The sequence below is a fragment of the Eriocheir sinensis genome, chromosome 44 (assembly GCF_024679095.1).
Source record: "Eriocheir sinensis breed Jianghai 21 chromosome 44, ASM2467909v1, whole genome shotgun sequence".
Lineage (NCBI taxonomy): Eukaryota > Metazoa > Arthropoda > Malacostraca > Decapoda > Varunidae > Eriocheir > Eriocheir sinensis.
In genome coordinates, this window is record NC_066552.1 from 14,755,886 (window position 1) to 14,827,974 (window position 72,089).

At 39.5% G+C, this 72,089-nt stretch overlaps 5 long non-coding RNA genes across 5 annotated transcripts; 3 read left to right on the plus strand and 2 right to left on the minus strand.

Moving 5' to 3' along the window:
- Positions 1–25,559: 25,559 nt before the first annotated feature.
- Positions 25,560–30,510, minus strand: LOC126980654 (uncharacterized). The gene is made up of 3 exons (XR_007733444.1): positions 29,984–30,510; positions 28,839–28,900; positions 25,560–25,954 (listed from the first exon to the last, which is right to left on the minus strand). It is a non-coding gene; the product is annotated as an uncharacterized LOC126980654 (long non-coding RNA).
- Positions 30,511–32,181: 1,671 nt separating this feature from the next.
- LOC126980614 (uncharacterized) lies at positions 32,182–37,533 on the plus strand. The gene is made up of 3 exons (XR_007733426.1): positions 32,182–34,192; positions 35,088–36,474; positions 36,576–37,533. It is a non-coding gene; the product is annotated as an uncharacterized LOC126980614 (long non-coding RNA).
- A 12,565-nt stretch (positions 37,534–50,098) lies between these two features.
- On the plus strand, positions 50,099–51,730 carry LOC126980655 (uncharacterized). The gene is made up of 3 exons (XR_007733445.1): positions 50,099–50,240; positions 50,461–51,068; positions 51,661–51,730. It is a non-coding gene; the product is annotated as an uncharacterized LOC126980655 (long non-coding RNA).
- Positions 51,731–53,461: 1,731 nt separating this feature from the next.
- Positions 53,462–56,314, minus strand: LOC126980656 (uncharacterized). The gene is made up of 3 exons (XR_007733446.1): positions 56,202–56,314; positions 55,377–55,501; positions 53,462–54,935 (listed from the first exon to the last, which is right to left on the minus strand). It is a non-coding gene; the product is annotated as an uncharacterized LOC126980656 (long non-coding RNA).
- Positions 56,315–69,791: 13,477 nt separating this feature from the next.
- Positions 69,792–70,242, plus strand: LOC126980659 (uncharacterized). Its single transcript, XR_007733448.1, has 2 exons — positions 69,792–69,885; positions 70,159–70,242. It is a non-coding gene; the product is annotated as an uncharacterized LOC126980659 (long non-coding RNA).
- The last annotated feature ends 1,847 nt before the right edge of the window (positions 70,243–72,089 follow it).

The following is a 72,089-nucleotide window of genomic DNA, read 5'->3' on the forward strand; positions in this document are numbered from 1 at the left end:
ATATGATCCTGTTTTTCACTAACATCACTTTTTTTTGTCTCCTTCCTTTTTTTCTTTCTCATTCCTACTTTCACTTCTCGTTTCGCTTTCCTCAACTTCCTAGTCTCCCTTTCTCAGTTCCTCTCTCTTCTTGCTCTTCCCCATTACCTCTCTAATTAAGCAATGACATGTCACTATCACGAGTAAGCCATTCCAGCCATTCCAGTACCCTCATCGTATCCTAAACTTCCTATCGCGCTGAAAATTAAGCAGTGATGGGAGTACAAATTTCAGGCTGGATTTCTATTTAATACCCGACAATTACTGGAGTGATAATCAATGCACCGCGCGGGGAGGGAGGGAGGAAGCAATACCCGGCGAGGCTCAGTCAGGACGAGGCAACAACAGCAGCGAGCAGGGAGGGGCAGGAATCGGCGTCAGAGTGGTATAGGGAGTGTTGTGTAGCTAATATGTACGCAGTGTGCCGGTCAGTACGCACATAAAAATAAAAATATACTGTATACTTGGTAGAGGTGTAAAGAGTTTGAAATATTAGTAAATTAGAGGAAGAAAACATTATTCGAACGATATTTCAAGTTTTCAGTGTTGTTGTTGTTGTTGTTGTTGTTGATGTTGATGGTTTACGAGTATCAGCGGTATTGTTGTTCTTATTTTTATGTTTGTTTTCGGACGAGTATAAACTGTGGTGGGGGGTTGTTTTGCTTTCTTTTCAAATACAAACTGTGGTGGTAGTGTTCTTTTTATTTATTTCGTAGGAGTATAAACTGTGGGAATGTTTTTTTTTTTTTTTCGTAAGAGTATAAATTGTGGCGGTAGTGTTTTTTTATTTTATTTCGTAAGAGTATAAACTGATTTTTTTTTCGTAAAAGTATAAACTGTGGTGTTTTTTTTCCTAACGAGCACAAATTGAAAAGGAGCAGAAATATTGGCGAGAATACAAATAAAAACAACTTTATGCCCAGAGAATCGAAGAGACGAAGGAGTGGAACGCAAGATCTCAAACACATAACAAAAACAACAAAAAAAAGAAACAAATATACATACCCTCCATCATCACTCTTACCATAGCTTTCCTCTCCCTCCTATTCCTTCCTTTCCTACATCCTCATTCTCTTATTCTATTTTTCACTATCATTTTTTTCTCCCTTTTTTCTTTCCTATTCCTAATTTTCACTTCTCGTTTCGCTTTCCTCAACTTCCTATTCTCCCTTTCTCAGTTCCTCTCTCTCTTCTTACTCCTTCCTCTCCTTCCTGTTCCTTCCTTCCCTACTTCTTCATTCTCTTATTCAGTTTTTCCCTATCATCTTTTCTGTCTCCCTTTTTTCTTTCCCATTCCTAATTTTCACTTCTCATTTCGCTTTCCTCAACTTCTCCCTTTCTCAGTTCCTCTCTCTCTTCTTGCTCCTTTCTCTCCTCCTATTCCTTCCTTTCCTGCTTCTTCATTCTCTTATTCTATTTTTCCCTATCATCTTTTTTGTCTCCCTTTTTTTCCCATTCCAACTTTTCACTTCTCGTTTCGCTTTCCTCATCTTCTTATTCTTCCTTTCTAAGTTCCTCTCTTTCTTCTTACTCTGCCCCGTCATCTCTCTTCCGTCTCTCATTCCTTTTCTTTGTCTTCTTCCACTTTTCTTTCCCATACCTTCTTTTCAATTTTTGTTTCGCTTTCCTCAACTTCCTATTCTCCCTTTCTCAGTTCATCTCTCTCCTCTTACTTTTCAACAGCATCTCTTCCTGGTCTCCTTCCTTTTCTCTAACTCTCCTTCATTCCTCTTTAAAGTATGTCCATGACCGTAAGCGTGGGGATGAATACTTATAACTGCTTTCCTCCCCTTCAGTACGATCTATACATACACTTAGATCTTGTCCTTCACTAACAGACGGAGAGCACACACTGACATCTTTCCTCTCCTTCACTCGTCACCAGCGCAATGATCCATCGCTTCCTGGGTCTGTGTTGCATCCCATTGGCGGTGAATCACTCCCTTCCCGCAGGACTGGCAGCACACACTTCTGGATCTGGTCCTTTCGAGGCCATAAAGCAGAGTCGTCAGAAATGTGTTAGGGTGGGGTAGAGAAGGGAGAGAGAGAGAGAGAGAGAGAGAGAGAGAGAGAGAGAGAGAGAGAGAGAGAGAGAGAGAGAGAGAGAGAGAGAGAGAGAGAGAGAGAGAGAGAGAGAGAGAGAGAGAGAGAGAGAGAGAGAGAGAGAGGGGGGACATAGATAAAGGTAAAGAGACTGAAAGACATAGATAAATAAGCAAAAACACACACACACACACACACACACACACACACACACACACACACACACACACACACACGTCACACAGAGCCACCCGCACACACCCTCCCACCCCACCACACACAAAAAATAACTCATACGATATATAGTACACCATTTCTGTCACGTGCACCAGAATACCATATCAAGGCCAAGAAAGTCGATCTAAATAACATGAAAGCGTAAAAGAGAAAAATGAGATGTGAGAGGGACCGAGGCCATAGCTAACGATCCAGGGTCCACGCGAGATACCAGACGGAGAGAGACGGACCTACGCTCACCTACAGACCCTTCAGAGTTCATCACGAGTCGAAGAAGGAGTAGCCAGAAATGCCCCGTCTCCCCACCCCGGCCCCTGCGTAGCATTCTTGTTTTATGAGCTGCTGAATATTTAGTGGCGCAGGGAGTGTATACGTATGATATTCAGTGTGTGTGTGTGTGTGTGTGTGTGTGTGTGTGTGTGTGTGTGTGTGTGTGTCAGGAATTACCGAAGTAGCGCCATCGCCGAATTCTCTTCCTTAATAACCGCTGTCCTGTGCGTGTCTGAGGGAAACACACACACACACACACACACACACACACACACACACACACACACACACACACGCATGCACACACTAGCGGTATCTCTCTCTCTCTCTCTCTTCTTCTTCTTCAGTAAGGCCTTCAGCCTTAACAACCGCTTACAGACTCTTTATAGAGAGCTTGACATGGAGTTCTTCAACGCCTGGGACAATTTCTACGGACAAAGTGAGCTCTTCCACAGGGACGGAATACACCTGTCCCCCATCGGGGCAGCCAGATTCGGAAGGCTCCAAAACGACGCAGTACGTGTACCCGATCAAAAAAACGACTCTCAGCCACGCCCCTCCACCCCGCCCGTGTAAATAGACGCCATGCATCGCAACAAACCCGTAACCGTGATCCCGCAAGTACCACCACCACCTCTATTACCAAGCCTCTAGATAACTTAAAAATCCTATGTTTCAATGCGCGTAGCCTAAGAAACAAATTTGATGAACTGAGATGTCTTGCTCTAACAGAAAATTTTGACATAATTGCTATAACCGAAACATTTATCGACACCACAAATACTGATTTAAGTTCCGAATACAACATAGATGCCTACAGACTCTTCAACAAAGATTGTGTAAACCGTAGAGGCGGTGGCGTTGCCCTTTTTGTCAAAAACTATTTGGAACCCACTGACAAAACACCAAGAGACAGTAACGTTGAACATTTGTGCGTGCGAGTAAACATTTCAAAAGTCAACTTAAATATATCTGTCACCAACAGCCCTCCCGGGCAATCACTCGATGACGATCTTGGAATGTACGGCGTCTTAAGGCAGTCACTTAATAACAACGACTCACTGATATTAGGAGACTTTAACCTCCCCCATATCGACTGGGCGACACTGTCAGGTACAGAAGGCGAGTCACATAGAATGATCGAATTTTTAGAAGAAAATTATCTAAGCCAAATGGTTTCTGAACCAACTCGACAAAATAACATACTCAACCTTGTTATAACTACCCAAGATAACCTAGTCAGTAATGTCACGATAGGAGAACACCTCGGTTCTTGCGATCAAAAATTAGTGCGCGTCGACATTAGAGCTCAAACATCAGTGACTTAAAATAAAGTAAAGGTGCCCATTATCAAAAGAGCTAACTTCGTAGAAATCCTACGAAAACTAACAGAAATAAAATTATCAGATGACGGCAATGTAGAGGAAGCCTGGCTAAGCTTTGAAAATAATTTATTCACTCAGCAGAACACATTCGTCCCCTTGTGCGAGAAGCGAAGTAACACTAATAAAAGCCCACCTTGGTTTAATAGCGAAATTAAACACTCAGTCAAGGAAAGAAAATTGTTGTACAGGCTAAAGAAAGAACAAAGCACACCCGAAAGCATTAGACTTTATCATGATGCCAGGCGACGAGTAAAAAGATTAGTGCGTCAGGCAAAGCGTAGATATGAAGAAAATATTGCAGCCAATTGTAAAAATAATCCGAAATCCTTTTTCAGTTACAAAAACAACAGAAAGGCGATCAGAAGTGGAACTCGACATTTAACAAACAGCGACGGTGCCCTAGTGACTGACAGCCAACACATTGCAAACCTCTTAAACAATTACTTTTCCTCGGTGTTTAATACTAACAGTCCTCCTCCCACTACCACCAACACCAGTACTAATGTAAATCTCGAGCATGCATTGCCTAATTTTGAAATAACAACCGATAAAGTCCTTAAAGCTCTCCATTCACTTAAAACAAATAAAAGTCCCGGACCCGATAAAGTATATCCTATACTGCTTAAAGAAACAAAGAGCGAAATATTCTCCTCCCTCACTACCGTATTCAATATGTCCTTGCGACAAGGCATCGTCCTTCGGATTGGAAAAAGGCTAACGTGACACTGATTTTAAGAAAGGACACAAAAAAATACCAGGTAATTACAGACCCGTTAGTCTAACTTCAATTGTAGGTAAGCTACTTGAGAGCATAATTAGAGACAAATTGTGAGTTACCTCGAAAGCCACTCATTAATTGGGGATTCACAACATGGCTTCCGTAACAAAAGATCCTGCCTATCAAACCTATTGACCTTTTATAACGACCTATTCTCAGTTTATAACGTAACCAAATCATTGGACGTAGTCTATCTTGATTTACAGAAAGCGTTTGATAAAGTCCCACATCATAAATTACTGTATAAATTAAAGCAAATAGGTATTGACGGTCAAGTAAACCAATGGATCGCGAATTGGTTGCGCAACAGACAGCAAAGAGTGGTGATTGACGGATTTAACTCAGAGTGGGCGCCGGTCACTAGTGGCGTCCCTCAGGGCTCGGTTCTTGGCCCAGTGCTCTTCATTATTTACATCAATGATGTAGATGCTGGACTCAGTAATCGCATTAGCAAATTTGCAGACGACACAAAGATTGGTAACTCGGTTCTCACTGACGAAGACAGGCAAAGCCTCCAAGAGGATTTACACAAAATTTCAACTTGGTCGGATAGATGGGAGATGCCCTTTAACGTAGACAAATGCCAGGTCCTTCAAGTTGGAACAAAAAATAAGAAGTTCGATTACGAAATGGGCGGCGTTAAACTCACAAGCGTTCAATGCGTTAAAGACCTGGGGGTCAAGATCGCGTCAAACCTCAAATTCTCACATCAATGCATCGATGCAGCAAATAAAGCGAACAGAATGTTGGGCTTCATTAAAAGAAACTTTTTATTCAAGAATAAAAATGTAATACTCCCGCTCTACAATAGTTTAGTCAGACCCCACTTGGAATATGCGGTACAGTTTTGGTCTCCCCACTATGCAAAGGACATTGCTAAATTAAAAGGTGTTCAGCGTCGGGCAACAAAAATGATCCCTTCCTTGCGCAACAAATCCTACGAAGAAAGGCTTTCCACCCTTAACATGTTCTCTCTTGAGAAACGTCGCCTCCGAGGAAAACTGATCGAATGTTTTAAAATACTGAATGGTTTCACGAATGTAGACAGAACAAAATTGTTTATGATCGATGACACTTTGCGAACAAGGAACAATGGCATAAAACTCAAATGTAGACAAGTAAATTCAGATTGCATCAAATTTTTCTTCACCAACATTGTAGTGCGAGAATGGAATAAGCTCCCACATTCAGTGGTCCAGTGTGACACAATTGACTCCTTTAAAAACAAGCTCGATCGTCACTTCCACGAACTTAATATTAACTAAAGTAGAAATGCAACGTTTTGGAGCCATCTGATTAATGTAGTCACTTAGGTTTAAGGACAGACCACCTAGTCTGGACCATGGAGTCTGTGTGGTCTGATTTTCTATGTAAATCTATGTAAATCTCCAATATCTAACACACTTCCGATTCCCACGAAAATTCACACCGTTCTTTTCCTTCCCTTCCCTTCCTCTTGTCTTCTCTTCTCTTCCCTTCCCTTCCCTTCCCTTTTCTTCTTTTCTCTTCTCTTCTCTTCTCATTTCTTCCCTTCCCTTCCTTTCCCTTCCCTTTCTCTTCTCTTCTCTTCTCTTCTCTTCTCTTCTCTTCCCTTCCCTTCCCTTCTCTTCCTTTCCCCTCCCTTTCCTTTCCTTCCCATTCATTTCCTTCCCATCCCTTCCCTTCCCTTCCTCTCCTTTTCTCTCCCCTCCCTTCCCTTCCGTGTGTGTGTGTGTGTGTGTGTGTGTGTTAATGTAGTGTTTTTCTAAGCCTGTTTCCTTTTCTTTAGACTTCATTTCCTTCTCATTTAGACTCGCCGTGTTGCGTTCTTGTGAGATTCTTTTGGTGCGACTTTTTTTCCTTCGTTTGCGTCGTTTTGGAGCCTTCCGAATCTGGCTGCCCCGATGGGGGACAGGTGTATTCCGTCCCTGTGGAAGAGCTCACTTTGTCCGTAGAAATTGTCCCAGGCGTTGAAGAACTCCATGTCAAGCTCTCTATAAAGAGTCTGTAAGCGGTTGTTAAGGCTGAAGGCCTTACTGAAGAAGAAGAAGAGAGAGAGAGAGAGAGAGAGAGAGAGAGAGAGAGAGAGAGAGAGAGAGAGAGAGAGAGAGAGAGAGAGAGAGAGAGAGAGAGAGAGAGAGAGAGAGAGAGAGAGAGAGAGAGAGAGAGAGATACCGCTAGTGTGTGCATGTGTGTGTGTGTGTGTGTGTGTGTGTGTGTTTCCCTCAGACACGCACAGGACAGCGGTTATTAAGGAAGAGAATTCGGCGATGGCGCGACGTCGGTAATTCCTGACACCCACACACACACACACACACACACACACACACACACACTTCATATAATACGTATCCACTCCCTGCGCCACTAAATATTCCAGCAGCTCGCAAAACAAGAATGCTACGCCGCAGGGGCCGTGGTGGGAAGACGGGGCATTTCTGGCTACTCCTTCTTCGACTCGTGATGAACTCTGAAGGGTCTGTAGGTGAGCGTAGGTCCGTCTCTCTCCGTCCGGTATCTCGCGTGGACCCTGGATCGTTAGCTATGGCCTCGGTCCCTCTCACATCTCATTTTTCTTTTACGCTTTCATGTTATTTAGATCGACTTTCTGGCCTTGATATGGTATTCTGGTGCACGTGACAGAAATGGTGTACTATATAATATTATCGTATGAGTTATTTTGTGTGTGGTGGGGTGGAGGGTGTGGTGGGTGGCTGTGTGTGTGTGTGGGGGGAAGTGAGTGTGTGTGTGTGTGTGTGTGTGTGTGTGTGTGTGTGTGTGTTTGTTTTGCTTATTTATCTATGTCTTTCAGTCTCTTACTTTATCTATGTCCCTCTCTCTCTCTCTCTCTCTCTCTCTCTCTCTCTCTCTCTCTCTCTCTCTCTCTCTCTCTCTCCTCCCACTCTCCCTTCTCTACCCCACCCTAACACATTTCTGACGACTCTGCTTTATGGCCTCGAAAGGACCAGATCCAGAAGTGTGTGCTGCCAGTCCTGCGGGAAGGGAGTGATTCACCGCCAATGGGATGCAACACAGACCCAGGAAGCGATGGATCATTGCGCTGGTGACGAGTGAAGGAGAGGACAGATGTCAGTGTGCTCTCCGTCTGTTAGTGAAGGACAAGATCTAAGTGTATGTATAGATCGTACTGAAGGGAGGAAAGCAGTTATAAGTATTCATCCCCACGCTTACGGTCATGGACATACTTTAAAGAGGAATGAATGAGAGTTAGAGAAAAGGAAGGAGACCAGGAAGAGATGCTGTTGAAAAGTAAGAGGAGAGAGATGAACTGAGAAAGGGAGAATAGGAAGTTGAGGAAAGCGAAACAAAAATTGAAAAGAAGGTATGGAAAGAAAAGTGAAGGAGACAAAGAAAAGGACTGAGAGACGGAAGAGAGATGCCGGGGCAGAGTAAGAAGAAAGAGAGGAACTTAGAAAGGAAGAATAAGAAGATGAGGAAAGCGAAACGAGAAGTGAAAAGTTGGAATGGGAAAAAAAGGGAGTCAAAAAAGATGATAGGGAAAAATAGAATAAGAGAATGAAGAAGCAGGAAAGGAAGGAATAGGAGGAGAGAAAGGAGCAAGAAGAGAGAGAGGAACTGAGAAAGGGAGAAGTTGAGGAAAGCGAAACGGGAAGTGAAAAGTAGGAATGAGAAAGAAAAAAGGGAGACAAAAAAGATGATAGGGAAAAATAGAATAAGAGAATGAAGAAGTAGGAAAGGAAGGAATAGGAAGGAGAGGAAGGAGTAAGAAGAGAGAGAGGAACTGAGAAAGGGAGAATAGGAAGTTGAGGAAAGCGAAACGAGAAGTGAAAATTAGGATTGGGAAAGAAAAAAGGAAGGAGACTAAAAAGAGATGATAGGAAAAAATAGAATAAGAAAATGAGAAAGTAGGAGAAGAAGGAATAGGAAGGAGAGGAAAGCTATGGTAAGAGTGATGATGGAGGGTATGTATATTTGTTTTTTTTTGTTTCGTTTTTGTTATGTATTTGAGATCTTGCGTTCCACTCCTTCGTCTCCTCGATTCTCTGGGTATAAAGTTGAGTTTATTTGTACTCTCGCCAGTAATTCTGCTCATTTTCAGTTTGTGTTCGTTAGGAAAAAAAAACACCACAGTTTATACTCTTAGGAAAAAAAAATCCACAGTTTTTACTCTTACGAAATAGAAAAAAAGAACACTACCACCACAATTTATACTCTTACGAAAAAAAAAAAAAAAACCATTCCCACAGTTTATACTCCTACGAAATAAATAAAAAGAACACTACCACCACAGTTTGTATTTGAAAAGAAAGCAAAACAACCCCCCACCACAGTTTATACATACTCGTCCGAAAACAAACATAAAAATAAAAACAACAATACCGCTGATACTCGTAAACCATCAACATCAACAACAACAACAACAACAACAACACTGAAAACTTGAAATATCGTTCGAATAATGTTTTCTTCCTATAATTTACTAATATTTCAAACTCTTTACACCTCTACCAAGTATACAGTATATTTTTATTCTTATGTGCGTACTGACCGGCACACTGCGTACATATTAGCTACACAACACTCCCTATACCACTCTGACGCCGATTCCTGCCCCTCCCTGCTCGCTGCTGTTGTTGCCTCGTCCTGACTGAGCCTCCGGTATTGCTTCCTCCCTCCCTCCCGCGCGGTGCATTGATTATCACCCAGTAATTGTCGGGTATTAAATAGAAATCCAGCCTGAAATTTGTACTCCCATCACTGCTTAATTTTCAGCGCGATAGGAAGTTTAGGATACGATGAGGGTACTGGAATGGCTGGAATGGCTTACTCGTGATAGTGACATGTCATTGCTTAATTAGAGAGGTAATGGGGAAGAGCAAGAAGAGAGAGGAACTGAGAAAGGGAGACTAGGAAGTTGAGGAAAGCGAAACGAGAAGTGAAAGTAGGAATGAGAAAGAAAAAGGAAGGAGACAAAAAGTGATGTTAGTGAAAAACAGGATCATATTAGGTTATAACGTGTGTTGGTTTCTAGGATGGCTGATACAAGAGAATTAATAATACGTGCATCAAAACACACTCAGGGCCGTGATGTAACAGAGAGAATATTGTATTTTTCTTTTACAGCAAAGGAAATAGCTCAGGGGCAAAAAAAAGAGAGAAAAAAAGAAGAGAAACAATAATGAAAAAGCCCGTAAATCACTGTTCTATAAAAGAGAATTAAGAGGAGTGGCCGAAAGAGAGGTCACCCATCCAAACACTGACCACACCCCTTCTAGTATAGTTAATGGCAGTGGATATTGGGACTCGTTCAAGGTGCTGGTTCATCAGAGGAAGGTTGGCTGATTGATCTTAACGCCGACAAAGCACTTACTTAAGGCAAGAGGATTTAGACCTTGAAGTTGGCCCAGCCAGCCTCTGATGAACCAGTATAGGATAAATTTAATCCAGATCTTTATATTGCCTTGGGTGGATGTTTTGTCGGACTACCACCAGGTTTCTAAACCACCCCTGGAAATGCCCACAACTCTAATACGAAGGCCTTGTCAATTGTGTGTGCTTGGACGCCGAAATGCTGAGGGATATGGGGTTCACAGTCTAAGATCGAAGAGCGTCATCAAAGATTTTCTTTAATGCAGTTCCACAGTTTGGCATCACGAGTTTCTGAGCTCCAAATACCAAAGACTTAAATCATTTCTCGTATAGGATTTGTCACTTTTTTATTAGTATCGTTGTTGAAGGGAGCAATGTCGAGAAGTGTTCCGTGTTCCGTTTGTTCCTCGTTTCTCTGCAGCCTGTTTCGGTGTGTGTTTGGCAGTGAGGTAGACGTGTAGTGTCCGTGGTCTGGATCCTGTAAGTTGTTTGAAGCGAGGAGAACAGAACTAGGTATCCAGGTTGACAGAGGGGCATCGCTGGACGGGATTATTTTTAAGGGATAAATGAGAAAAGTTAATGAGAACCCTTTGTGTATGTGTATAAAGCACATTGTACTGACATTTCTGAAACATTTAATGACCATTTTTTGAAGGCTGGGGGGCTAGATCATGATATAGTAGGGGATGAATATATGACATATTTACACAACTCACCTAATTACTCGGTATACTTATCACCAGCTACACAGATATAAATTGAAAACTTTCTTAAGACATTAAAAGGTACATCATCTGGTTTTGATGAAATTTCTCCCTTGGTCGTAAGACAAACTGCCAGCATAATTTCCTTGCCATTAACACACATAGTTAACCTCACATTAAAGAAAGGAGTTTTTCCGGACGAACTTAAGAAAGCTAAAATTATTCCATTATTTAAGTCAGATAATAGAGATGATGTCAATAACTACAGACCTATATCAGTTCTTCCTGTGTTCAGTAAAGTCTTTGAATAAGTGATATGCACTCGTCTTGTAAATTTCATTGAGAAAAATAATTTATTTTCGAATTGTCAGCATGGTTTTAGAACAGGGCGCTCTACTGAGTCGGCCATATTTCAGTTTACCAATAATGTGTATAAATATCTGGAAAAGAAACATTATTTAGTTGGAATTTTTTTAGATCTTTCTAAGGCTTTTGATTCGCTATGTCATAAAATTCTTTTAAGTAAACTTAGTAATTTTGGGATTCGGGAGTCTTTAGAATTATTCAAAAATTATTTAACAAATCGATTTCAAGCTGTTTACTGTAATTCTAAATATTCTTCTTTCAAGCCTATCAGCAAGGGTGTACCGCAAGGATCTATCCTAGGACCTATACTTTTTCTCATCTATATTAATGATATTGTCAATGCTAGTAATAAATTTAAGTATACCATTTATGCTGACGACACTAATTTACTATTAGATGATAAAATATAAATAGTTTGCATATAAACATTAATAATGAGCTCAATTCAATTAATATGTGGCTTAAACATAATAAGTTAAGGTTAAATATCACTAAAACAAAATACATTATCTTTCAAACCGATCAGTCACTACTAACATGCCACCTATAACACTTGAAGGAAAAGTACTTGAACGAGTTTCTTATACTAAGTTTTTGGGCGTTTTCATAGATCAAAATATCAATTGGAAATACCAAATTAATTATGTTGCAAATAAACTATCTAGGATATGTGGCATACTGTATCGAATAAGAAATAGCCTTACACAAGAAGCACTAATCAGTATTTATTACATTACATTTTGTTACCTGCATCTCATTTATTGTGTATCTGTGTGGGTGTACGTGGTCTTCCTTTCTTAAAAATCTTCAGGTTTCTCAAAATAAGATATTTAGGTGTATGTTTTATATGAACAAGTTTGATTCCACACATAACGTATTTTCCACACATAGATTTCTTAATTTTAAAAACATTCATTGTTATTTTCTACTATTATTTATTTATAAAACCTCGCACTGATGCATGGAACTCATCCTTTTCAAGTTATTAATACATTGCATAATACGCAGGAACAATATAAACCTTATCTCCTCAGTTCAGGACAGTTCTTTTCAGAAATAGTATTTTATGCTCAGGACCTCAAGTTTGGAATTCTTTGCCAGTAGAAATAAAAATCTCCTTAATAGTAATAATTTCTCTATTTAAAAGTCAGTAAAACACACCTATTTGCAATCCAAAACAATCACGGTTAAAATTATAATTTATTCCTGAAACATGAACACAAATTTACATTATTAAATCTAATCAGTGAATTGCATAGTACTATTGTCCATATTATTTTTATTATTGTTATTATTATTATTATTATTATTATTATTATTGTTATTATTATTATTATTATTATTATTGCTATTATTATTATTATTGTTGATGCTGTTGTAGTTGTTATTATAGTTAACATTTTAGATATAACTATTATAACTTCATCTGGTTTTATAGTTAATGTTGTTATTTATTGTATATTTGTATTTAGCTTTATGGTTGGGAGCTATCTGCAACCTTTATAAAAATATTAATAGTGCAATGAAATAAATATACAGTCTGTCGGGAAGCTTCGGCTTGACAGGCTAGATTCGTTGCCAGAATTATAATTATATTTATATGTATATATCAATGTGTGTATATTATGGCAATAAACATTACTTACTTACTTACTTACTTACACACACACACACACACACACACACACACACACACACACACGCAAGGAGGATTAATGAAAGAAAAAAAAGAAAAAGAAAGACTAAAATAAAAAAGCAGACATCACGAAAGACAAAAGGAGAGAGAGAGAGAGAGAGAGAGAGAGAGAGAGAGAGAGAGAGAGAGAGAGAGAGAGAGAGAGAGAGAGAGAGAGAGAGAGAGAGAGAGAGAGATACGTAGACACAAAATAAAGCTAAATCATAGGGAATAGTTGACGTGAGTGAGCACGGAAGCGTCTGAGACTAGCGCCCTACGTAAGTCCATCGCTGTGACCTCTGAGCCTCGGGGGGATCAGCGCGCCTTAAACGCCCCGGGAAGGAGGGCGGCAAGGGACGTCCGGATTAGCTCGGCTCTCCTCGCCCTTGGTGCCTCTGTGAATGGTTCTCTTCATCAGGCCACACGCAGGGGAGGCGGAGCAGCTGCGTGAGTGCCTGTCTGCAGCGGCTATCTGGGATAGGCTAGGCCATGTTACGAAAGGTTAAGACAGGTTAGGTAAGGCTAGATTAGATCACGGCAAGATTAGGTTAGGTAATGTTAGGATAGATTAGGTCAGGTAATGTTAGGATAGATTAGGTCAGGTAAGGTTAGGATAGATTAGGTCAGGTAATGTTAGGATAGATTAGGTCAGGTAATGTTAGGATAGATTAGGTTAGGTAATGTTAGGATAGATTAGGTTAGGTAATGTTAGGATAGATTAGGTCAGGTAGTGTTAGGATAGATTAGGTCAGGTAATGTTAGGATAGATGAGTTCAGGTAATGTTAGGCTAGATTAGGTCAGGTAATGTTAGGATAGATTAGGTCAGGTAATGTTAGGATAGATTAGGTTAGGTAATGTTATGATAGATTAGGTCAGTGTTAGGATAGTTTAGGTTAGGTACTGTTAGGATAGATTAGGTCAGGTAATGTTAGGATAGATTAGGTCAGGTAATGTTAGGATAGATTAGGTCAGGTAATGTTAGGATAGATTAGGTCAGGTAATGTTAGGATAGATTAGGTCAGGTAATGATAGGATAGATTAGGTCAGTAATGTTAGGATAGATTAGGTCAGGTAGTGTTAGGACAGATTAGGTCAGGTAATGTTAGGATAGATTAGGTCTGTAATGTTAGGATAGATTAGGTCAGGAAAAGTTAGGATAGATTGTCAGGTAATGCTAGGATAGATTAGGTTAGGTAATGTTAGGACAGATTAGGTCAGGTAATGTTAGGATAGATTAGGTCAGGTAAGGTTAGGATAGATTAAGTCAGGTAAAGTTAGGATAGATTAGGTTAGGTAATGTTAGGATATATTAGGTCAGGTAATGTTAGGATAGATTAGGTCAGGTAAGGTTAGGATAGATTAGGTTAGGTACGGTTAGAATAGATTAGGTCAGGTAATGTTAGGATAGATTAGGTCAGGTAAGGGTAGATTAGGTTAGGAAATCTTAGGGTAGGTTAGTTAGGATGGGTTAGGGTTACGATGGGTTAGGTAAGGTTAAGTAAGGTAGATTATTTTAGGTTAGATTAGGTTAGGAAAGATGGCGCCACTATAAACACTGCCTGCGCCAGAACGGGCTGGGCTGACCATCAGGCCCCACCTGGAAGAAGCCTGGGTCGACCATCAGGCCCCACCAGGAAGATGCCTACAGGCGCAACAGGCAGTAAAAAAAAAAAAAAAAAGACGAGGTTAGGATGGGTTAGGTCATATCAGTTTAGGTAATGGAAGGTAAAGTAAGGTTGGTTTAGTTTAGATAAGGTTAGATAAAGGTTAGGTACGGTTAGGTTATGCTGTGTAAGGTAAAGTAAGGTAAGGTAAGGTAAGGTAAAGTAAGGCAAGATTGGGTAACATTACATAAGATTAGATTAGCTTAGGTTAGGTAGGGATAAGATTAGGTTAGATTAGGTTAGGATAGGTCAGGTAAGGTTGGGTTACATTAGGTTAGGATAGGATACTAGGTTAAAAATAACTTCGGTAAGATTAGGTTTGGCTACGTCTGCCCCCGAGAGGACTCCAACCCTGGCCCGCACAAAGCCGTAGGTGAACGTAATGGCCGTGGGTGGAGGATGGAAAGAGCGAGCGGACAGTAACTAGATCCGCTGGGAGAACGTGTCTGGCGTGGCGGCGGGGATGGCGGAACACATTTATTTTTTTCTTCTTTTTTTCCTCTTGGCAATTATTGAAACACATCTTAGCGAATTTATCGAGAAAGAACTATCAGACACGTCCTTTGTTTCTTCCCCTGGTCTCTACTTTTGCTATACGGTAAAAGAGACGCCGTAAGATCCGAAACAGAGCAGAAAGACAAGTAAAAAAGGCCCCTCAATGACGCCACCTCTGATACAAAAGGGACGGAGCCACGGAGGCCAAAAAAGGAGATGATCAGCCTCATAAAATTAAGTGTCCTTCTCCTTCCTTCCTACTAGAATATATATGCATACACTTTCCCAAATGCAAATGTGATATAAAGAAAGGAGCGATTAGTCTGGTTTGTAGTCCCTTCCCCTTCAGCCCTTCTACTGAAATATATCTGCATACATGTTCCCGATAGTAAAATTGAGTAAGATGTAACGCACGGAACAATTAGTGTGGTATGCAGCCCTCTCCCTTCTCCCTCCTCCCTCCCTACCGATACATATCTGCACACATTCCCATAAAAAAAATGTGTTTAAGACAGAACGTAAGGAACAATTAGGGTGGTAATTTTTTTTTGTCCCTCCCCTTCCCCTTCTGTTTCTTCCCTTCCTCGCCCTTCCTACTCTTTTTTACAACAAAGGAAGCAGCTCAAGGGCAAAAAACAAATGACAACAAAAAAGCTTTCTAATCAGAGCTCCTAAAGAGCTACAGTGGCCAAAAGAGACATAGATAGAGCTCTTAAACAGATAGATACATTGATAGATAGACAGGTATATATAGATAATTCAATACTTTTACCAGCATGACAACGTGCCGCCTCTCAGCACAGCCTCGCCTCGCCTCCCTCACTACCTACACATCCACACACCTTGCCGATAACACCACAAGAAGCCTTCCTCAGCACAGCCTGCCTGCCTCTCTCACTACCCACACATCCACACACCTTCCCAATAACACAACAAGCCGTCCTTCCTCAGCACAGCCTCGCCTCTCCCCTCACCACTACACATCCACACACCTTCCCACACACAATAAGCCGCCCTTCCTCAGCACAGCCTCGCCTCGCCTCCCTCACTACCTACACATCCACACACCTTCCCAATAACACCACAAGCTGCCCTTCCTTAGCACAGCCTCGCCTCCCTCACTACCTACACATCCACACACCTTCCCAATAACACCACAAGCCGCCCTTCCCAGCACAGCCTCGCCTCGCCTCCTCACTACCTACACTTCCACACACCTTCCCAATAACACCACAAGCCGCCCTTCCTCAGCACAGCCTCGCCCTGCCTCCCTCCCACCTACACATCCACACACCTTCCCAATAAGACAACGAGACGCCCTTCCTCAGACCTGTCCCATTAAGTCCTGCTGGCCGTGTGTCTTCCCGTCAGCCGCCTGCCCGCCGCCGCCTCCCTTGCATGCTAGGACCTCACCCAGACACCTGACGAGCCAGCCGTCCACAACAACGTTTAAAGACGCTTCCCTTCACTCCTCGCCCACTCCACCTGCACCCCACTCAGCTATACCACCTGTCCCTCTCTTAGCCAAGCACAACTCATTCCCTTACATTTCCCGATTAAATATGAAATGAGGAGCACCAATATTTAAAGCAGGTATTCACTCCACTCCTAGACTACTCCATGTCCGTCTTCTGTCTGACCACCCATATCCACCCCAACAACTACTCCACCAGACTATATCGCCCCCTTCCCCTACAAGCACCCAAACTCATTCACACGACATTCATTACAGTCCCGACTAAATAGGGAAATGACGAACTTAACTTCAGCCATTCCCCTGACAACTCCACATCCGCCATACCACTCCATCACACTATAACACCTGATACCTATTAGTCAAGCACTACAACTAATTCCCGCCGCATTCATTACATTACCTGACTATATCATTAAATAAGGAACACCAACAATCAACGTCTCCTGCCTCTCTACCATCCACCACTGAAAATATCCTTAACCCATCCTTTCCATAACCTCTGGAACCGAGGTGACGGAGATGAACACCGCCGCCACGCGCAGCTATAGCATATACCTCCCCAACTTTACCTTTTCCAATCCCTCCTATTCACTGTCCATCCATGGGGTCCCTTTCTCCCACTACCATCACTACCACCACTACTACTACTACTACTACTACTACTACTACTACTACTACTACCACTACCACTGTCACTACTATACATGACCACACCAAACCTTCAAGTTATTGTCCCCCAAATTCTGTTTATGGGTCCTTACTTCTCCCACCACCACCACCACCTCCAGCAACTATGAATATTGACGACAGTGTTCCTCTTGGGGTTCCTGGTGGCGTGGGAGGAGCTCAGCCCTGCTCGCCCTGTCCTGCCATGCGGATAACTGACGGCTGTGAGGAGGACGAGAGGAAGAGAGAGAGGGAGAGGAGGAAGAGGACGGAAAAGAATGGATGAGGAGGGGAGGATGAGAGAGAGAGAGAGAGAGAGAGAGAGAGAGAGAGAGAGAGAGAGAGAGAGAGAGAGAGAGAGAGAGAGAGAGAGAGAGAGAGAGAGAGAGAGAGAGAGAGAGACACACACACACACACACACACAGACACACACAAACACAGTACCTCCCACAACCACCACCACTGAAGTCAAACAAAGGGAAGAATGAAAACAGGAAATACTGAACACCTAAGCGCCTCAAACCACGACGGAGGTAGAAATGAGAGACTGGTGAAGAGGAACGGTGATCATGAAGAGGAGAGAAGAGAGAAGAGGAGGAGAAGAGGAAAAGGAACGGGATTTGACGAAGAGGAGGAGGAGGAGGAGGAAGAGGTAAAAAGGAGACGAAGAGGAAGTGGCAAAGAAAAGGAGATGGGGAAGAGGAGGGAAGGAAGAAGAGGTGGCGAAGAGGAGGAGGCGAGGAAGAGAGGAGGAGGCGAGGAAGAAGAGGGCGAAGAGGAGGAGGCGAGGAAGAAGGGAGGCGGAAGAGGAGGAGGCGAGGAAGAAGAGGAGGCGAAGAGGAGGAGGAGGAGGAAGAGGAGGAGGAAGAAGAGGTGGCGAGGAAGAGGAGGAGGCGAGGAAGGAGGAAGAAGAGGAGGAAGAGGAGGAGGCGAGGAAGAGGAGGCGAGGAGGAAGAGGTGAGGAAGAAGAGGTGAGGGAAGAGGAAGAGGTGAGGAAGAAGAGGGAGGAAGAAGAGGGAAGAGGAGGGAGGAAGAAGAGGGGACGAAGAGAAGGAGGCAAGGAAGAAGAGGTGACGAAGAGGAGGCGAGGAAGAAGAGGTGAAGAGGAGGAGGAAGAAGAGGTGGCGAAGAGGAGGAGGCGAGGAAGAAGAGGTGACGAAGAGGAAGAGGCGAGGAAGAAGAGGTGAAGAGGAGAAGGTGAGGAAGAAGAGGAGGCGAAGAGGAGAGGAAGGAGGAAGAGGGGTGGAGGAGGAGGAGGAGGCGGAGGAAGAAGAGGTATGGAGGAGGAGGCGATAAAGAAGAGGAGGCAGAGGAGAAGAGGCGAGGAGGCAAGGAAGAAGAGGTGGCGAAGAAGGAGGTGAGGAAGAAGAAGAAGAGGTGGCAGAGGAGGAGGCGAGGAAGAAGAAGTGGCAAGAGGAGGAGAAGAGGAAGAAGAGGTGGCGAAAAGGAGGAGGTGAGGAAGAAGAGGTGACGAAGAGAGGAGGAGGAGGGCAGAATGTCTTGTCTTATCTTTGCTCATTTGCTGACTAAGAACAAGTTAGATTTTTACGATCATCTCATCTTCAAGCGTAACTATATTGATTTTCAGCGTCGTTTATATGCATTAACGAAAAGTAAAATTTATGGTTATGTGACTGTGAGCAGTTAACGAAGATATGATGTATGACACAGGTAATAGAAGAAACCGTTGCAAGAAACGTAGCAGAAAGGTAATGGTATGCTTAGTAGGAAGAATGTGGCAATATTCACGCTAAAGGTAACAGTAACGTAGCAAAAACACACACACAAAAAAAAACGCAATGATCTACTTGACCTACTCCTTTGTGATTGTATTTCTTCCTTTACGAGATAAAAAAGCAAGTTTTTTTTTACACTTCATTGTCTTCGCATGCTCAAGGATATGAGTGTGGGAAGGTTTAATCCCAGCAAAATTTTTCCACTCCGCCCGGGAATCGAACCCGGTCTCTCTCTCGGTTATGAGCCGAGTGTGCTAACCGCTGCACCACGAAGCCCCCCCCCCCCCCGATTATCAGAAAGGTTGTGGGAATATGCACATTAAAGGTACCAATACATAGCATTGGCGTAATGGGATGTAGTAAAAGGGTTCTTAAAAGGTGATGGGGACGTGGTAACTAGGTAGTAGAAACGTACATATGATCCACAGAACGTTGCAATTTTATTATTATTATTATTATTATTATTATTATTATTATCATGTATGCCATGTGTGTGTACTATAACTTGTTTGAATTATCCCGCTCATCCAGAATTAAGATGCATTTTAACAATGTTATTATTATATATTATTATTATTATTATTATTATTATTATTATTATTATTATTATTATTATTATCATGTATGCCATATGTGTGTACTATAACTTGTCTGAATCCCTCTCATCCAGAATTAAGATGCATTTTAACAGTGTTATTATTATTATTATTATTATTATTATTATTATTATTATTATTATTATTATTATTATTATTATTATCATGTATGCCATATGTGTGTACTATAACTTGTCTGAATCCCTCTCATCCAGAATTAAGATGTATTTTTAGAGTGTTATTATTATTATTATTATTATTATTATTATTATTATTATTATTATTATTATTATTATTATTATTATTATCATGTATGCCATATGTGTGTACTATAACTTGTCTGAATCCCTCTCATCCAGAAATAAAGATGTATTTTTAGAGTGTTATTATTATTATTATTATTATTATTATTATTATTATTATTATTATTATTATTATTATTATCATGTATGCCATATGTGTGTACTATAACTTGTCTGAATCCCTCTCATCCAGAATTAAGATGTATTTTTAGAGTGTAATTCAAAATTTATTGTGTTCATGTAATGGTTTAACTATTCAGACTGGATTAAGTTTGGATTTAACACAAACGAAAAATAATCGTCCTGCATTAAGCTAATATAAGATTTTGGCATGTTAGTTTCTCACTAGATATCAATAAAAATCATAAAATCCCACTAATTTTAACTATTCCTTATATAAAGACTATCGCGGTGGTAGTTTAATTCTCTATCTTGACGCTCGGAAAAACGCGGGAAAGGGGGGAGGGGATGCAGATGTATCTCGCCGAATACCGTTCCACAGCTTTCACAGAGTTTTTCTGCATTGTTAACTCGTGGTGAAGAACACTCATGGACGGAAGGAGAGATGTGAAACGTCTCCCACAATGTTTAAACAAAGAGTCATCTCCACGGCGGTCACTGTCGACGCACGACCGACACGATCCACTAAACGACTTTCGTCTCCCACACTGTTTACACAAAGCATTGCTTCTCATTCTCACGAGAAATGTACCATCATCCCGCAACAGAGACGAGTCAACACCGTGACGTTAAGCCATTCCCCACCAGGATTCAGCTTTGTTCACCTAACGCGGGAGAGTGGGAGATACCTAACACATCTGCTAGAGGAGGGTGGGGGTGGGGTGGGGGGGGGGGGTGAAGGGCGGAAGCAGGTGTGTAGCGAATTTTACGTAACGACTTTCCCATCATCGCCATCTTCCATAGTATATTTTCAACTGTGACTCCCCGTCATTCATATAATTTCTCTTTCTTCCTTTCTCTTTGTCCTTTTTCATCTTCGTCTCTCTCTCTCTCTCTCTCTCTCTCTCTCTCTCTCTCTCTCTCTCTCTCTCTCTCTCTCTCTCTCTCTCTCTCTCTCTCTCTCTCTCTCTCTCTCTCTTTCTCTCTCTCTCTCTCTCTCTCTCTCTCTCTCTCTCTCTCTCTCTCTCTCTCTCTCTCTCTCTCTCTCTCTCTCTCTCTCTCTCTTTCTCTCTCTCTCTCTCTCTCTCTCTCTTTCTCCTCTTTTCTCTCTCTTTTCTTAACATAACTTAGTGTTTTTTGTGTACTTAACGTATATGCTTAACCTCAAACTATGTTTAACATGTGTGCGGTTACTTATACATCATCTTCCCCAAAATAAAAAGATACAGGTACTATACTTTCTTTCTCAAAGACAGAGTTTTAATGTATACAACATAACTTTGTGTACTTGATTAATCTCAAACTCTTATTTACCGTGTGTGTGTGTGTGTGTGTGTGTGTGTGTGTGTGTATGCAAAGCAAACAGGTAACAAAGGCGTAACTGTTAAGTATAGCATCTCAGCATGGCGTCACTACTTCACCCTACACGCTCCCTCTTAGACAGAACGAGGCATGGCGCAGCCCATGTCTCGCCGCTCCCGGACTCGTCACCTCCCACCAACCGCACCATAGCACATCCCTCGCTCCCTCCCCATAGCATGTCACTGCTGATCCTCTCTGTCCCGCCCCACCCTTGCCCCGCCAAAACAAGCCGCTATGACATAGGATACTACGGAAGTCTTTCCGCCTCCGCCCCACGCCCTTGCCCCGCCAAAACAAGCAGCTATGACAGCCGCCACTACGGCTGTTTTCCGCCCGCGCCCCACGCCCCATTGCCCTGCCAAAACAAGCCGCTATGGCGCAGGATACTACGGATGTCCTTCCGCCCCCACCCCCGTGTTTTTCCGCCCCGCCCCACGCTCCCTTGCCCCGCCAAAACAAGCCGGTATGGCGCAGGATACTACGGATGTCCTTCCGCCCCCCGCCCCACGTGTTTTTTCCGCCCCGCCCCACGCTCCATTGCCCCGGAAAAACAAGCCGGTATGGCGCAGGATACTCCCGATGTCCTTCCGCCCCCCCCCCCACGTGTTTTCCGCCCCGCCCCACGCTCCCTTGCCCCGCCAAAACAAGCCGATATAATAGCCTGCCACTACGGCTGATTATTCCGCCCCGCCCCACGCGCCATTGCCCCGGAAAAACAAGCCAGTATGGCAATATTATAACTACTAAGGTACTTCTCCATTCACAGAGGCCACTTTTCTCAACTATCTTTGACAGGTCTCCCATTCACATTGTTTCACTCTGCTCCAGTGTCATCATATGCTTTTCCTCTCTGTATATTTCCTTTTTCCAAAGAGGATTGTCTTGAATTTCCAGTGTTATATTAATTTGGCCCACCGGTGTTCACTCATTTCCTCTCTTTGAAACTAGGCTTCCCCTTTGTTAACCTTTCTCAGAAGCTCCACCCCATTTCCCCTGAGCACGTGAACACTATCATGCCAACTGGTCTTGAATGACTTCTAATCTCCCGACATCTTCAGTGTTAGTCCTGCTGACCCATACAAGATAGCTGTGGGGTTACTACTTTCCCCGTCCAAAGGCAACTTCCATATTCATACTGGCTAATTTCCCTTCTCTACCACTGATGTTAACACCCGTCATTTTCCTTACCTTGGCTTCATTCAGTTTTCTTTGTGCTTTCTCCTATGGCCTCCTTGCTTATCTCAAATGCTAAATAACCATGTGTTTCTATTACCTCTAAGATATTGTTTCCCAGCACCTGCTGTCCTACTGCTGGTGTGAATTTCCATTATTATGTTTAAAGATAAGTTTCCATTCCATACCAAAGTCATTTAGGATCAGGCAAAATCCTTCCACTAATACTACATCATCTGCATAACCCAGGCAAAGCAATACAACTTCTGATGTGTGGGGCTTTATTACTTTTGCCTATATCCACATATACACTTGGAGGAGGGGGAATGATTATGAGCAGAAAGGATTGATTGATTATGTGGCAGTAGATGGAAGACTGAGAAAGGATATCTGTGACGCGAAGGTAGTAAGCGGGATGTTCGATGGCTCTGACCATCTTGCAAAAGTGGGTGTTTGAAAAGAAAGGTGAAGTAAAAAAGGAAATACTGAAGATAGAAAAGTTACAGGAAAAAAGAAATAAAAGATGAGTATGAAATGGCAGAGGCCTTAAGTGAAAAATGGGAAAGTGTGAAAGATAGTACAGATACTGAAAAAGTTTTTGGAACATTTAAAGAAGTAGTGTTAACTACAACAAAAAAGTGTTAGGGATGAAAGTGGTGAGAGATGGAAAATGAAAAGGAAATTCATGGTGAACAGAAGAGATAAGGAGGATAGTAAAAGAGAAAAGGGAACTTTTTAAAGAAAACTTAAGAAAGAAATGTGGCTGAACAAGTAAAAAGGGAAAGGAAAAAGAAATATAGAGAATGCCAAATGAAATTAAAACTAGCAATAAAAGAAAGTAAGAAGAGAGTTGATGAAGACTTTGGAAAAAGACTAAGTGAAAAATATAAAGGGAACAGGAAATCATATTGGAAAGAAGTAAAAAACGAAAGAAAAGCATCACCCCAATAATATCTCCCCAAGGAAAATTAATGAAGTTATGGGTGAGAATGGAAAGATGTTCAAAGACGGGGAAGCTGTGAAAGAGACATGGAGAGAATATTTCAAAAACTTAATGAATTTTGATGATGGACGTCCAGCAGCTGTAACAGCAACAGTTTTGAGCGGAGGTAGAGGAGGAGTATATAAAGAAAGAAGTATAACATATGAAGAAGTAAATCAGGCATTAAAAAGATTAAAAAATGGAAAAGCAGCAGGAACTGATGGAATCAATCAGATATTTTCCTTCAGGATGGTAGTAGAAAAAATAATAGCAAAAGGAAAGAAACTATACGCTGCCTTCATGAACTTTGAAAAAGCTTATGACAGATTCGATTGGATTGCATTGTGGGATGTTTTAAAGATTTATGGTGTAGGAGGAAAACTGCTTAGTGCAATAAAGTCTTTCTATGAGGATGCATCTGCATGTGTCAAAATTGGTGGAGAAACAAGTGAACATTTTGAGATAAAGGTGGGATTAAGGCAGGGGCGTGTCATGTCACCATGGTTGTTCAATATTTATATGGATGGTGTCATGAGAGAAATAAAGGGCAAAGTTGGAGTAAAAATGTACGCTGAGGGAAGGCAGTGGGTGCTGAATTCAATCCTGTTTACTGATGACACGGTGCTCATTGGAGAAAATGAAAGTGGCTTACAAAATTTGGTCAGTGATTTTCATAGCGTCTGTAAAAGGAGAAAGCTGAAAGTAAATGTCAACAAAAGTAAAGTGATGGTTTGTGAGGGGAGTAGAAGTGAGGTTGTAGATTTTGTATGCCCATATAGGGTGGGAACTGAATGTGAAAAAGAATGCAAAATAATTCTGAATGGTGAAGAAATGGAGGAGGTCAATGAGTTTAAGTACCCTGGATCAGTTATCAGTTGAAAATACAATAATAGTACCAACCCTCACATATGCAAGTGAAACATGGGCCTTGAATGAAATCAGAGGTCTAGAGTGCAGGCAGTGGAAATGAGTTATTTGAGGAGTGCATGTGGTGTGAGTAGAATGGATGGAATAAGTAATGAAAGTGTGTAGGAGCGTTTTGGAATGTGTCACGGGGGTGAAGGGAATAAGTGACTTTAAAGTGGTTTGGCCACATGGAGCGAATGGAGGAGAGTAAGATGACCAGAAGGGTGTATGTGAGATTGAGGGAGGGAATGTTAGAGGACGACCTCCAGTGAAATGGAGAGATAGGGTGCAAGAGTACGTTAGGGAGAAGGATGAGAGATCCTTGAGAAACTTTGAGCAGGCAAGGAGGGAGTGTCCGGATAGAGAAAGATGGAAACTTCTGCCGTGGCCATCCCCTGGTGGGAGCTCCTAGGAGCAGGCGTCGATGAGATGATGATGATGAATGAATTGAGAGGAACCACAGCAGAAATGTTGAAGTGTGGAGATGAAGTTACTATATGAATGGTCAAGATATGTGAAGTGGCCTGGGAAGGGGGGGGGAGGTCCCAGCAGACTTGATAAAAGCCATCATGGTCCCAGTTTACAAGGGGAAGGGCAGGAGAGGGGAGGTGGGAGTTGTAGGGGTATAAGTCTGCTGAGTGTAGGCTACCTGGAAAGGTATATGGAAAAGTCCTACTTGAGACTGCGCAAAGACTTACAGAAGAGAAAATCAGTGAAGAACAAGGAGACTTCAGGAAGGGAAGAGGATGTGTGGATCAGATATTTTCCTTCAGGATGGTGTTTTATTAGAAAAAATATTAGCAAAAGGAAAAAATACTATGCTGCCTTCATGGATCTAGTTATTCTAAAGAAAGTTCATGACAGAGTCGATTGGCTGGCATTGTGGGACATCTTAAAGATATATGGTGTGGGAGGAAAACTGCTTTATGCAATAAAGTCTTTCTATGAGGATGCATCTGCATGTGTCAAAATTACTGGAGAAACAAGTGAACATTTTGAGATGAAAGTGGGCTAAGGCAGGGGTGTGTCATGTCATCGTGGTTGTTCAATATTTATATGGATGGTGTTATGAGAAATGAAGGGCAAAGTTGGGGAAATTGAAGTAAAAATGTATGCTGAGGGAGGGAAGGAAGTGGGTGATGAATTCAATCTTCTTTGCTGATGACACGGTGCTCATTGCAGAAAATGAAAGTGACCTACAAAATTTGGTCAGTGTTTTTGATAGTGTCTGTAACAGGAGAAAGCTGAAAGTAAATGTCAACAAAAGTAAAGTGATGGTTTGTGAGCGGAGTAGAAGGGAGGTTGTAGAGTTTGTATGCCCATATAGAGTGGGCATTGAATGTGAAAAAGAATGCCAAATAATTTTGAATGGTGAAGAAATGGAGGAGGTTAACGAGTTTAAGTACCTTGGATCAGTTATGTGTAAGCATGGTGGTACAGAAGGAGAGAAAAGAGAAAGGGCATTGCAAGGATTGATTGATTGGAGGAGAAGCTGCGGATCCATCTCTGGCATTCCATCTCCTTGTTGGGGGCTGAATTTCTCCATGGCATGGACTGGACCTCTGCCGGACAGCTGGAGAAAGCTGCCATGGCACAAACCCGACTGATGGAGACAACTGATTTCTTCTTCCACATCATGTTTGGCCCTGAAATATGAGTACAAGTTCAAATAAACAACATATATATATATATATATATATATATATATATATATATATATATATATATATATATATATATATATATATATATATATATATATATATATATATATATATATATATATATATATATATATATATATATATATATATATATTAATTGGGATGTTTTTCTTGATTAGTGTACTATACTAAAAGAGGTTAACCTGGTAAACTAATGCTAATTATGAACTTTACATTTCTGCCCGAAATCGTGCCAAATCTATTCTCCGACTAACCAAAAATTCTTTCATTAATAGAAAATGTCAAAACCTTGCTTTCTCTAACTCTTCCCGTGACTTCTGGCATCTAGCCAAAAACATCTCCTCCAACTTCACTTCTTCATCTTTCACTCCACTCCTCAGTCCTGACGGCAACACTGCCGTCTCATCTATCTCTAAGGCTGAACTCTTCTCTCAAACTTTTTCTAAAAACTCCACTCTGGACGATTCTGGGCATATTCCTCCTACTCATCCCCCCTCTGACTCCTTTATGCCTGTTATAAAGATTCTTCAAAATGATGTTTTCTATGCCCTCTCTGGCCTCAATCCTCAGAAGGCTTATGGACCTGATGGAGTGCCTCCTATTGTCCTTAAAAACTGTGCCTCCGTGCTGTCACCCTGCCTGGTCAAACTCTTTCGCCTCTGCCTGTCAACATCTACCTTTCCTTCTTGCTGGAAGTATGCCTTCACACAGCCTGTACCTAAGAAGGGTGACCGCTCCAATACCTCAAACTACCTGACTATTTAGTTACTTTCTTGTCTCTCTAAAGCTTGTGAATACATCCTTAACCGTAAGATTCAAAAGCACCTTTCCACTTCTGACCGTCTATCTGATCGCCAGTATGGGTTCCGCAAGGGCGTTCTACTGGTGATCTCCTAGCCTTCTTACCTGACTCTTGGTCATCCTCTCTTAGCCGTTTCGGTGAAACTTTTGCTATTGCGCTGGACATATCAAAGCTTTTGACAGAGTTTGGCACAAATTTTTGCTCTCTAAACTAACCTTCCTACGGTTTCTATTCCTCTCTCTGTACTTTTACCTCCAGTTTTTATGACCGATCTATCTCTGCTGTGGTAGACGGTCACTGTTCTTCTTTAAACAACAGTGGTGTTCCGCAAGGATCGTTCATAGCTCCCACTCTTTGTTGTTCATTGATGATCTTTACAAAACAAACTCTCCTATCCATTCCTACGCCGATGATTCCACTCTGCATTATTCAACTTCTTTTAATAGAAGACCCACCCTTCAGGAACTTAACGACTCAAGGCTGGAGGCTGCAGAACGCTTAGCCTCAGACCTTACTATTATTTCCGATTGGGGCAAGAAGAACCTGGTGTCCTTCAACGCCTCAAAACACAGTTTCTCCACCTATCCACTCGACACAATCTTCCAAACAACTATCCCCTATTCTTTGACAACACCCAGCTATCACCTTCCTCAACACTAAACATCCTCGGTCTATCCTTAACTCAAAATCTCAACTGAAACTTCATATCTCATCTCTTACTAAATCAGCTTCCTCGAGGCTGGGCGTTCTGTACCGTCTCCGCCAGTTCTTCTCCCTGCACAGTTGCTGTCCATATACAGGGGCCTTGTCCGTCCTCGTATGAAGTATCCATCTCATGTGGGGGGCTCCCTCACACAGCTCTTCTGGACAGAGTGGAGGCAAAGGCTCTTCGTCTCATCAGCTCTCCTCCTCATACTGATAGTCTTCACCTCTTAAATTCCGCAATGTTGCCTCTCTTTCTATCTTCTATCGATATTTCCACGCTGACTGCTCTTCTGAACTTGCTAACTGCATGCCTCCCCCCCTCCCGCGGCCCCGCTGCACTCGACTTTCTACTCATGCTCATCCCTATACTGTCCAAACCCCTTATGCAAGAGTTAACCAGCATCTTCACTCTTTCATCCCTCACGCTGGTAAACTCTGGAACAATCTTCCTTCATCTGTATTTCCTCCTGCCTACGACTTGAACTCTTTCAAGAGGAGGGTATCAGGACACCTCTCCTCCCGAAACTGACTTATCTTTCGGCCACCTCTTTGGATTCTTTTTAGGAGCAGCGAGTAGCGGGCTTTTTTTTTATTAATGTTTACTTTTTTGTGCCCTTGAGCTGTCTCCTTTGCTGTTAAAAAAAAAAAAAAAAAAAAAAAAAAAAAAAGCTGCAGGGATCATGTTTCTTAAAGGCCCCTCCGAGTGAGAAAAATGAGAAAAAATCATCACTCACGCAAACCATTTCATAATATATATCAACACATTTGTGATCAGTTTATGCATCATCTATTTTTGGGGGTTTATATCATGGCAAAAATGTGGCCCATCGCTGGTACACGGTAGAGCCACAAATTTGGCCTGTTGCTGCTACCAGGTTAAGTTGGACTATGAATGGACAGATGTTGTTTTAAGAGCATCTGAAATAAACTTATGGGACTGATATATGATAATTAAATCTGTGATATTTATTAAGATGTGTCCAGTGATTTAATTGGCAAAGAATTGCAAAACACAAGGTAAGAAAATAAAAGTACTGAACTGATTGACGTATCGACACGGGAAATGGCCGTCGGAGAAATAAGAATGGATTAGTAATTAATATACCCTTAGCAAGAACTAAAAGACATTCCATCGACATAAGTATGTGATAGAATAACAGGCATTATCTACATGAGTTATTTACTGCACAGTGCACACTATATGGGCTGGCAACATTGTCTTATTTTCTAGCAAGTGAAGTTTCTTATATTGTGCATTATATTCTTGCATGGGAATGCTTTCTTGATGCTGGATGACAAAAACTAAACGATTAAACAATAATGTTATGTGGTGAATACCAGCTTGAGGTCACTCTAGGTCTAGGAGGACTTGCTCGTTGTTGTCAATGTCATCACGATCACTGCAAATAGATACATTACAATTAGAAATGCTTTGGTACCTGCCCTATATCTATATCTATACTTGTCCAGAAGTCAAAACTCTTGACTCATGGACCAATTTGCAATTTTTTTTGTTCAAAAAGATTTTAGCATTGTTGATTGACTTTAATAGCTATTTGGGAGTAAGACTAAGAATAATCATAAAATTCACTTTTAGATCTTCATAAGAAAGGAAGCTGCAAATAACAATAGCCATAATATACTGTGAACTAATTAATTTTAAATGTGAAAAAAAAAGACATGACCAAAACAAATTAAACAATACTACAATGCTAGCTAGCATGGGTATTAGTATCATTTTGCAACACCCAGGGATTCCTGGGAGGTATTTTACAGGAAGGATAGCTACCGTTCGTTAAGTAGGATCAATGAGGTTAGGTGACGTTTATAATTTTTTGTTAAGTTAAAATAAGGCAACATTCTGAATGATAGTCAGTTTGGTAAAAAATTTACGTCCAAAATCAAAATGTTTCTTTAAAAAATAGTCAGTAACACAAATCGGAAATTTATCTGAGTTAGGAGAGGTGAACTTATATTAAGTTAGGTAAGTCAGAGCAAGGTTTCTAAACAAGTTGATTTAGGATTGAAGGAAAAAAGTCATAAGTGATGCAAGCTTGAGTACTAGAGCAAGTTCGGTTTAAGAGCTACCGGTACGTCAAATTGATTTGGTTTGGTTACTAAAAATAAACAAAGGAAGGTAATTTTGTTAGGACACTTCTGACATTTAAGTTACGTTAAAAATATCAACTTTTCTAAATAATTGTTGATTTGGTTAAAACTGGCTATCTTAAATAACAGATTAAGTTGAAATAACTATATGTCAATGATAAATTTACCCAGGTTAGGTTTGGTTTATCGCCGCTGGGAGGTTAGTCAAGTAAAAATTAAATAACAGACACTAGTGACCCAAATAGGTATTGTTTAGGGTTTGGTAAGATTGGTGGGAAACGTTTGTTAGTCAGTCACAAGATTAACAGGTGTGTTAGGTTTAAAGAGTTGAATATTGTAAAGGATAAGTCTGGCGAGGTAAAATATTGGCTCACCTGTGTTCGTTCCTTGGGCAGGAGTCTGTGGCTGCCGGTGTTGATCACAGGTAAGATACACGTGCACCAGTGATGACTGGACCTTCACAGACTACCTAAGGTGAGTGATAACAGACACTGGATGCCCTCCAGGCGATGGCTGGGGGCTGTATAACGCCAGCCACACACTGCGGCCCGCGGGGCTTCCAGCAAGGTTACTCCCAGGGCTCCTTGTGTGACAGCCTGTGGATGGTGGCAGGCGGTCACCAGCCATCGCTTGGAGGGTCTCCAGTGTCTGTTATCACTCAATCTCTGTCAGTCTGTGAAGGTTGCACCTGCATTTTACCTGTCAGCGAACACCACTTCAGTCGTGATGGCCATGTAGGTGTTTCCAAGGTCCGCCTCGCCGAACCACTCATCTCAGCACGGTCAGCACAGTCCACAGATATTTCAGGATGAGTTTCAAATCATTACACGCCTCCAATTCGTCTTGACGAGGCCGATATATTCTTAGGTGATGCCTTTCCTCCCGCTGTAATCCACCATGTTGCAATACTTATGCATTTTTAACGGTGCTATGGGAGCCCCTTCCCCGCCTTAAATTTTCCGCCCGCTAAGTGCTCCAGCTCCAGCGCTAAGCGGCCCAGCGCCATTTTAAGTAGAAAACTTAACGATTCTTTGCCGTTAAGTGCACTTAGCGATGCTAAGAACGTTTGTGTATACCGCCCCTGGAGCCGTATACACCAATATTCTAAGAATATTACTCAGCCCTGCACTTAACAACTTTTAGCTAAGCATAGGCCCTTAAGTATTACTTAGAATTCCCCTTAGCGGACTCTAAGCTAAGTATTTTTTTAGCAAAATACCAGTATGAAGTGCATCACCCAGCAAAACGACCACTTGCAAAAGCATTGTATATAGCTACCACAGTGCATATTATGTAATATGCACTGTGCTATAATGAATTCAACATCTTATCTATCTGTACACAAAAGCTTGTTTGGAAACAAGAGACAACAATTGAGTAAATGAATAGCTCTTTTTCTTCTTCCTCTTGTGACTTTTATTACTTATGGTCGCTATGTAAGTACCTTTTTTATATTTCCGATGTATCTTTATTCTTCTCTCATGTACGTTGGTGAAATATGTAGTAGATTACTTGCGCGGCATCGCCTATTCAGTCGGCAGGAATAACAAAGGCGCAGCGCAGAGCGTATCACAAGAAAATGCCCGAACAATTCAACTACACACAATAAATCTAACCTAAAATGACCTGACATAACATAGTCTAACTGTCTAATCTAACTTTTGACCTGTGTGTCTCAAAAAAATAATGTCTGGACATGCATAAACAGTAAAATGTTAACGTTACGTAAACAACATTGGCGCCTAAATTTTGGTGAAGAAGCTCCTCGCGGTTTGACAGGTAAGGCAGTGTGCGATGAACAAAATGGTTTCAGAAGAGACAGAGAGGCAAAGGCAATATAAATATGGGTGCATAAGGTATTAAGGAGAGCCAGGGTAGACGGCAGAAAGTACTAGCTAGCTTTTATAAGGGATAGGAGTGCGGTCTTTTTCTGCATGTACGTACTTTGTGTCTTCACCTCAATGAACCCACTATTATAGGCACTGCATGTCTCTTTAATTCAGTGATCAATGACAGCGAACACATAACCGCATTGTCATTGTTGCCTCAATGATATCATACCATTACCTATAATGCCTTACGGTAGACATTGAGAAAAGGTCACATCTTTTTACCCCAATGTGCGCCCTGGTAGGTCACGTACTTTTGGCCCAAAGTACTTCAACATTTGCCATATACCTTCTTAGCCCAGTGGGTACGAGGTGTACTTTATCTCAATGATTCCCATTGCTACCCCGATGAACATGATTTTTTTTTTTTATCCAATGATGGTTTATTTATAACTTGTAACCCATTTCTTCATTGGAGTAAGATTTATTTAAGTCTTTTTACCCCAGGGATACCCCCTGTATGCCAATGTAGGCATTATTATTTTACCCCCATGAACCTAAATGCATTGGTAACACAACAATATATCCCCATGTAGATGTCATTTTACCCCAGTGACCCAAGATTGTGAACTATACCCCAATATTCATTGGGGAAAATAGGCATCTTCTTATCCATATGAACATTGGCATAGGATTCACAAGCACACCCTTAGGTTAAAAAGATATTGCTATAGATTGATTGATAGTTTATTGTTACAGGTATGCAAGTGTACATGGGGTATACGAGTATGATAAGAGTTAAGAGAAAATATGGTCAATGAGTTTAAGTACCTTGGAACAGTTATGTGTAAGCATGGTGGTATGGAGGGAGAGATAAGAGAAAGGGCATTGCAAGGAAGAAGGGTGGTAGAGTCTTTGGGACGAATCATGAATGGCAGAAGTGTGAGCATGGAGGTAAAGAGGGATTTGAGAAACAGTGATAGTACCAACCCTCACACATGCAAGTGAAACGTGGGCCTGGAATGAAAGTCCAGAGGTTTAGAGTGCAGGCAGTGGAAATGAGTTATTTGAGGAGTGCTTGTGGTGTGAGTAGAATGGATGGAATGAGTAATGAAAGTGTGTACGAGCATTTTGGAATGTGTCACAGGGGTGAAGGGAAGAAGTGTGGAGTGGTGGAAGAAGTGAAGCGACAGACCTTAAAGTGGTTAGGCCACATGGAGCGAATGGAGGAGAGTAAGATGACCAGAAGGGTGTATGTGCGTGAGATAGAGGGAGGGAATGCTAGAGGACGACCTCCAGTGAAATGGAGGGATAGGGTGCAAGAGTACGTTAGGGAGAGGGGGGAAAGATCTTTGAGGGACTTTGAGCAGGCAAGGAGGGAGTGTCTGGATAGAGTAAGATGGAAGCTCTTCTGCTGTGGCCATCCCCTGGTGGGAGCTCCTAGGAGCAGGTGTTGATGAAATGATGAATGATGATGATGATGAGAAAATGTGTAGGTACCTTATTATAGACAAAAGGTGTGATTGAAAAGTTAGGAAGAATTATTGAAAGTATGTATTATAATGCAAAAAGCTACTATGCTGTGTAACATGGCGCCTGAAACGCATATTAGCTTTTGGATCAGCGAACTAAAGACAGACTGCTGAGGAGGGTGAGGTGTAGCATTTGTTTCTCTATTAATTTTTCTCTTCAGTGACATGGAACATCAAAGGATCAAGAGGGAGCGCCAGCCAAATTGGACGGAGGATGAGACCCTCTTTCTCTGTCAGCTGGTGTCAGAAAGAAAAAAAATAGTAATGGGGAAATTCAGCCCCTCATGCACAATAAGAGATAAACGGGCAGCTTGGGAAGCCATAACAAAATATATAAATGACGTCTTCCCCTCTTGCCAGAGGACTGTGTCCCAAGTTGAAAAAAAGTGGCAAAACACGCTATCAAACAAAAGAGCAGCGATAACTAATAGGAACATCTCTTCCCAGAAAACAGGTGAGTGTTGCAACTTCATATTTTGGGGGGGAGGGTAAAAATGGTAACATAGTGCATAACAATGGTGGGTTTTACCAGGAAGTCACTTGATGGATTGGCCTGGCCCATGTTGTTATGGACTCACTCAAAACAAGTATTTGGTGTGGTCAGTTTCTATGCAAGTGGACATGTATTAAAATCTTAATGTCACTTAATTCTGCTCCTTCTGGTTTTACTATATGGCTATGTGACATTGACACTGAATTTAGTGACTTGGAGAGGTGTGTTAACGCCTTTGGCAGTAAGTGTCTACCCATGATCGTGGGGTATTGCTGGAATGACTTTGTGTCATGACAGTGACTATGTGATGAAACTGATTCGAGGCCTATTACTAGCTTAATCTGTGAATGCTAAATGTAGCTAAATGGTCACGTGGCGCGCCTCCCAAATGTCTATCCTGTTCACAGGGCTGTGTCTGTACAAGACAACCTTGAGTGGAGGAGACCAAGGAGACGCCCACATGACTCATGGCTGGGGCAAGTCGATAGATCCTCCCAGGAGGTGGTTAGAATATTTTGCATAGCTAACAATTAGTACTTCCATACAAAAATAATTATCATTCAGGCATGAATTATCCATTTTTACAGGTGGTGGCCCACCAGATGCTCCTCCTGCCAAGGACCCGGTGGAGGAGATTATAATGGATTTTGTGGGTGATAAAAATATCACTGTTCATGGAATTCTGGGGATGGACTCCTCCAGGTTACAACTCGCAAATGAACTTATAGGGTATGTATTTCATCACTTGTAACTGCAATAGTCTTTCCTGTACTTGCTTCAAAATCTTGACTATGTTTGACTCATTCATTCCCCATATCTTCATTTTGGTGTTTGACATCAACATATGCATTTCATCTGTACTACATTCAACTTTATCATCTTTCTTAAATTTTATAAAGTATGACCAAGTGACACCAGACTGTGCAGTGTCATTAAAAAACTGCCAAAATAATGTTAAGATAACATAAGTGGTTCCTGTCTTAACCCATCTTTATAAGTGCCATTCACTTTTTTTTTCCTCCTACCAAGCTTAAGGCATCTGTCACTTGACTCACTTCATTATGATGAGTACAGCTACATTCTCTCCATATTATTTATTTCATGAGGTGAATAGGATGTACTGATCTGATGATTTTTTATAGTTGAAAACAAAGTGGTTGTGGCACAAGTAACTACTGTATGCTAATTTGTCTGCTGATTCATATGGGCCTGATGGTCGGCCCGAGCCCGTCATGGCACAGCCAATTGTTTATAGTGGCGCTATTATTATTGGCTCATGCTGCCCCCCGGAGCTCATTCTTGATTTCGCTTGTGCTGTACATCTTCCTCTAAAGTCCGGGTTGATAGGTGGTATTCAGGGCAGCACGTGGGTTGTCTTAGGCCACTCGGTGGTGACTGAAAAGGTTAGCGGCGGATTCGAACCCACACCATGGACAACGTGCCGAATGTAGGGCCAGCACGCTAACCACTCAGCCACCGCCTCCCTGTAATGAAACAAGTTGTATATAACTTACATAGCCAACAGTTAATCACTTTTTCAACAAATTCCAGTCTCATTTAAACTTCACATGTTAATTGAAATAATTTTGTGTACTATTTCTAAAACCGCATTTTTTTTTTAAAGATCCACCAGAGGGGCAGAGGCAGAGGCAGAGGAGACACACGATGCTCTTGACTTTCATGACTATTGCTTCCCGCAATCAACGCACCCACCGATACTGCCTCTTCCATCACCATCACCATCACCTTCACCACCACCACCACCACCACGCAGGACAGCAGATTTACAACCCCAAGGCAAGACTTAATGGATGGGGTTTTGGTTGCCATGAGGCAGGGGTGGGAGGCTTGCAGGGATCTTTGTAAAGAACAGGAAAAATATTATAGGGCTAAAAGAGAAGGAAATGGAAAACAATAAAAAATTATTAATCCTCACAACATTACAAGTCATTTCTTTCTGGCATTTTTTAAAGCCATATCATATTATTTCACCATATACAGTCTTGTTGGATATGAGGCATGGAGGCAGATGAAGGTTAAAAACATTACAAACTAATTTTCCTTTTCAGATAAAGATATCCTTTCGATGATCCTTCATGAATTACACAGTCATTTCAGAGTGTTGATGCTATTTATAAATACATGGTACTACAACAGCGTCTATATAACTAAGGCGTGTAATCCCTTTCATTTTCTCGGACACACACTCTCAGATTCCATGTCTCATGCACATCCCGCCCCTCCCGCCTCTCTCTCTATCTATCTGGGAGTGGATGTCTGAGTAAATGAAAGGGGTTACACACCCTAGTTATACAGACACCGTTGTAATAACCAGCATTTATAATTTGCATAAACATTCTGAAATGAATATGTACTTCAGGAAGGATCATCAGAAGGGCAATCTTTATCTAAAAAAGGAAGATTTGTTTGAATTATTTAACCTTTATTTGCCTCCATGCCTCATATATAACAACACTTTATATGCAGAAATGCTTTAAAATAATATTTAACATGATGCATATTCACTTTACTTGTGTGCACCTGGAATTTTGCCAGGCATTAATTAAAGGGGTCAGTTATGCATGCTGAAATGGTTTATAATAATAGGTAACATGATGGACATTCACTTTGCTTGTGTGCACCTAGAATTTTGCCAGGCATTAATTAAAGGGGTCAGTTATGCATGCTGAAATGGTTTATAACAACAGGTAACATGATGGATATTCACTTTGCTTGTGTGCACCTAGAATTTTGCCAGGCATTAATTAAAGGGGTCAGTTATGCATGCTGAAATGGTTTATAACAACAGGTAACATGATGGATATTCACTTTGCTTGTGTGCACCTAGAATTTTGCCAGGCATTAATTAAAGGGGTCAGTTATGCATGCTGAAATGGTTTATAACAACAGGTAACATGATGGATATTCACTTTGCTTGTGTGCACCTAGAATTTTGCCAGGCATTAATTAAAGGGGTCAGTTATGCATGCTGAAATGGTTTATAACAACAGGTAACATGATGGATATTCACTTTGCTTGTGTGCACCTAGAATTTTGCCAGGCATTAATTAAAGGGGTCAGTTATGCATGCTGAAATGGTTTATAATAATAGGTAACATGATGGATATTGGTATCTTTGCTTGTGTGCACCTAGAATTTTGCCAGGCATGAATGAAAGCTGTCAATTGTGCATGCTGAAATGGTTTATAATAACATGTAACATGATGGATATTGGTATCTTTGCTTGTGTGCCAGTACAACTCTCTCTTCATGAAGTGTGAATCTCAGAGATGTTCGTAAAGTGTTCATTAAAGGATTATAATTCTTTTTAATTACTTTAATTTACCTATTTTTATAATTTATAGTCTTTAGATTTATTAACTACTGATAGCTACTAAAAAGGCAATAATTCAAATGGGCATTTAACAACTGAGGTTTAAAAATCAGATGACCAATACAGGAATAGCAAGAAAGTAAAGCAAACAATATAAATAAAACAATAAGCATGAAAACTGGCCATATAGTACACTATACTTAGTTTGTATGTGGATGTGGTTGAACAAAGCTCCATGTTGGCACGACTATGCTAGAGCAGCTTGGTGGTTGTTGAACTCCCAGCTTCCGCCCCTGCCATGGATACACAGAAGGTACGCCCCTGCTCCCACATTGATGATGACAGACTTGGTGAGGAGGACCTTGGAAAGTCCTACAATGAGGAGCAAGTCCATCAGAACTGAGATGAAGGTGGTGAAAACATTGAGGTATTTGGCCACGGACAAGATGCAGCAATGTGGCAGTGATGACCTTGAACCCTTGCAGCCTACCATTAGTTGTGTGATTACTCTAATTACCCATGGCAGCAGCAGGCATACCAGGCATTGTTGGGGCCACAGATGGCACTTCGCATTAGAGATGTGGCACAAAAGGAGTATGAAGAAGAGTATCTGAATCGAAAAAAGTACCACACACTCAGGTGTTTGCAAGAAGAGCTGTAGATCCATCTCTGGAATGCTGTGTCCCTCACAGGGGCAGCGTTTTCCCATGGGACGGAGTAGATCTCTGTTGGCCACCTTGCGAGAGCTACCACAGCACTTGCCTGACTGGTGGGACCTTAGTGTCGTGCCCTGAAATACAAGTATTAGAGTATGTAAAATCATATAACAATAATGCCATCCAATTCTTTTATCACCAGATGAAAGATTTTTTTTTTAAACAATGATTATCTTTGGAGAATAAAAAAAGTAACAGAGGCAAGCATTATTTTTTTGTGTTTGTGAAGTACAATTTGCTGTTTCAATAAACTATCTATTAAGGTATTTGTCCAGTGATATAATTGACACTTGATTACTAAAAACACACACACAAAAAAGAAAATTTGCATTGAGTGGTACAGGCAGAGAACAATACATCCTCATAACAGTTGTCCTCAAAATCATTCAAAAGAGATGTAATAAGGTGTTAAAAATAAATGTTATAAAGGATCTTTAAAAGAAACAATGTGTGTAAAAATAAACTACCAATTTAAACATGCTCACCCAAAGTGAAGTGCAGCAAAGTCATCCCTGTAGCGAATACCATCTTGAGGTCGCTCCAGGGCCTCCTCATTGACCTCACCATGATAATCCTCAGGGAGAGGAGGAAGATCTTCTAGCAACAGCATATTTCTATCTTTGCAAATGTTGTGCAGAACAGCACAGACTGCAATGATTTTGCATGTTTTCTTGGGGTCAAGTCTGATTTCCCCATGCAAAATGTGGAAGCGTCGTTTCAGCTGACCAATACCCCTCTCAACTACACTTCTTGTTTTCTTGTGGGCACTGCAAATAGATACACTATGATTGAAAAGGCTGCAATACTTGACCTATAACAAACATTATAAAACAATGGATTCACGAAAGGTAGGTCATGCCTCACCAATCTCTTGTCCTTTTACAATAAAGTATTTGAGGCGGTAGACATATATGAAAATTATGATGTAATCTATCTTGGTTTTAGTAAAGCATTTGACAAAGTTCCTCACCGACGACTGTTGCTTAAACTACAGGCTCACGGAGTAGAGGGTAAAGTTTTGAGCTGGGTCACGGCGTGGCTTAGCAATAGGAAACAAAGAGTGCAAATCAATGGTAAAAGATCTGACTGGGGATGTGTTACGAGTGGGGTCCCACAATGTTTGGTTTTAGGTCCACTTTTGTTTATTATTTATATCAATGACTTAGAGAATAAGTAGTGATGTCAGTAAGTTTGCAGATGATACCAAGATCGGTAGAGTAATTGATTCAGATCAGGACGCTAGTATTCTCCAGGATGAACTAAACAGATTGTATGACTGGGCGGATAAATGGCAGATGGAGTTCAATGTAGGGAAGTGCAGTATTCTGAGTGTAAGTAGGAACAACCCCTCACATAACTATTGCTTAAATGACACTTCCATAAGCAGATCTGGATGCGAGAGGGATTTAGGGGTCTTAGTGTGCTCTAATCTCCGCCCAAGGGCACAATGCATTCAAGCTAGAAATCGAGCAAACAGGGTACTGGGATTTATTTCAAGGAGTGTAAGTAACAGAAGCGCCTACGTCTTCCTCAAACGATATTTTTAGCATTAGTTAGACCTCATCTTGATTATGCGGTTCAGTTCTGGTCACCTTACTATAGAATGGATATCAAAATGTTAGAATCGGTGCAAAGGAGGATGATTCAGGGGCTGAGAAACTTGCCATTCGAGAAAAGACTCAAACAGTTAAAGTTGCATTCTCTAAAAAGGCGAAGGGTGCGTGGAGACATGATCGAGGTTTATAAATGGATGAATGGCTTTAATAAGGGGGATATTCATAAGAGGTAGAACCGGGTAGGACACGAAGTAATGGGTTTAAACTGGATAAATTCAGATTCAACAGGGACATAGGCAGAAATTGGTTTACTAACAGGGTTGTGGATGAGTGGAATAGGCTTAGCAGTCATGTGGTGAGTGCCAATACAATTGTAACATTAAAAAGGAGTCAAAGAGAAAAAGGTGAATTGAAAGGTACGAGGAGGGAGCGGAAGTGGGCAATAATGACAAAGGGAGATAGAATAAGGAGTTAGAAAAAAAAATATTCCGATGACCAGGAGTAAAAAGTAAAAAAAAAAATAATGGCGAATAGAGTTATGTAAGAGGAGGTAGAAGTGGGAAATGTTGACATAGGGAGGAAGAAAAAGGGTGCGTGTGCAAGAAAAAAATGCGACGATCATGAGGAGAGTATAGGAATAGAAGAGAAAAGTATATGGTGAATCGAAAGGTAAAAAGAGGGAAAAATTGAGAAGGAAGTAAGATTTGGGGAACATTGCCACGACTCGAGGCAGAAAGTGTGCAAAGGAAAATACCGACGATTAAGCTGAACAATGAAAGAACTAAGACAAAATACCTGACGTCAAGAGGATCAGGTTGTGAAAGAGAATAGTCATAATGCATAAGGTAAAACAAGGCTAATGGAAATGGTGATTGTGGTATAGTCCGTTTCATTCCGTCTGTCTACCAACAGAGCGGGAATTTTGATGGATGTGGCACCTGCGCATTTCTAGTTCGTGAATACGTGAAAATCAACTGTTGTGATAGACATTCAAGCTTATTTTTCAATAATATATTTGAATATTTATGTGTACAAAAAACAGTCAGTCATTTGCATCGAAAATCTAACATACAAGCACAGGAAAAGACAAACTTTTATCAAACAACATAGTCACATCATGCTCGAACGATCTGTGGTTTTCAAATTCATTGATTGATGGCTCATTTCAGGTATATTAAAAGACATCTAGCCCTGCAAGCGCATGTAAATGATATCTTAATAATTTACTGGAAGTAAATTATGATTATTAATCGAAATAACATGAAATAGTAAATAATAATTGTTGAATGCGAAGAGAGGCTATTTAGAATATTAGGCTACCCGTGCTGTTTACATGCAACACATCAAATTCCTTATATATACACACTTCCAGAGTCAGATGTCACTATGTACCTGAATGAGATGAAAAATGGGAATCTGAAAGGCTATGAATCGTTCGAGTATGATCAGACTATACTGTTTGATATACAAATTATTCTTCCGTGTGCTTGTATGGTAGATTATCGATGCAAATTGGAACGTTTGCGGTTCATAGAAAAGGACGCTTTTTTTTTGTATACACGAACATTAAGGTATATCCCTGAAAATATAAAGTTGATCTTCACGCAATCACGGACTAACAATGCGCAGGTGCCACATGTACGTTCGTGAGTGGACAGACGGAATGAAACGGACTATAGTGTTGATGATGATGATAATGGTGGTGGTGGTGGTGGTGCAGGCGGTAATGATGTTGACTGTGGTGGTGGTGTCTGCCTGGCTGGCTGGCTGGTCGTCCCCTTTGACATTCACTTTTCTATTAATTTTATGCATCAGCGAAAACATAATATGTTTTTTAATGGTGAAATTTTATTTGTCCAGCTGATGCCGCGTCGCTCGTCTGCCTGGCGTTAGACTGTGTTGCAGTGTATATTATTATTTTATCATTTTTATTATTATCAACATTTTCATTATCATTCACTTAGCAGAATATGTATAACAAGAACATAAGGAGTCTCCAAGATGTCAGTAAGCAGAGAATTAAATCTCTTGTCAGACTAACCCCGCCCGACCTTACCCAGGAATTCATATTACTTTTTATTTTTTTATTTTTGTTATGATAATTATTTTTTATTACTATTGTCATTATTACTGTTATTATTATTATTATTATTATTATTATTATTATTATTATTATTATTATTATTAGTAGTAGTAGTAGTAGTAGTAGTAGTAGTAGCAATATTTATTTCTCCTTCCTCTGTCAATCCTTCATTTGTATTTTTTCTTCCTCCCTTTCCATTATATGGTCATTTTAGATGCTTTTTTTTACCATCATAGAACATTAAAATTTTATTACCATTATCACCTATTAATACTGTTATCATTAGTATTCATTATCACAGAACACTTATCATTAGCATCATTGTCAGCAGTCTCCTCATTATCCCTATATTCTCCATCTCTCTGCATCAACAAAGAAAGAACTTATCATCCATTACAATACCTTTTATTATTCATTCTTGTATTAATCATCAAAGTCCGTCTCTGTATCATTCACGAGCGCTGCAATGTATTGTCTTTGTTTCCATTTCGCATTCCATTAACCTTTGTATCGACATCCCATTCGCTACGTCACGCCTATTAACACACTCACAGGAAGGACACACGCCGCTTCCCATTCTCTCCCTCTCTAAAGCCCTGTCACGCGACCCTATACAGAGTAGTACACGGTGGGCGCTTTTCCCTCGAGTTAGTTGAGGCATCAAATTGTATGTTTTCTTGTCTGGGTGAGCAACGGCGGTGGTGATGATCAACAGTGGTTGTTGTAATGATGGTGGTGGCCATGGTGGTAGTTGGTGTGGTGGTGGGGGTAGTACCAACGGTGGTAGTAGTGCAGTAGTAGGGACAGTAACATCAGCAGTAATCAAGGATAGTATAAGAGTAGAGGATGGATGAACAATGCGGTACATATCGCGATGAAGTGTGTGGCGATATGCCTCTGTTAGATGGCAGCACCGGCGGTTCCTTGCTCAGTCTACTCCGGTCACCCAGTGAGGTCGCATCTCTTTTTTTGAAAACATGGCGCCAACGAATGTTACCAGTAAATGTTCTGCGTGTGGGAAAAGCAAGAAATCTACGCCAGGAATACGACTTCACCTGCTACCCAGAGATGCCAGAAGGTATGTAGTATTAGAATAAGTAGCATGTAATGAATAAATAGAGCACAAATTCAAATTAGGTGAGGTTAACCGATTTTCCGCTTTCGTCCCCAGCCCCTCAGCGTCCCCAGATTAGTGTACGGATCCTTTTAATTTCCTTATATGCGCCAAATCTGGGAACTAAGCACATAGGGATTAATAGTGAGCGTTAATGAATATCTGTATGGTATAACTTTCTTCATGAGAGCAAGAAACTTATGGAAAAAAACACAAAAACACGTGTTGTGCATTTTTTTCCTATAACGACTTTATCCTTCTTATTTCTTCACTTTTTTCTTTCTTGATGTGCCTTAAGGTATGTACTATTTAAATAAAGTGCTTGTAACGAGTAAATATGGTACAAATTCAAATGAGGTTCCCTTCCCCAACTCATAAATGGCTTTTTGCCCATATAAATAACCATATAATACTTAAAGTGAGAGTAATGAGCAACCATAGGGTATAGGAGAATTAGGAATGATGTGTGTTGTCTTAGGCCGGGTTCTAGCAGTATCATTACCATTATAATGTATAAGCGTCCAGTTCCATAATTTGATGATAAATCGTAATGTGTAATATATGGTTTTGAAATTTCATCTTTCTTTAAACTTTCTATCAAGAGAAAAGTGTCTTTTTTTAAGTTAAATATTTTTGCATATTTTTTGAAAAAAATAGATAAAGAGCATTTTTAAAACATTACTAAAAATATGAAAATAATAAAAAAAGACATTTTTCTCTTGATAGAAAGTTTAAAGAAAGATGAAATTTCAAAACCATATATTACACATTACGATTTATCATCAAATTATGGAACTGGACGCTTATACATTATAATGGTAATGATACTGCTAGAACCCGGCCTGTTTCTTTTGTTATGAACATAAGATAAATCCTTTAGGGTACTTGAGTTTTGTAAAGGTTTCTGATTTTTTTATTTTTATAGCAGAGGAGGCGGCACAAGGGCAAAACAAATATTAAAAAAAAAAGCCCGCTAAAATTGCCGCAACCTTAAAAAGAATACAGAAACATGAGAGCTCAAATCCGTGTGGAGCTTAAAACTGAGTAAGATCTTAAAATGCTCGTGTATCCCCTTATACACCTTGTTTTCTATAGTCTACTTCGGCTTCTCATGTTTATTACATTTGGGGGGAGGTTTGTCTATTATTATTATTTTTTCTTTTCATGGGAAAGAAATTGAGCCTAAACCCGTTCAGTATTTTTTCCTATAACGACTTATGTAAGGCCTCTCACATGCTGTACTCTTAATTTCCTTCTAATTTCTTATTTTCTTCCCTTATTTGAAAGAGGTGATGTACTGTTCGATAAAGTACTTGTAACAAATAAATAGAACACTTTCAAATTCTGTGAGGTTAACTAACTATCATCCCCAGCACATGTATGCAGTATGGTACGTTTTAATAACAATATATAGTTCATACACAGGAACTGAGTACATAAGGATTTCAAGTGAGTGATGAACAACTTTATGGTATAATTTTTCTAATGCAGGGGAAGAAATAAATTAAAATAATCCACAAACACGTTTTATGTAATTTTTTCTTAGAATGAGTTAAGCCCTTTCTCACCTCTTCACCTCCAAATTTATTCTTAATTTCTTTCTTTGTTTTACTTTCAGTAACCCTTCAAGTGATATATATATTATATATATTATATAAAAAAAACATGGCCAACCAAAGTGTCCTGGGTTCGATTCCCAGTTGAAGTTGAAAGAAAATCAGACACTTTTATGTACATTTCCTCCATGGACACCTACTGATAAATTGATAACAGGAGTTTGGCAGGGGATGAGGGCCTAATTTGTATTTGTGACCTCCCTTAAGTAGTTAGGCATATTTGTAAAATAAGGGGTTGTGCATCATGCACCACCTTACACCTTGTTGCTATAAATCTTTCATAATGCATGTCATGACTGTTTCCATAACCTGCCATGCTCATGGCACAATGTATATTCAAGGATACCTCTATTGATACAGCTTGCCTAACATTTGCCTTCTCACATAAGTGCTGTTGCATAAACAGTTCATTATATTGCAGACGGCATGAGTGGTTGCTGGCCCTTGGCATTGCATACGAGAGGTCTTCCCAAGTAGTATGCAGCGATCATTTTCATGCTGCTTACCAAGGAAGCAAAGGAAGGCTTCTCAGCACGGCAATACCTCGTCCCTTCAATGCTAGTGAAGAACACCCACACCGAGAAACGCACACAGGTAAGAATCTAATATCAGTGAGATTAATTTTGTTAATTTCAATTTGTTGTGAAAAAAAGTCATATTTACTTATTTTTGTAACACACACACACACACACACACACACACACACACACACACATACAGAGCACCTCATGATTTGCACATTATGATTATATTCACATATTTTATTTTCAGTTAACACTGAGAGGCCTCCCGCTGTTCCTGCACCCGCCTCAGATGTGGTCACTCTTGAATATGGTAAGTTATAATTTGTTTTACCTTGACCTATTACATGTAAGGTTCCATTCATGGTATACTGAGTAGAAAAGTTGATATTAACTGCTGAATTGCATAAGTAATTTTTTTTTTAGAGAGCCTAATTTTTTTTTTATATATTTCACAGAATGCCCAGGGACAACAACCACTCATGACAGTATCGACGAGACAATTTCCTCAGGAGTGCTGCCTTGTGATACCTATGGTGAGCTTATAAATGTTCTTGACAATTTTCAACATTATTTAATATTTAATATTTAATTTCACTCTGCATGCTTTATCCATGTAATTCTTTTCCACAATGGTTTGATTGTCTATTATCCCTGCGGACATTCGCAACCCTCTGCACTTCTTCGTCTATGACTGCGGATGTTTATGAAAGATTATAATATAATACTCAATGCCTACAGATTACGATACTGCAACGTTTGGGGTGCTGTCCGGGACAATGACTGTCGAGGAACAACTAAGCATGTTCACGGAAACTAACAACAATGAGGCCCCAAGATTTGTGTCTTGTGAAGATCGTGTGGAAGGTAAATGTAACAAGGACAACTTTTTTGTTATAGATTTGCTCTATTCACATAATTTGGCATCACCCAAAGTACTGTCCATCTTGTTATCCCTATAAGCCCTAAGTGCCAGTATGTGCATGAAACAGAGGACAAAGGAAGAGTTTCGTTAACAATTCCAAACTCACATATAACTCAAGGTATTTTTAACATCCTTCCACATGACATGTTACCGGTGCATTACTTAACATTGTCTAATAACAGTAAAATATTATGAATTTTGCATACCTTTGGTGAACATCTCTCTTAAACATCATTACTGCACCCAAAACTATAGATCTCAATCTTGACTTTTGTTTATTTCCAAAGCAAGGGAGTGTAGGCGATTGCGTGAGTGTTCTCTACGGGACTGTTACCTTGCAGTTTACTTGTTGGGCCATGATTTTTAATATTCCTTTTTCAGGACAATCTCCTTTCCCTCAATGTATAACTATAGACAGAGTAGGATAAGGCAAGGGTAGTAGATATTATGGTACGGCCCATATTTATATATAGATATATATATATATATATATATATATATATATATATATATATATATATATATATATATATATATATATATATATATATATATATATATGTATATATATATATATATATATATATATATATATATATATATATATATATATATATATATATATATATATATATATATATATATATATATATATATATATATATATATATATATATATATATGTGTGTGTATACATACATATGATAAGATCAGCAATAAGAATGTGGTGTATTTCTACCAGTTACATAGTAATTACTGTCTTTGCTAATATTATAACTAAGATTACAGAGAGGAATGGGATCATGGTGGTCAGCAACTGACACTCCACACACCACCTGTCCCTGAAGCACCACCTGCCCCAGTAACACCACCTGAAAATGTGAATGCAGCACACATCCTCACCTGTGCCAGGCATCCAAGACACCTCTGAGAACCTTAGTGGAGGTAATGTTTTGTTTTTCTTTTCATTAATTTTACAAATGAAATTTGCTAACAAAGGAACGGATATTTAAAGGATGGGTGTTTGTTTCTCACATAAATTGCAGCATAACTCATCTCTGCTAGGGAATGTTCTTCTAAGTAAAGTATCCCTTCTGCCGATCATACTAAAATATTATATACATGAAATATGATACTAACTTTAAACAAGTAAGTTTTCTCTCAAGGTCAGCAATAAGCTGAAGAAGGAATTGGTAATCATTGCATTAATGATGTTTGCACTTACTTTTATGGAGGGATAAAGATGATGTTAGTAAATGTATTGCAGCACTACCTTTTTATTTTGTTGCTTTTTTAATTATTGGTTCTGCAACTATTATGATTTTATGTTAAGCTTTTGTTATGATTGTGGGTCTTCATGGCATGCACCATTAATGATAGACATGAATTTTTCAGGAAATCAAACATTGGCTGGCGAGCAACAGGTGCATGTGGTTCCAAAGTTCTGCAGGAAACGCAAGTGTAAACTTGGAGGACATGTCTTGTTTGTAATTTCTTAAAATCCACATATATATTATCTATGGAAAGCAATACATAAGAACTAGATTCAATAATGTTACAATCTGCCTTTCAAATTAAAGTAACACCTTATAAACTTCAAGATATTTTCTGTTCCCGAGATGTTATAACTATGTTCACTATAATCATGGCAATAGCAAAATCCTAGTTTTTAGTAATTGTAATGTCTCACATTGGCAGAAGTAATCAATTTTAGATCAATTTCTCAGGTCTTATATTTCTGACGTTGGTATTAATGAAATAATTTTATCAACAGGTAACCAAGTGAAACTCCTGCAGAACCAACTGTACCGTTTAAGGAAGAAAAACTTAACACTATCACGTAACCTGGTGAAAACACCAGCCCAATTGATTTCTAAGATGGAAAAGTATTTAGGTGGGACACTTCTAGACTTAGTAAAAGGGCAGATTATGAATGCTGTAAAAAGTAAGACAGGAGTAAGGTATGGGGTGCAGGAGGAGATTTGCTCTAGCCACATTTCATCATAGTCCTAAAGCTTACAGATTTCTTCGTTCAATTTTCCGTCTTCCTTCTGTTTCTACTTTGCATTCATGGTTGCGAAAGATACCTTTACATACTGGCTGGAGCAAGTCTACTCTGACAGTCCTTAAGAATAAGGCAGAGGCCTTGCCAAAAGAAGAGATTCTTTGTGGCATTGTGTTTGACGCAATGAGCTTAAAGGAATCTCTTCATTTTGACAAGGCCACTGACACTGTAATCGGCAGAGAGGATTTTGGTGAACACGGCAAGAGTCTCAAATTGGCGAATCATGCACTTGTTTTCATGGTAAAGGGTCTTATTAAAAACTGGAAAATGGTCTTGGGTTACTTTTTTTTACTCGGGAGGGATTACCACTAGTAGGTTGCAAGAGCTGTTTGAAGCGTCTATCAGTAAAGTTCAAGAAACAGGGATGAAAGTAATGTTTACTGTTTGTGACCAAGAAGGTGCTCACCGTTCCCTGTTTCAGACTCTTGGCATGTCTCCCGAAAAACCCTCTTTTGAGCTGAATGGTGAGAGGATACATTTCTTCTATGATGCGCCTCATCTGTTGAAAAGCCTCAGGAACACTCTTTTAAAGTATAATATCAAGATAGGGGGTAATGTAATTTCATGGGATCATATTAAAAATTTCTTTACAAAAGATCATGAACAAAAAATCAGGCTTGCTCCAAAATTAAGTAAACGTCACATGTGTGAAGAAGGCTTTTCAAAGATGAGGGTCAATCTTGCTGCCCAGGTGATGAGTGGGACTGTGGCAGCCGGCATATACATGCATTCCGTCGCAGGTTTGCTGCCACAGGAAGCCGAGCATACAGCTGAATTTGTACAGAAGGTGGATGAATTATTTGATTGTTTCAACAGTATTCGGCCTTGTCATTACAAGAAACTTTTAAGAGGGGTTAGTTCTAAATCATGTCATATGGGATTCATCAGGGAAATTACAGATTACATAAAGTCATTTGAAATTTGCACACCACCTCGTGTACAGATTTACTGTATAGACGGCTGGCTCATCAACTTGGCAGCACTTCAAGCCTTGTGGTCAGACCTTCAAGAGTATGAAGTGAAGTTCCTCCTCACCCGTAGACTAAACCAGGACTGTCTAGAGAATTTGTTTGGCAAACTGAGGCTTAGAGGTGGAAGCAATGACCATCCAACTGTTTATTGTTTCAGTAAAGCTTTGAGATCAGTTGTTAATAACGATCTTCTCCAGGTTCCAGTTTCAGGTAATTGTGAACGAGATGAGTCATTGCTTTTAGATGTAACCTCAGACTGTGAAACTGATTGCCCTGCTCCCCCATTAGAATTAGAATCTGACTCAGAGGACATCTTTGAGGATAACTTGCCTGTGGCAGAGGTAAATGGACTGATGTATGTAGTTGGTTGGACTTGCAAGAAGTTCTTAAAGTTTCATGACTGTAGTATTTGCAGGGAGCATTTGCTTGATACCAAACAGGATTCAGATAACATTAACAAACTTTTTTGTCATTTGAAAGCAGAGAATAACTCTGAGTCCCCATTTGGGGGACTTACTATACCGTCAGCCACCTGTTTGCAGCATTGCAAAGAAGTAGAGTACATTGTAAGAAATTCAATTGAAAGAGCCATGTTGAGCACAAATGTATCAAAGAACTTGCTGTCACGATTAAGTAATCATACATTTATAACGCCTCTGCAGTTGTGCTCCACTCAGCTAGTCAGCACCATTTACCTCATATATATAAGGCTTAAGATTTTCTCTAATTTAAAATGGAAGAACAAAGAAAAAGTACGTAAATCTAGCAAAAAGAATAGGAAAGTAATAAAGGTTATGCATTAAATATTGTTAAGGCTGAAAGTTTCAAATTCAATCATTTAAATTTCTTTTCATTATGATTTCTTTTTTCTTCCATTACCTTTTCATGTTACCTATAACTCCTAGTTTAAGACATATGTAAATATTAATATACTGTCATTAATAACAATCCCATGATTTACAAATTTCTGTGTTCTGCGAAACACTGCAAAATATATTAATATCCATCTTTTACCATATAATCATAATCTGCATTTAATTTGTTACTCAAATTATGTAAGAACAGTTTTTACTAACTTTGTGAAATGTCTTAGTTCATATTTCTAGTAATAGTAAGAAACATTCATAATCTGCCCTTATACATTGTTGTTATGTAGCAGTGGTTCCCAAACTTACTGTGCTCGTTGCCCATTTTTCATACAATATACTTGTCCATGGCCCACCACCCACCTCCAAGGATAACCAATGGCCATAATGATTGTCCACAGGCCTCAACCTTTTACACTCAAGCAGATCATGTCATTTTACTAAATATGTTCTAGAAATTAACAAAGATGCTGTAATGGCGCAAATCACTAAATCAGTTTGAGCTGCCAGATTCACCAGATAAAATAATTTTTCAGAGAAAATGGGGAGAACTTGATCTCATTTTTCTATGTACATTTTGTTGTCATTAAACTGAAATATAGAATTATTACAACATTCCCACACATTAATATATGACATAAAGACTAAAATAATGAAAATCATTGTAAAAACATATCCTGTCTCCTTGGACTGTCTGTTTTCCCGGGACAAATTATTATTTTATGTATTGAAGAGTTTAACTCAATGTTTGATTATTTTTTTCTTAATATACATTTTTATAAGATAATTTATTTACACAAAACCGACAAATACTTTTTTTTTTTACCATTAATGGTATTTAATAACAAGGATGAGATTGTCCACCGTACCACCAAAACAATAACAAATCGTACGCAAAGGCTTATCCCACGCCTACTACTGGACTAGACTGGACGCGTTCTACTTGCTGTACCTTACCTGTATTGCTGCTCTTCACTTGCTGTTTCATTTTTGCTGATATCAAACCCCAGGTACGTAAACTTAACTTCCTCTTACTAGGCTGTTATCGTAGGTCCAGTGGCACTCATTAATAGTACCGTGAACTCTTCAGTAGGTCCCAATGTAATTCTATATATAAACTGTGGTCACATATCCTTATTTCTCTTTCATTCAACATCTTGCATGGGTCTTTGGAGACCAACAGTGGAGAACCTGGTCACAAGCCCTAATGTTACCTGTGTACTCTTCCAGGTTCCAATCCACGACCGAACTAGCCCCCTAAAGCACACCAGCTGACACTCAAGCAGTCCCGAGGTCATGGAGGTCAGTGCTGACATCAGCAAATGGACAGTGCAGACGTTAAAAACGTTTTTAAAGTCGAAAGGCATACCATGTTCTGGGTATGGCAAAAGCCAGTTGAAGGACATGGTACTGATGGCACTGCAGCAACCTCATTTAGTGGAAGATGTCCTGCCTCTGAAGGAAGATGATCACACACAGAGGAGATCTATTAAATTATCTGGGACACAAGTCTTGCTTCCAGATCCAAGGACTCTCACTGAGTGGCAGGAGGACTTGAGTACAATGCCCTATATTACTCAAGCCCATGTACTCATGTATCTGGTCTTAAAACAGGGATGGCCAGCAGAACGCATCCAAGCCTATGAAAAGGAATGTGGCTACCAGCTTTATCAGGAGAGACACATCCAGCATGTTCAAGTAAAAAAGCTGGATTATGATGTGTCGTGCATTAAAGGTACCTGTGTGCGCCAAACCAACCAGAATGAGACCCCTTACCAAGTTTGGATGTTTGCCTCTTCTAATGGTGACATCCATGCAGCTGGCTGCCAGTGTATAGGGTAAGTAGTAGTTTAGTATTTTTTCAATAATTTTTATAGTATCTTGATGCTTTGCCCTGTTCATTTACCTATATTTTTTTTCATCGTCGTTATACATAAGTATAACATGCACCGCTTTACCTCCCATTAATGGTTATCAGCCTAACCTATACATTTTTGTGATGCCCCAGAGTGGCAGATAAGCATGCCTACAGCCTTTCACTGTGTGGTAGCTCTTTAGCGAGATGCATAGAGTGCTGGCCTGGTAAGCCGGAGGTCGGGAATTCAAATCCCGGTTGAGTGAGAAAGTTATTTATCTCACAACGGATCAATTTCTCATATGTTTACGAGTTGGCCTGATGCAAGGAAGCATCAGGGTCATGGAAAAAAGACAGTATATTTCTGTTATCCTTGATCCTCCAATTTATTAGTTTATTAGAGAGGATAATAGCTTCTAGCTGCATGAAAAAGAATAATGTTTATTATCTAAACTTGATTTTTTAATTTCATAATTGGTTGTTTGTGATTCATATTATTTAAAAAAAGCTGGCTAAGCTAACTTTGACTTGATTCTAGATACATTAGTAAAGACAAATCTATTATTCTATTATAGAGATGATGGGGGATGCAAGCACGTCTTTGCATTCATCTTCGCCGTATCAGATTTTGTGCAGCGTTGTGGGTGCAGCCGGGAAGTGCACAGCGTACCTGCACAGACGTGACTTGCACCTGGGACAAGCCTCGCAGGCAAAATAAGTGTAACTTTAACCTTGTCACCATTGCGAGCAGGTAGGTGCAATACATTTTGTAGAAAACAGTTTGACACCCAAGGACAATAATAACATGTCACCTAGAGCTACACTCACCATGTCTTGCCTCCATGTCTACTCTTATGCAGGTTTTCTTTTAATTTGTTTATACATTTAGCTGGATTTGGTTTCTATAATCCTACTCATACTTTACAAATCTTTAACAATCCTCCACTTCTAGCTTCTTTCTATTCTTTCCACTCTCCATAAAAAAAATCCCAAATTATACGGTTAATCTTATAACCATCTTTCTAAATTTTTCACAATAAAATTGCCTTCTTCATTCTTTGTTAAATGAAAATTTCTTAGAATACAAAGAAACAGGTAGATTGAAATGAGGACGGGAGTGTTTAATTTCCTGAGTTAGGTGTGTGGGTGGATGTGGCAGAGAACAAGAGTTAATGTGCTTCAACAAATGTGAGTGGTTTGGTATTACTGAAGACAGGAATGTAGATGTAGTGCAGCAGATTTGTGGGTGGGTATAGTTGAGAACAGGAATGAATGTTTCTTTGAGGCAAGCAGGCTGCCTTTTGACTGCTGTTCACTCCATATATATTGTTTTCTAACATCTCTTACATTAATTTTACAGCACAGGTGCAGGGAACAGCAGATCCAGTACTCAAAAACCTTATAGTTCTGGTAGTTATAAGGCAATATCAGAGTTATATTCCCCTTATACTCCCGACAAAGTTGCAAATGACATTGCAACCACTCTCCAGCATGTACCGGATGCAGCACTGTGGGGTATTGTTCCAGGAAGACCAGCCTCCTCTTTACCCTCTATTACAGGATTAGCAAAATGTTTCTTTTCACAGGACAATCAAGGTGAAAGTTTCATCAATTTTTTAAAGAGTAAGTATACTAATACAGTTATTTCAGAAATTTTTGAAAAAACCAAGCGACAACATTTGTGTCCCATATGGAAACAACAGAGAGTGGGGGCAATAACTGCAAGTGTGATACACAAAGCTGCCAGATATAAAAAGAATGATCCTGATAATTACATAGTAAAAGGAATTATGGGGGAGTCTTCCTTTATAGGGAATAGTGCCACTTCTTATGGGCTAAAGTATGAGGCACTTGCAAGAAAACTTTACGAGACTCAAATGCGTAAGAAGCATAATGGTTTCAAAGTAAAACGTTCAGGTCTTATCATCAGTAAAAATTGCCCCCTCATACGAGCCAGCCCAGATGGTATTGTTTCATGTAGGTGCTGTGGAACTGGGATTTTAGAAATTAAGTGCCCTTTTAAACTTCAATTTCAAACCATGACTGGAGAAGATATTGCTAGGGATGGCTCTTACCATATAAAAATAGGAGAAAAGAATAAAGTTACATTGAAGGAAGAGTCTCAGTGGTATACTCAAATACAAACACAGCTAGGTGCCGCAACTATTCCTGGTGTGACTTCATTATTTTCACAAAAGCAACACCACACCTAACCATTCAAAGAATTTGCTTTGATGAGGAGAGGTTTAATAGAGAGGTGCAAAAAAGTTTAATTTTTCATGAAAAATTTGTAATGCCAAAATTGCGGGGATGAAGAACTTATTTAGAGGGAACTGACAAGATACTGTTCCATGCTTTTCTCTCTCTCTCTCTCTCTCTCTCTCTCTCTCTCTCTCTCTCTCTCTCTCTCTCTCTCTCTCTCTCTCTCTCTCTCTCTCTCTCTCTCTCTCTCTCTCTCTCCCATTTATTTATGGACTGTGGTGATACGAAAAATTGTTTTGTATGAGATTTGTATTTGTTCATGTTTAAGATTTCTTTGGGTACCTTACTTGCCCTTTGGGGGCAAAGAAGATTGCTGTCACACAAACAAACAAACAAACACACACACACACACACACACACACACACACACACACACACACACAGAGCATGTAACTTTATATGATGAATCTCAGATGATGTAATAAAATATCTGGAAACAAAAGTAGTTTTATTCACACCTTCATTGACTTATTCATATCCGATAAACCTAATCCAAATTCATAAACAAAATAGTGTACCATAACATTACATAATTATGTGAATTCAGAGCCCTTAAGTATATAATGATATTTGTAAATATAGACATGAACATTGACATTTGTGTCAACATTTAGTTGCACAGAGAGGGCATTAAATTGCAGAAAACAGCAACTATTACTGAAATTTGATGCAAAAGGGGCCAAAGCTTATTATCGAGCTGTCCTGATAAAATTTTGAAATTCTTCATTCTTTCAATAGCACGTTCAACATGCACCCTCAATGAAGCAACCTCCCTTGTTCTGATTCTTTCTTGTGCATTTAGTGCCCTTCCTGAACCATCCTCTTTCTTGCGAGTTAAGGGTGGCATGTGCAGTTTTGCACCACGTTGCAGCAGTAGGTCTCCAATATTGAACCCTCTATCCACCATGACAGCATCTCCTGGTTCAATTTTGTCTATCAGTTCAACCTCTGCAATGTGCCTATCAGATGTGTTACCACCATATGGAGTTGACACAAATGTAATAATTCCTGTTGGTGTTATGCCAACAAGAACTTTGGCAGTGTTGTGATGCTTATACATGGAGTATGTCATTGCTTGAGCAGAGCAGTTTGCTGGTTTGTTGATATAAATCTCTGTGCAATCCAAAATTACCCTTGTATCTGCATACTTTACTGGATACCAATCAGGAAGGTTGTCCCTAACTTGCTGAGCTGAAGGCCACAATAGCCACGGTTGCAGTACCTCATACAATACATTTATCCAGGTATTAGTGATGCATGAAACTGAAGCTTGTGAGACTGCAAATAAGTCGCCTAAAAACCAGCCCGGAAAACCTTGACGGATGTACACAAGTGTAATTAAATACTCATCAAAAGTATCTAGTATTTTCTTACGGCCACGTGCCCCTTTCTTTAAATTTTCCTTTATGCTTTTTGGCCCTTTCCAGTAATTAATTGTTTTTACTCTCTTTTTAATGGTCTGATAAATAGAAATCAAAACACTTTTGTTAGGAAGACCTGTATAGCGCTGAACACTCTTGTCACTAGCAAGAATCCTTCCTCTGGTCCGGGCTCTCTGATCAGTAGGTGCTTCTGTTAGATCTGCCTCCTGAAAAGCATAAAAAATTATATAATATATATATATATATATATATATATATATATATATATATATATATATATATATATATATATATATATATATATAACTTTCAACAGTTTTCCTTAATTTACTCCAACTTCCTTTTTGCCTCAGCGAAAGTGACACATACCAAAAGAAGCGCAATGAAATTATCTATCTAATGGTGTATAGCGTCGCCTTTCCGTTCACTCAAAATTTTGAGATATAGGCCTTTGAAAAATATAAGATTTTATACACGGCAGGGCAAGCCGCTATGACAAGATAAAACGCGCTGGCTGGCTCTCTCTCTCTCTCTGTATGTGTATTGTGTGTGTATGTGTGTGTGTGTGTGTGTGTGTGTGTTTCGGCTTCGCACTTACATCGCCTTCTGAGGCGTTTTACTTGTTTATATATGTATATATAACTAACCCTTTCAACTTGTACTCCAACATCCTTGGGCTCAGCTGCTGAAGTAGTAGCAATGGCTGATGCTGAATAGGTGTGATCCTGTGGTTCCGGCACTACCTCTATCTGGAGAAACTGTTCAGCATCAACTGTGGGAAAATAAAATATAAAGTTCAGATATATGTATCATTCAAAGACATTTCTACACAATGTCACATATAGGAGCACACAGCCTGCTGCTAGCTCAGGCAGAGCAATTAAACTAAAACCCTTAACTTACGGCCTCTGCCCCCCTCGACTAGAGTAATTCTTACATGTTTCAGGAATGATTTGTGAATGTCATTTTATAGAAGGAAATATCTTAGAGTAATTAATACTTTCAACTTCTACAATCCTGTCAGCTACACATGTTTCCAACTTATAAAATAGTAATAAACTTTTACAAGTTGAAACAGTAATGATTAACCTGAAATTCTAAAGTGAATGAGCTGTTTTAAAGTAAATAAACACTAATTTGGCTTCCTTGGCAATGCTTAAGTTTTTTTCCATTACTCTAGTAAGTTTGCTATGCTTAGGTAAAGAAATGCAGGCAATTACTTCATTCATCAGTGTAGGTACAAGTGGTGAATGTTTTCAAGTCGGCTACATGGCACCGATTTATAGAATAACACAATTTCAGACAAAACTCACGTAATAAGTTATTTCTTACACGATTTCTACATTCTAGACCTTCTAAAAGGGATAATAAACCTAATCTGATGTAAAGCAACCCACTTGTAAATTTGTGCCATAAATTTACCATAAAAGATGTTCAAATCAACACTAAAACTGCATGGTATAGTAACATACCTTGAACTGATGCATTGTGAGCCCATGTCTCGACTTCAATATGGACATCAGTTTGTACTTCTTCGTCAGTTTCCTTTATGAAGTCAATGTTGACTGGCAAGGCAGGGGCAGAGGTGAAGAGGGCAGTGACTGGGTTAGTGGTTCTTGATCGCCTCTGTCAGCCGCTGGTGTTCGTGCTCCAAGCCCACTGATGGCACCAGCGTTGTTTTTCGGCCTCCATTGATTGTAGCCGAACAACTCTGGATCAGGATGCGATGGTGACGGCCCGTTGTTCCAGTCTATAAAGTGATTTGAGCACAGTGCATGGTGTCGGGTGGCTTTCCATGTAGGTCCCTCTTACATCTGGTCACCCACAAACGTCTTCGGGCAGCCTCTTTTCTTTGGAAAACGAGCCCAGCCCTTCACCTCAGGATCCTTCTTCTGCGAAGAGGATTTGCAGTCGGCAACAGCACATATGTAGACTGTCATGTTCGAGGACAGTAGCAGCAACAAGTAAATAAGCGCGCGGGATGTTTGTTTTGGTTCTGGCAGGAGGGTTCGTCAATTTCGATTTCGGCGTCAACTGAGCAGATCATTTCGGCTTCGGCCACATTTTCGTTTTTTCGCAAAAAACACGTAACGGTTATGTGTTCCATACTTACTGTGCGAAGAATAATCTCTAGAAAGGCGATACAAATTATTTTTTTTGTAATATTCGCTTTGGTTCACTCGTGAAAAATGATGTAGCTGCAACACCCCTTCGATCACTGTTTCGCCTCTAAAAAGATATTTACATTATGTACTTGAGTTGACATCATAAATTATTATAGACAAATAACATTGTGTTTATATTAGTAAGAATATTGGTATTGAAAATTAATATGTATGGTAAATAAGATTTTTTTCAGGATGCCACTTGGCTGAGCGAGACAAATTCTCCCCGCGTAATTAAGCGTGCTGGTGACTCATGACAACTATTGACTATTGGTGATTTGCGCCATTTGCCTTTGGTGAGTACATATCCTCAGATTATGGTCCCTTACATAGCACCAATTTTGAAAACCACTGTTATTTTGCTGTCCCATACCTGCATAGCTGTACATGTACTGCTAAATGTCTTAAAATCTGGCTGTCCAGCTTACCAGTATTCAACATAGACCTATAACATTCGCATATATATGAAACTTCATGTAATTATTTTGTCTAATTTTCTTTCAAGTTAGTGGTTATTTTTTTTTTTTTTTTTTTTTTTACTATATATAGGCATGTATGTGTTGACCACGCTTGCTTTTTACTCTCATAGGTTACATAGTATTAATTCTTTCATTTCCATTCTTTCTTTTATTTTGTGCAACTTACCAGTATTCAACATTAACCTATAACATTTGTATTATATGAAACTTAGGAAATAAGACCATGTATTTCTTTTTTATACTTTTCTTTCGTTATTATTTTTTTAACAGTATATAGGCATTTATGTCATGACCATGTTTGCTTGTTTACTCATAGAATGGATAGTATTACTTCTTTGATTTTTTCTATTATATTTTATTTAAGTACTGAATGATATGTCTTGCCATTTATTTGTTTTCACATTGTAATCATTGTTTAAGAAGATATTAATAAAATTATATACATGACACTTTAATTAACATAAGATTTATAAATGTGGGTGCGTTGAAGTGTCAGGAGGGCTAATAAACAAGGCATAAAAAATACTGAAGTCTACCATAAATCATAAAACGTTTTCTATAAACATATCCACGTCCGCCAGAGGGAAGCACTGGCGCAACCTCCAAGTGTCTCCCGCTGTTCATCCATCCTCTACTCTTATACTATCCTTGGCAGTAATAGTAGTAGGTAGTGGTAGGATAGTAGTAGTGGTAGTAGTAGTAGTAGTAGTAGTAGTAGTAGTAGTAGTAGTAGTAGTAGTAGTAGTAGTAGTAGTAGTAGTAATAATAATAATAATAATAATAATAATAATAATAATAATAATAATAATAGCAGTAATAATACGAAATAACAGCAATAATACGAAATAACAGCAAGCTCTACAAATTACTATGGCACCAATGGATTATCTCATCATGTACAGTCGCGATATGAAGTGATGTCGCCCCTCTCAAAATGTTTCGTACGGGAGCATTTGAAGGTAACGGAAGCGATGTGTATTTATTGTTTATGTTATAATGTTCCCTTTTAATGATAATCTATAATACGTTGTGATGTACAACACGGTAAAATAGTATAGTAGTACCTCAATTACAATTATACATTTATTTGCTTTAAAAAATGCAACTGCGAATGTCATGTGTTGTCTTCAGTACCGAAGACAACCTTGAAATGATTTAGCTCACGTCGTGTGCTTAGCTTTCCAAAACAGTTGTTATACGTTGTTCATATATATTATATATATATATATATATATATATATATATATATATATATATATATATATATATATATATATATATATATATATATATATATATATATATATATATATATATATATATATATATATATATATATATATATATATATATATATATATATATATATATATATATATATATATATATATATATATATATATATATATATATATATATATATATATATATATATATATATATATATATATATATATATATATATATATATATATATATATATATATATATATATATATATATATATATATATATATATATATATATATTCTGGGTCATTCCATGAACTGTCTTCTGCAGTTATTAATACACACGCACAGTATGACACGAAGCGAATGGACAGTTACTAGCATTACTTTGCGTTTAATGGATTAAGAAACGATCAAATAATAACGTTTCACATTAAACACCTTTTATTCACTATGATGGCTTCTTATCATAAGCATGGCCACTGGAATATATAGTAAAATTGCTCAGTGACGATGATGAATGAAGAATGCCTTCATAGGTAGGGCTGCCATATCTGAACTATCAAAATTCCGGACGCCTCTACGAACACTCGACCATAGCCTAATGTTTGGCAACGCTGCCATTAGCCTACCCGCCCGACCACCACCTCCATTTCAAAGCCATATATTCTTATTTCCCCACCTTCCTCGATTATTCTATGGCACTTATAAGCTGTGGACATGTTCCACTGATCACCTCCAAGCATTAGAAGTCTACATGAAGCTTTTGTCATAGTTATATTGACCAAGAAAGGCAATGATGTTTGCGATCGGCGGCAAAGAGTGAGCTTGGAGTTACAAAACACGACTACTCTGAAGCTATTTATTCTTATTTTTCCATCTCCCACTATCCCTCGGTAGTTATAGGCTGTGGGCATCTTCCCTTGATCACTATCATTCATTAAAAGTCCACGGAAAGCTTTTGTTATCGTTATGTTGACCACAAAAGGCAACGAGTGAGTCAGGGATGAATAATAGGTATGGTGCGCGGGCGATGACGTCATCATCATACGAGAGGATAAATTAAATCAATTACGCCATCCTAGTTTAGGATATCGACTAATTATGCATGTCCTATATATTGTGCATATGTTAGATTTACTGTTGTCAACAATGATCATGAAAAGATAATTTTACTTTCTGTTTGAGTAATATGTCGATATTTGGACTTCATTTGACTCTTTCCTTGGTGAACGAAAACACTTTGTGTCAAAACATTTCGACAACTCTTCATAAGACATCATTGAATATTTCTTTTCTATTTTTTTTTCTAGCTTCTAAAATATATTTAGTTAAGTTATGATGAAGATACAGGAAAATAATGGTACTCTTGAAAATATATAACGATACTTGCGTGATCGAAAATAAACGTACAACACTGTTTATGCTTCCCTCCCTCCCCGCCACGACGCCTGTCGTCTCGTCAGTTATCCAGCCAGTACATTTTCCAATTAGTCATTTTTATTGTTTCTGCACTTTTACGCTCAGTTTTTTTACATTGGTTTATTATATGGTTTCATTACTCCAATATCAATTTTTGTTTTGTTTTTTCCGCTCGTTTTTTGTCAAGTCTGGTCATTCGTTTTTTTTTATCTCTATTCTTTTTTTTTCTCTTTCGTGTTATTCCATTATGTAACTCTTCAATGTAATTACTTTCTAACTTTTCTTTAACTCATTTTACTTTTTTTTAGGCGTTAAATTCATTACGTTCTCTATATTTAGTTCCACACATTTGTTGCAACATCATCGACACCTCAACACCACCAGTACCCCCCCACACACACCCGCCAATATCATCACCCCTTTCATCATCCTGTTACCTTTCCATCCTTTAGAAACAACAGCTCCACCTGCATACTATAGCACTGGACTCATTACTTTTATTACTTTTATTGTTTTTATTATTATTATTATTATTATTATTATTATTATTATTATTATTATTATTATTATTATTATTATTATTATTATCATTAACATTATCAGTTACTAAAACTGACAACCTATTCCATGTGTGTTCCATGATATATGCAAATACTCTGTGATTCAAGCGCACACACACACACACACACACACACACACACACACACACACACACACATTAAACGCATTCGCTCCGCTATAATAAACATTATGAAAACATAAAAAAAGAAAAAAAGAAAAACGAGCAGGGACTTTAAAATTCACCATTGAGGCAAGACTATGAACAAAACAGTGATACACGCAAACTCCCATTAAAATCGAAACTACAAGTTGCTTTGTTAACGAAAATTCTACCTTAAGCAGGTCATGTTAAAGAAAAAATTCGCCTTCATAAAACTCAAACAAAATACTTATCCACAGTAGATCTTTTCCCCGTTCATATATTACAAGTCATCCCTTCCTCGGCCATGCATCACAGAGGGAGGACGGAGGGAGCAAGAGGAGCACTGGACCAGGAGAGGTGGTAGGGGAGGGGGAAGGGCCGAGAGAGGGAGGAGGGAAGAGAGGGAGGGAGACGAGGGGGGTGATGAGCGGAAGCCGGCAGAAAAGAGAGGGAGAGGTGGAGTGGGAGAGAAGGGGGAAGTATGGGGAGGGATAACGGCATAGTGGGGATATCGAAGGGGAAGAGGGAGTCGTACGAGGATAAGAGGAGTGGAGTGGGGAGGTAATGCAGGGGGACCAGCTGGGGGGATTGAAGTTAAAAGGAGTAAGAAAAGCCATATGGTGGGGAGGGGCAATGACAGCGAGAGGGGGGAAGGGAAGGAAAGGGAAGGGAGGGAGGACAAGGGAAGGGGAAGACAAGCAAGGTAGAGGAAGAGGCTGATCGCTAGTCATTATTACCTTGTTGAAACTCAGAGCATTCATACCATTATATTCATTCCGGTTTCTTTACTGCGAGAGAGTAATTGCACGTGGTTTGTCTTGGTTGTGCTTTATTTTCAAGCGTTTTGTTCATGATCGTCATTTGTTTTCAATAGTTAACCGTCAAACCACAGCTGTAACAACGACAAACATATAGACACTTGATTTACAGCTCAATGACCCTGTTGACTGGGGAAGGTTCGTCATAATTAGAAGGAAAGCTGAAGTACCCTCAGGAATAGTTAGGTTACAGAAATAGGACGGGAATTCAGGTGTCAAGAAACAAGTCACTGAAGAACCTAAAAAGAATGAGAGAGAGAGAGAGAGAGAGAGAGAGAGAGAGAGAGAGAGAGAGAGAGAGAGGTACTGTAAATATATAAAAAAAATACTAAAAAAAAAGAAATCAAAAGATTGCGTCGGGTGAAGTACAAAGTTTCACCAGATTTGGTTAATGAGACGAGATGAGAGACGACGCGCCGGGCTGGCTCACTCAGGCACGCACGGAGCGACACTGCTCGGAACATTAGCAGGGAGCCTTGATGAGCTCAGGATACTTCGCTCGTTACGACATTGCCGGAAGCCTCATGGACGCGGCAAGAATGACAAACACGTAATAGTTCAAAGCTAAAACAACCATACATTCATCAAAATCAACCATATGCATACGTCAAATCAACACATTATCGAGAATGAACACCACTGAATGCAGTTTCTCTAATACATTATCGAGACTTGCTTCGGCTTGTCTTACTCCCATATGACACTCCTCTCCCTCCCTCCCTTCTCTCTCCCAGCAGCCTGAGGTGCGATGACTTTGAACATCACTCCTAACGCCCACGCTCCCCGCCCTTCACACCCTCATCAGTGTGTCAGGCTCAAGCCCGCACACGCTACATACACGCCCGCCGCCTAGTCCCTCTCGTCAGGGCGGGAGGAAACGCAACTCACAAACACTCCGGATCACCGCCGCGGCGTCAACATCACCGGCCAGGCATCGATGACGTCACGCTCGGCAGCCAATCGCAGCACGGAACCACCTCCTCCAAGTGTTACTACTTATTTGTCTTCAAGGAAACCCTGAGTTTACTCCCCAGAAGGATATAAACATGAAAAAGCCTAAAACCTCTGCAATAATTACTAATGGCCACACGGGAAGGAGGAAGCCGGGCAGGGCAAGGCTTCAGGCGGCAGGGCACTCACTCCATCCCACCCACCAGTCTCCCCTGCCTCGCTTCTGGCCTAGCCTATACGCCGCGTATGATGCCCTGCAAGAACCACACCACGCCGTTCCTCACTTTGATCCTCGCGTCGGGTCGCCTCAGCCCGCCGCCGCCAGCATACTATATACGCCAGACACACGACACGCGCGACACACCCGCCGGGAACCTCAACACGCACGCCACACGTACACTTCCTCACTCCGGCACGCCGCGCGGCACTCGGCTGGGCTAGGCGTGACGTCACCGATGCGCATTTGTTTTACCCACAATGCCCAGATGGTTTTGTCGACCATCTAGCGTCGGCTCGCTAGATGGTACTGGTGTAGTATCGACACCCAGGACCAAGACCAAGACCCCAAGTATATTTGTTTACCTTTGACACGTGGAGTACCTGACACGCCTCCACCTGATCCACACGCCTCAGCGCTTACCTCCACCGCCTGTGCCTGGCCCCGACCCTCCCTGCCCCTGGTGCAGGACCGTCGAGGACACCATTGAGCACTTCCTGCTGCACTGCCTAAGATCTACAGTACCAGGTCTCCTCATTTCCGACGTATTTTCGCAGATGCTGGCGCACTCACGTCACCAGGCTGTTCGAGGGTAGGTTCAGCGGGGCCGATGGGGTCAGTCGCTCTTCCAACCTCCGTGTAGTAACAGCTAGCTGGCAGTCGCTCCCAGTTTCTCTCTCTCTCTCTCTCTCTCTCTCTCACACACACACACACACACACACACACACACACACACACACATGTAAGCTAGTAATAAGAATGGAGTAGAGGGTATCTACTCATAGTCATTGACAAAGCACATTATAAGAATTACATATAGAAAAAATATGAAGTAGGGAGATATACAAAATATTACAGCTGTTATGCGTACATTTGCGTTTGTGAGTGAACACACACCATACACACAATACTACTACTACTAATAATAATGACAGCATCAACATCTGGGGGCAAATATGGGGTATTCTTGAGAGAGAGAGAGAGAGAGAGAGAGAGAGAGAGAGAGAGAGAGAGAGAACGGGGAATATAGAATAGTTCCCCGTCTTCCTCACTGTCTCACAGCCAGCTGACGTCACAGGCTGCGCAGTGGAGGTAAAGTGAGGAGACCTGTTACTATAGATCTTGGCACTGCCCACGCCACCACTTCCAGCGAGTGCTGCTCCGACACCAACTCCTCGCCCTGGACGTGCCCACCTTTGACCTGCCCACGCTGCTGGCGGCGCCAGGAGTCCACCCCTCACGGCAGGAGGCTGTCATCCGCTTCACCTGCGCCTTCCTCAGGAAGACGGGGCAGCTGAAGCGCCTGTGAAGCCCTCACAGGACGACACCAGCAGGGCTCAGGTGAGCGACTAGATCGCCGCCGCCCGAAACAACAACAACAATGTCGGGGATGTCCCATCCGTGTTCCCTCTGTGGCAGACGAAAGGAAAAGGATGCCAATCTTATTTTTCACGTATTCCCGAAGGATGAAAAAAGGTCAGCATTGTGTATTATCGTATAAACCGTTAGAAACGTAGTTACGAGAAGCAAACATTTATCAGAAACAAATGGTATCATATTTTTAAATGCCATGCTCCAGATCTTTGATTCTGACATATTTCATGGTATAAATTTGGTCAATCTGTGTACTACTGATGTTGAGGTGCCTTGGCATATCATGACCGACCTCATATTAATGATAGGACAGAGTATCACTATGTGGCCTAACACCATACTTGAGTGCATTTACATATCTAGATAGGCTTAGTTAGATGAAATTAGGTTGGTGAAACTAGAGTAAATAATATATTTGTACCCTTCTAGTGCCACAGTAATAGTGTTGGCACATGGTCCAGGCTAACCTCACCTTACGTCCAGATATTTTCTCATATTGGCATTTTGTACTTTACTAGAGCGAGTATTTTGTGCATGTAATGTGTGAAGAAAGCCTTGTATGAAACTACCGCCGCAAATCAATAGTTAATGAGTTAATCTCCCCCAACAAGTATGGGAACCTGTGTGAAAACCTGCGGCAAAGATAAAGTGAAGAACTTTACTAAACTAACCAAAAATCTATAATGTTGGTACATTCATGGTATGATGTTGCTATATTCAGGGTATAATGTTGCTATATTCATCGTATAATGTTGCTATATTCATCGTATAATGTTGCTATATTCATCATATAATGTTGCTATATTCATCGTATAATGTTGCTATATTCATCATATAATGTTGCTATATTCATCATATAATGTTGCTATATTCATCGTATAATGTTGCTATATTCATCATATAATGTTGCTATATTCATCATATAATTTTGCTATATTCATCGTATAATGTTGCTATATTCATCATATAATGTTGCTATATTCATCGTATAATGTTGCTATATTCATCGTATAATGTTGCTATATTCAGGGTATAATGTTGCTATATTCATCGTATAATGTTGCTATATTCATCGTATAATGTTGCTATATTCATCGTATAATGTTGCTATATTCAGGGTATAATGTTGCTATATTCATCATATAATGTTGCTATATTCAGGGTATAATGTTGCTATATTCATCGTATAATGTTGCTATATTCAGGGTATAATGTTGCTATATTCAGGGTATAATGTTGCTATATTCAGGGTATAATGTTGCTATATTCATCGTATAATGTTGCTATATTCATCGTATAATGTTGCTATATTCATCGTATAATGTTGCTATATTCATCATATAATGTTGCTATATTCAGGGTATAATGTTGCTATATTCATCGCATAATGTTGCTATATTCATCGTATAATGTTGCTATATTCATCATATAATGTTGCTATATTCAGGGTATAATGTTGCTATATTCATCATATAATGTTGCTATATTCAGGGTATAATGTTGCTATATTCATCATATAATGTTGCTATATTCAGGGTATAATGTTGCTATATTCATCATATAATGTTGCTATATTCAGGGTATAATGTTGCTATATTCAGGGTATAATGTTGCTATATTCAGGGTATAATGTTGCTATATTCATCATATAATGTTGCTATATTCATCGTATAATGTTGCTATATTCAGGGTATAATGTTGCTATATTCATCATATAATGTTGCTATATTCAGGGTATAATGTTGCTATATTCAGGGTATAATGTTGCTATATTCATCGTATAATGTTGCTATATTCAGGGTATAATGTTGCTATATTCATCGTATAATGTTGCTATATTCAGGGTATAATGTTGCTATATTCATCATATAATGTTGCTATATTCAGGGTATAATGTTGCTATATTCATCGCATAATGTTGCTATATTCATCGTATAATGTTGCTATATTCATCGTATAATGTTGCTATATTCATCGTATAATGTTGCTATATTCAGGGTATAATGTTGCTATATTCATCGTATAATGTTGCTATATTCAGGGTATAATGTTGCTATATTCATCATATAATGTTGCTATATTCAGGGTATAATGTTGCTATATTCAGGGTATAATGTTGCTATATTCATCATATAATGTTGCTATATTCATCGTATAATGTTGCTATATTCAGGGTATAATGTTGCTATATTCATCGTATAATGTTGCTATATTCAGGGTATAATGTTGCTATATTCATCATATAATGTTGCTATATTCATCGTATAATGTTGCTATATTCATCATATAATGTTGCTATATTCAGGGTATAATGTTGCTATATTCATCATATAATGTTGCTATATTCAGGGTGTAATGGTGCTATATTCATCATATAATGTTGCTATATTCATCGTATAATGTTGCTATATTCAGGGTATAATGTTGCTATATTCATCATATAATGTTGCTATATTCATCGTATAATGTTGCTATATTCAGGGTATAATGTTGCTATATTCATCGTATAATGTTGCTATATTCAGGGTATAATGTTGCTATATTCATCATATAATGTTGCTATATTCAGGGTATAATGTTGCTATATTCATCATATAATGTTGCTATATTCATCGTATAATGTTGCTATATTCAGGGTATAATGTTGCTATATTCATCGTATAATGTTGCTATATTCAGGGTATAATGTTGCTATATTCATCATATAATGTTGCTATATTCAGGGTATAATGTTGCTATATTCATCATATAATGTTGCTATATTCATCGTATAATGTTGCTATATTCAGGGTATAATGTTGCTATATTCATCATATAATGTTGCTATATTCATCGTATAATGTTGCTATATTCAGGGTATAATGTTGCTATATTCATCATATAATGTTGCTATATTCAGGGTATAATGTTGCTATATTCAGGGTATAATGTTGCTATATTCATCGTATAATGTTGCTATATTCATCATATAATGTTGCTATATTCAGGGTATAATGTTGCTATATTCATCATATAATGTTGCTATATTCATCGTATAATGTTGCTATATTCATCATATAATGTTGCTATATTCAGGGTATAATGTTGCTATATTCATCATATAATGTTGCTATATTCAGGGTATAATGTTGCTATATTCAGGGTATAATGGTGCTATATTTATGCTATAATGTTGATTCATCGTATAATGTTGCTAGACTCGTCATATAATGTATTAGGAGTGTAAGAGGAAATCATATTTAGGTGTTCATTTTTTCAAAGGGTATAATAAATTCGATCTAGGGAAAAATCTTGTGGTTAGGTAGTAGTCAGGTCAGGACGAGAAATGATGGGTTTAAGCTGGGGAAATGTAGATTCAACAAGGAAATAGAAAGAAATTGGTTTTCATATAGGGTGGTTGATGACTGGAACAGACTTAGTAGTCAGATCGTTAGTGCAGAGTTGATAGAGTTTCAAAAGAAGACTAGATAAATTTATGGACGAGAAGGAATGGTGGAATTAGTATAGTATGTGTAGGTGATGTACAGGAACTATCATGTGTAGGTTAAACAGCCTCAAGTAGCTTTCTTATTTTATTATGTTCTTATGGTCATATTTTGAAAATACCCCTCTGTGTTAGTTTTTTTTGTCTGATAAGTGTTTGCTTCGAGATATATATTTCTTGTTGCATTTTTTTTTCGGTTTCTATAGTTTTCCACAAGAAAAAAACTTACACCGAACTAAAACATGGAAAATTTTGCAGTTTTTCCAACTCTCCTTTTGAAAATAGACAGTAGTTCTGCCACACTTAGAATATTGCAAAACTGTCTGGGATCAACACACTCACAATAATATTACTGAGCTAGAGGCTATACAGAATAAAGCAGCTAGATGAATCAGGCATGATTACAAACATCCTGCATCTTGCTGAAACAGGACATTAAATTAGACCCACTTGTGGCAAAAAGACAAATATATATGCACAGGCAACCAAAATCACCAAACAGTTCAGTCAACATAATCAAAGAAACCTACTTACACCCCACAAATATAAAATCAACTTAAGGTAGCTACAACCTAGAATACCACACATATCAGGCAATCACTGACACACTCTGACACGATTTCCACAGCATCCAAGAGTGGAATCAAATCCCATCTCACATCGTTAAAATAGACCCCCTCTCTATAATTTTAAGCTAGGATCACCATTCATCATTTACCTAATCTTTGCCTTGCCCCCAACTCTTCAATCCCCGCACAACCCCAACTTATGCTTCCTGAGAGTGGCCCTCGGGGGAATATTTAACTTGAGCTTGAACTTGATATGAGTGTTACAACTAAATACCCATACCTAACCAACCTGGACAATTTCATGTGAAAGTAACAGTCAGCATTATAGACTGAACTGATGTTAGTTACATTATCTATGTATTTTTAGATGCCAGAGATGGGTCAACATTATCGACATCCCACACTTGAAAGGAAAAACCTGTGACCAGTTAAACAGAAGCTTTCGTGTGTGTAGCCACCACTTCTCACCGACAAACTACATGTCTGGAAATTCAAACAAACTGCAAATTTGCATGTCCAGACCAAAATCTTGGTGGTATGTATATATTTAATTACTACATTATGAAGTATTACTCTAATAAACTTATATGTGCATGAATTTTCATGTGTAATAGAAACATATATGATATTCATGTACATCATTTCACATTTACTTCATTATATTTCAGAGACCGGAACTTCAGATGGTACTACTCCAGATGACACCCCTGCCAGATCATCTTCAGGTATAGTATTATATAAGCTGCAATTGTTCAGTGATAATGAAACCATTACAGTACCTATTTGATATGGGAGAAACTGTATTGCAGCTCTGTGCCTCTATTTTCATTAATAAATCAACGAAAGCTTCACAGAAAACGTTGATTTTGTCTATAGAATCATGTTATGAAAGCAGAATACCCTTAAAATGGACTTAATTAAACCTCCCTTTTCCTTAGTCTAACCTAACCTAACCTGGCTAACGGTATCTGCCCCCATGGATCCCCAGTAACCTTAATCTTTTTACGTTTATGATATGTAGACACAGTAGTAAAATGGATGTTTTTGATATGCGTTCTTGCGTGGAAACAGAGGAAAGCTCCAGATAAGTGGAGAAGGGCAATTATCGTGCCTTTGCACAAGGGTATAAGGAGTAAGAATGAGTGTAACAAATATAGAGAAATAAGTTTGCTTAGTGTGCCAGGAAAAGTGTATGGGGGACGCTCCCCGAGGAAGCAAGGCGACAGTGCTATAGATATGTATAAATCTATAAATGAAATGTGTTCTATGAAGTTCTCGTTAGTGTAGTCGTAACAATAGAGGCGTGGAGCTACAATGCAGTTTTACTTTTTCTGTACTGTACAGTAGATTACTGTTTTGTTCATGTATAATGTGATTTATCAATTTCCATTTCTGATATACAGCATCAAGAACAACCAATAACACCACTATCGAGTATGTGACACCATCTGATGTGGGCATAAACGTCACATATGACAAAGATGATGGGAGTTTTGGTATGTAATTTTATATGTAACTGTGTTACAGGAATGTTGTGTATTCATACGTGTATCTAGGTAAATCATAGTCTAATATTATGGTAACAATGGCGTGTAATAACCTAATAAAACTGTAGGTCAACTCTAACTCTGAATAACATTATTCTTTATCAGGTGACCTAAAGGACGTATCTGATACTGAAGGTGATGGGAGAATGACTACTGTGCCACCTGCTGACACACGTGGTAACACAGATGTTGCTAATGGTATTTGGAATTGGCTTTGAGTATTCATTTTCTACTTTTAGTGTTTGTATTTAAATTATTGATTTAAATACAGGTATTTTATCAATGTTCATCATAGAATAGGGTAAAAAAAAAATTCAAGTCTCAAGATAATGCAACAAAGAATGATTAGAATAATACTCTTTCATAAAATATTGAAGATCCAAACACTTTTAATACATAATATCTCATCAAATCAGTAGCATACAGTAGCTTTAGCTCATTGTAAGAGCATGACACATTTTTATCTTACAGTGACCTCAGAAGCTGCGGAACGTGCTTCAAGAGAACACCATCATCCTACTGAACAACTAGAGATCTCTGAGCCTGTTGCACCAAGTACGTTATATGAGATCATCATGCACAGATATTATAAATTGTACAGCATGCAAAACAGTTTAATACTGTAATATAATTATATGTTTATGTCACACTACTTTAGGTGATGATTTTTCAGTTTAGAAGTAGTATGAAAGAGCATTTGTATCGTAACCATTGAGGTTAATGTGAGGTTACGAGATTGCCACAACAAAGCTAGCTACCGGTTATTGGGGAAAGGGTAGCAAGCATAGGTACTCCTAGATGGGTATCTCAGCCCATCCCGCCTTGACGTTATTGGCACTGTTAGTACACCTTAAGGCTGCGTGCGTTTAAACCAAGCGAGTCACGTCGAGTTGAGCCACGTCAAGTCATTTGAGGCGATTCATATTGACGCCACTCCGTTTACACCGACTGCGTCAGCCCGAGCCAAGTCAGTATTCAATGACCCATTTGATTTCATGGAGAATGGATGCATGTTTTCGTTTTTTTTTATTAATTTATCGTATTTATTTTGTTTTCCATTGGTCTTTTACTCTTTCTTTTATTTTCTATTGTCATTTTCAAATCCTTCTCTTTTATTTTATTTTTAGTTCTTTTCTTGCTGTTGTTTTCTTCTTTGTTTTCTTTTCTGGTGGGTTTTTTATTCTATCATACGTAAGTTGATGTTCATGTGTCTGGGTGAGCCGTTTTCCTCCCAGAAGGGATCAGCGAGTTATGATTTACTTCATATTTTTGGTGACGGGTATAATTTCTTGGCATATGCTTGAGTATGATTGAACGTAACGGATGCTATATGAATGGTGTACATTATTATTTACAAATATTGAAAATATACATAGTAAGTATATGAATATATCCACTCCCCCTTGTCCCTTGTCCTACTAACATAGCTTTGTGATAGGCCCCAATCTTAATAGTTGGTGTATTGTATGTAACATATGTATGAATGGTTGAGTGAATGGTGTGCATGCTTCAGGATGATACGTAAAACTGAAAACTTCTTTCCATAAAGCAGCGATGACATCACGATCCCGGTGGTTACGGTCACTGGAATCATATATAGCAGGGGGCTCTTGAACTAAGTTGATTAGGAGTTCCACCAGCATGCTTGAACACACCACGGCAGACTCGCTGTGACTGACGTCCATAATAGGTCCCGCCCTAGATGTGACGACGGGACGCGACGCAATGCGACGTGACGTGACTCGACGCATCCGGTGTAAACGTTTTCTTTCAAAAACCGATATAAATCAGTGTTATAACTGGGGTGGCGATTCATGGTACGTCATGAATCGTCATGACGCGACGCGACGCGACACGACTCGACGTGACTCGCTTGGTGTAAACGCAGCCTAGGTGTATAACTTAAGGTGTAGCTCCTAGGGCTAATACTTCACTGGGCTAGATATCTGTCCGTGGCCCCTCAATGGGTGGATAAAATGGACAAATTGTGACAGGAAAGTGAGTGTGAATAAGGCAATATGAAAAGTGTTGAGAGTTGTATGTTTTAATGAGAATGGAATAATTAATGAATTCAAGAGAAGAATGGTTGTCAAGATTTGTATGAAAGGGGGAATGGATGTGCTTGGACTGAGTGACACCCACTTTCTCATGGATATGGAAGAGGATATTTTACTTATATCATCATCATCATTTCATGGACGCCTGCTCCTAGGAGCTCCCACCAGGGGATGGCCACAGCAGAGTTTCCAACTTTCTCTATCCAGACACTCCCTCCTTGCCTGCTCAAAGTTTCTCAAAGATCTTTCCACCCCTCTCCCTAACGTACTCTTGCACCCTATCCCTCCATTTCACTGGAGGTCGTCCTCTAGCATTCCCTCCTTCTATCTCACTGACATATACCC